Genomic DNA, 72,089 nt, shown 5'->3' with positions numbered 1-72,089 from the left:
TCAGTAGATGGATGATGGAGAAAGGTAGTTTTCAACTCAAGAACACTAAGAAGATGCCTTGAAGATTTGAAGATCTAACACAAATGTGACGATATTTGTGTAAGCAAGCTATGATTTGGATGAAGGATGTTAAATAATCATAAGGAGGATAATATCACTTACCAAGAGTGAAAGAAAACTTGATGATCAGCCCTTGAATCTCGAATTTGAGAGAGAGAGAAGTGAGAGAAAAAGTGTTTGTTCTTTGGAGGAAAAATAAGAGAAATGAGAGAAAGATGAGGAGAGATAATAGTTTTCAGCCTTTGACCAAGAGTATGACTGGTCAAATGGTGGGGAAAGTACTCTTGAATGACCAGGTATGGTGGAAGGACAATAGCTGGTCACGGAGTGGGCATGGGAGTGGTTGCTTGTGTCATACACTAAGGCAAAGTCAACACTCCACCACAAGATCTTACTTAATAGATTTTTATTCATAAATAAGGATTTCCCTAAAAATATGCTGAATTTATGAATATATGGAGCCTTATATGTTAAAATATAAGTTTGGGTGAAAATCCCTCGTTAAAATAATTAAAAACGGGCTTAAAACGAAGTTGTGGTCGAAAACCGGGTGGAAAATGGCAAATCCGAAGTCAGGAGGGTGATTCCGGTCTTAACAGCCTTAGGTCCGAAGTGGGGTTTGGTCGCTGAAGTGGATCCGAAGGGAAACGGACTGCGGTCCAATCAAGCTCCTCGTTCTCAATCCCTGCATTACAAAGAAATCAGGAAAGAAGGTGCTTGCACAATGCAAATCTCTTGTTAGACGTCTAACTGATAAAAGGTTACATTTAAAGTTTGGGATAAATAAGGCCCCGTTTATTTTTATTCCTCCTTTAAGAAAAACTTCACCGTTCCCTTTTACGGGAACATTTATTGTCACACCCCCAAACCAAGGATGGCGGAAACGTCTGGGGGTGGAGGACTTCATGTATAGTATCACAACAACTAGTATAATAGTGCTCAAAGTAATTACAACCATCATAAATATAATTGAAAAAGTTACACCAAAGTATATGTTTACATGTTTCGAATCAATTACATTATGATAACAAAATGTGTTGATGGCGACTTAACGTCTCATCCTCAAAATGCTGTTGATTTCCTGTTTCAATGATTTCCTGAGAATACAAGTAGTTTTGAAAAAGTGTCAACAATTAGGTTGGTGAGTTCATAAGAGTTTTGTTTGAGAAAGAAACCGTTTTCTTTGTAAAAGCGACAAAGTAAGTTTTCCAGAAAATCCAATATTTTCCTTATAAAAGTTATGTGTTGTCTTTAATTCCAAGACCGAAAGTGTACAGTACAAAGAAATCTGGAGGGTCCGAGCAGGTACCGCAGGCGGCTCGTCAGGAAGGACCGGAGGCGAGTTCGGATGCGGTGCTCCGGGTTTGATAACTGCGGTTCGGAGGCTGCGACTCGCTGGCTGTGGCTAGATGGCTGCGGCTAGATGGCTGCGGCTACACAAGGGGACTCCGGTTCAAGGAGGGTTTGGTCCCTATAGAGGGACTTCGGCCCTAAAAAGCTATTTTCCAAGGTATCTTCCCGTTTCGCATGGTTTTTCACCGAGTCAAGTGTCGGGATGCCCCAAATGATTACAAAAAGATCAAAAGAGGTTTTGAGAGAGATTTGGAAGAGATTTCACATTCTTGGAGAGATTTGTCCTACAGATAGAGATTTGGGAGAGATTTCACATTCTTGGATAGGTTTCCCATACAGAGAGAGATTTGGGAGAGATTTCATATTCTTGGAGAGATTTCTCCTACAGAGAGAGATTTGGGAGAGATTTCACATTCTTGGAGAGGTTTCCCATACAGAGAGAGATTTGGGAGAGATTTCATATTCTTGGAGAGATTTCTCATACAGAGAGAGATTTGGTAGATATTTCACATACTTAGAGAGATTCCTCCTACTTAGAGAGTTTTGGGAGAGTTAGAGTGGAAGAGATTGGGAGAGACTTCTTTTGTGACCTTTTTGAGTGTTTGGCTCCGTAACGCAAGGTTTGTAAACCTCGTTAAGTCTTGTTATGATTGTTATATGCCCCCGGGGGTTAAGGAATAATGTTTTATCGAGTAGTTTCATCACTTGCCCTGATTAGGGTTTAAAATTTCCGAACACGTGAAAACTCTAAGTGATACTTTGTATTAAGATTGCGAGCTGTTCAATAAGAAACATAATGGAAACCCTAATGTACAAGGGTTAGATGAGTTGACCGGTTTGACTTGTTGACTTTAGTTGACTTTGACTTGGCCAAAATTGACGGTTGTCACATTTATCCCGTTGGCAACAGTGACAGGAGTTTCATTTTCATTCGTGGTGATGTTTCCGAGCACCTCCCTTTGATAGATCATGTGCTCGGTTGCACCCGAGTCTATGACACCCCAATTATCATCAAACGTACCTGCCATGTTGGCCTGAGGAGTCTGCTGTTCTGGGTTTTGTTCCTTGCAGTCACTAAAAAATTTCAAGAACATACCATATTGTTCATTAGTCAGTCCAGGAATGGGACTGGGTACGGGATCGGCGAAAGCTGCCTTTGGTTTGAAATTTTCTTTCTTTGTTTTTCCAGGCCACCAATCGGGATACCCGATTCGCTCAAAACATCCTTCCCGACTGTGCCCACCTTTTCCACAATGTGTATAGTTTTCTGTTTTGTTCGTTAAGCCCCCTTTTTCGTTTTTCTGCCACGGTTTCTTCTGTGGCCGACTTTCTTTTCTATTGACCTACAAGGCGGCCACATCTGTGGTTGTCTTCTTCCCGATTGTCACGTTTCTTTGATGTTCATCTTCGGCCACCATGTGATAAGAATTACTCAAACTTGGTGTAGGCTTCATTGCTAATATTTGTGTACGGATGACAGCAAAGTCGCTATCAAGACCCAACAGGAACTCATATAGGCGCTTTTTCTCCCTTAATTCAACTAGCTTCTTTCCCACCTCACACTTGCAACCATTACATGTACAACGTGGGGTGGGTAGAACAATGTTTATTTCATCCCAGATTCTTCTCAACCTCGTAAAGTAAGCCGAAACTGTGACTCCATCTTGTCGAGCTGCATTGAGAATCTGCTTCAATTCATAAGCCCTCAGTGCACTTTCTTTTCCAAAACGTTCGTTCAGATCCTTCCAGATTTCGGCTGCTGTATGTGCGTATTTCACGCTCGCACGTATTTCCTTCTCCATTGCAGTTGTGAGCCACCCCTTAACCATAGCATCGCACCGCATCCATGCCATGTAATCTTTATTGGTGCTTTCTGGTTTCTCAATGGATTCATCGACGAACCCAATTTTGTTTTTGGCAAACAAAAAATTTGTCATTTCTTGCACCCAGTCGTTGAAATTGTTGTCCGTCAGCCCTTCATTGACCTGCATTTGTCTGGGATAATCTGACGGATAGAGATAGAATGGTGAATTCGGGTCGATTTGATCATTGTTTTTCGACCCTCCTTCTTCTCCGGCCATTAGGGTTTTTGGGTGAGGATCTTAGTTTTGAATGGCCTGCTCTGATACCATGAAGAAAAGATAATCAGGGAGACAATGGTATATAAATTTCTGTAAAGCTCTGTGTCTCTAAATGGCAAAACACGATTACAATAAATAGAAGAAAAGATAATCAGGGAGACAATGGTATATAAATTTTTGGAAAGTAATAATTATAATGTGACAACATTATCTAAGACGAAAATGCTTGATATACTTTTGGAGGAAAAAAATCAGGATCATTAAAAAATTTTATATAAAGAAAATACAAATTTAAATTTGGTGAAATTATGGATGAAATTACTAACGAAAATTATTTTGGAGGGAGTTGTATTTTGTAAGGTAATAAGAATATTACAAAATTCGAAATATGTATATTTGTTGTGTAAATTTATAAATTTTGTTGTTACTATATAAAGATAAAAAAGTAGGTTGGTATGATATACAAAAACATAATAATTTCAATGATATTTTAAAATCATGCCAAAATTAACCGGATTTTTATGACATAAAAATTAAAAAAATAAATCATAATCATCTCTAATATATAAAAGTAACATTTTTGTAATTAATGTCATTTCTCAAGATAGTTAATTTCTGTTTTGTTAAAGGTACGTAATATCTTTTCCTGTTTATTTGAAAAGTTTCAGAAAATTAGTTAACTGATTTTATTTAATTTGTGACAAAGAAAATCGAAATATATGAATCCATATATTTGATATAGGAACAAAAAAATAATCGAAAAAAATATAAAAAGCGAAAGAAGATACTGACCTTCTAGTGCATAAGAGCGAATGTTTGAAGCAGAGAATGATGATGGAAGTGATAAACAATAAGAATGATGTTGTAGGAGAAGATTTGAAGAAAAGAAACGATAGAAAATAAGTGTGAGCCGCGGATTCAAGGATGAATCGTATATGTATGTGATAATTTGAATATGATTTTTTGGTATTAATGATTTCCTAATAAAAATAGATTTTATATTAATTGTTTACTAATATAAACAGATTTATATTAATAGTCGATATTAATGCCTTGATTAAAATGGTTTGTTAGTAATATGCTTTTAAATTTGACCATATTAAAATCTTCATAACCGGAAATTCAAGATTTAAAATATGGAAAATTTTTATTAGAATTAAATACATTCCATTTCAACGAATGTAAGTTATTGTTTGACGATTGGAAAACATTTATTGGAACTAAATACATTCCATATAGGAAAGATGATGTCAGCAATTTGATCTAAGGGTAGAAAAAATAAAATTAAAATACAATCAAAGGTCCAGATTATTTAAGATGATGTCATAAGGTTTCTCTTTTAATAATATTTAGAGATTTCTTACTCTTCCATGATATTAGACAATTGTTAAAATAAACCATGTAGCCAGCACAGATTTCCTTGTAGTCAAACACATAGCCCGGTCTGCATCAACAAACCCTTTCAATTCAAATTTATCAGATTTAGTTATTGCTACTCCTCTTCCAGGACTACCCTTTGAATATCTTAGTAGCCTGAAAGCAATTTTCAAATGGGATTTTTTAGGTTTGTGCATAAACTGACTCAGTACTTGAACATCATAAGAAATATCTGGCCTAGTAACAGTAAGATATATAATCTTACCAATAAGCTTTTGAAACTCTGTTTTATTATCCAACAAATCATTTCCTTTATCAGCTTCACATGTACTTATTATAAAATTTGTTTCTAAAGGTGTATTTACAGGTTTACAACCAAGCATACCATATTCATGCAACAACTCTAAACAATACTTTCTTTGATTTAAGCACAAGCCATTATCAAAATTTACCACTTCTATTCCCTGAAAATATTTAAGAATTCCAAGATCCTTAATCAAAAATTGAGTTTTCATAAAATCTTTAACCTTTTTCAGTTCAGTTTCACAATTACCAGTTAATATAATATGATCCACATATACAAGTAACACAGTTATTGAACCTTCAAATTTCTTAACAAATAGAGAATAATCACTTATACTTTGTTGAAAACTAAACATAAACAAAGATGCACAAAGTTTTTCATTCAATTTTCTAGGAGCTTTCTTTAAACCATATAGTGACTTGGTAAGCTTACAAACCCTAGAATCATTAGCAGAATAATACCCAGGAGGAAGCGACATATAAACATCCTCTGTGAGATCACCATAGAGAAAAGCATTATTTATATCTAATTGTGACATCCCCTAATTTCTCGGCCAGAAAAGTCCGATTTAATTTATGCTTTTAAAATAAAGTCAGAGAAATCATTTTAAAAGATGTTGCGGAATTGGTCCCCAAAACAAAACATGATAAAAGTTTATCAAAACCTTCTTTAAAGAAATATATATTTTCATTTCATATCAAAACCTCGGGATGTCATGTTCCGATACAGATCAAAAGCATAAACAAGACATTATAAGCCTTTCAACAGTTATTTACAACTACTGGCCTATAATCCAAAAATCTCTCATCATCATCCGACTATGCTCGGGGTCCACTACCTGTAATATAAAAAGCTGAGTGGGTCAGGCTTGGGAGCCTGGTGAGCATATAGGGTTTTCAACCCACAATAATAATAAACTTATTAAATTCATCAATCAACAATAACCCTGATTACCCATTCCCGTTATCCTCAGTTTACGTCCCTAAACACCTATCACAAGGGACCTCGCCTAAGAATTATCATCGGGGTGGACACTACTGCTAAGGGAACTCCTCAGCCATACATGTCCTAAAGGCAACCATGAGGGGGATGGAGTACACCAATGAACATATAGTTCACCAACACCTACAGGTTGCGAACCTGCTAGCGTTCCACTGGACTGTCTAGAAAGGTCTGTGGTCGTCATCTATACTCCGCTAGACGACTACAACAAAAACAACATCGAGGCCTCTCATCAGTTTAACAGACATTGACTATTTCGTCTACCCATGTTTTACCCAACATATTTGTAGATAAAATACATATACAGTTTAAAACTTGTATAAAACATCTATTCAACAGTCACCTCAAATAAACAATTAATGTAATTACACATAGCACGTATTTTAAAGAAACTACTTCATATCTATGTGTAAGGTGAAAGTGACTACACACTCACCTGATTTAACGATAATCGGGTAGCACTTCGTTTCCTAAAACAATCGTTTCTAATAAAACCGGGAGTTTTATTGAGAAACCGGGCTTTGCGAGGGTTGGGCTTCAAAAACCGAAAAGATAAATTTTCCCGGGTCTTCGGGCACTTCGGAACGTATTTTGGGTGTTTGGTATAATACCGGGGCTTTGGGGGAAGTTGGAATGGAAGAAATATTGTTTAAGGGGTGAAAAGTGGCAATTTTCCAAATTACCATCGGGGGGTCTCGCACCCTTCTATTTATAGGGGCGAGGTTCGGAGCTCTGGACGAAGGAAGGGACACACGGCAACTTCGGATAGGAGGGGGAGGGACGCGCGTCGGCGAGGACACGTGGGTGATGCGAGACCGAGACACGGAGAAGGCACGAGGCGGCTTCTGATTGGCCGAGCCTTCGGTGCGAAGAGGGTGCGACACGCGTCGACAGGTGGCCTCGGATGACTCAGCAGATCGGACACGCGACATGCTACGAGCGAGGGTGACGTGGCCGAACACCAGCCATGCGAAATTCCTCGGTTTTAGCATTTTTTCTCGATTTTTGTGTCCGAACTTCTAAAATCCATAACTTTCGCATACGGGCTCCGTTTTTTTACGTTCTTTATATGCACGCGTAGGTAAAGTTATGCTCTACAACTTTCGTTTAGACTTCGTCGGCTAATTTTGAATTTAATTTTAATATTATTATTTTTAACAGACCGGGACAGGAAATCCGTTAAAAATCCATAACTTCTTCATCCGACGTCCGTTTTCGTCTGTCTTTTTACCGTTGTACTACTATTGATGAGACCTTCGATTATCGTTTAGGTTGTGTCGGCTAAAAATCACTCGATCTAAAATTTGAGTTTTTAGTTGTCTACTGCTAAGCTGAAACTTAGAAAAATCATAACTTCCTCATACGAAGTCAGATCTGGGTGTTCTTTTTATCCATACTGTCGGTTTAACGAACACTACGACTTTCATTTAGATCACTAAGGCTAAAAAGTAGTTTATCAAAAACTCACTTTTTACGTCATTCGGCACCGTGCCGGTTTTGTCGCAGAACTTCGACAGGTCATAACTTCTTCGTTATAACTCGGATTTCAGTATTCTTTATATATCCGGAATCCTTGTCATGACCACTACAACTTTCTTAATAGATATAGGCTTTATCTAATATTTATTTTCGACGCTCATTTTTACTCTTAATTAATTAAATCCTAGTAATTAAGCATAAAACACATAATTCACATAATAATCACATAATTCTTCTTCATTTCTTCAAAATGAGTTACAAAGGTTAACCTAGACTATTATGTAAATATTAATGCCTAGCCTAGAAACACGGGCGTTACACTAATTGATATAAAGGCCAAAAGTTATGTACAGAAAACGAAATAACAATGCGCACAGTGACAATTTTTGCAACTGGAGAAAAAGTTTCTTCAAAATCTGTTCCCTCTCTTTGATTATATCATTTAGCAACTAAACGTGCTTTATACCTTTCTACTTCTCCATTTGACTTGTATTTAATTTTGAAAACCCATTTGCAACCAATTGGTTTTCTATTTTTAGGTAATTTAGTTATTTCCCAAGTATGATTACGATGAAGAGCTTCCATTTCTTCATTCATTGCCTTAACCCAATTTGGATCAGACAAAGCTTCATTGTAATCTTTAGGTTCAATAGACTTATTGAGATTAGAAATAAAACATTTTGTATCAGCATCAAGAAAGGAATAGTTAACTGATCTCTCTATACCATATTTATATTTCCTTTCAACAACATAATCAGCAAATTTAACTGGCATATGTGACTCACGCCTAGATCTAGAGGCACCTAAAGACTGCTCTACATAGGGAATTAAAAGTGAATGACTACTTTCCTCAGACACACCAGAGGAAGAAGTAATAGAACCAGCAATAGGAGGCACAACTGCCTCGCCACTACGGTTGACAGACTCGTTAGAGTTAACGTCATCCAGGTCAATGGCTGCATCAGCACCATCCAACTGAGATTCTACTCTCAGCTCATCAGGATTAATGGAATCATTTAAGTATTCATTTTTGTCAAAAACATCATAGGAAAAAGGATCACTAGGGCCAAAAGTTATCTAAAGTTTTATCAACAATAGTTGATTTTAACTTGTAAGGAAACACATAATCATAAAATTTCACATCCCTGAATACAAAAGAAGTGTTAGTATCCAGACTAAGAAGTTTATAAGCCTTTTTATCAGAAGAATATCCTAATAAAATTCATTTCTCAGCACGTTCAGAAAATTTATCAGTGACATTTTGTTTAACAGCAAAACAAAGACAACCAAAAACTCTTAAATGATCAAAACTGGGAGTTCTTTTAAAAACAAGTTCATAAGGAGATAAGCCATTCAAAACAGAAGTAGGCATCCTGTTTATTAAGAACACAGAAGTTAAAACTGCATCTCCCCAATACTTAACAGGAACTCCTGACTGAAACAAAAGTGATCGTGCTACATTAAGAATGTGTTTGTGCTTTCTTTCCACAACTCCATTTTGTTGTGGAGTATAAGCACAAGACGTTTGATGAATGACACCATGTTTGACACAAAAAAATTTCATTTGATTATTCACAAACTCAGTACCATTATCTGAAAGTACAACCTTAACATTAACACCAAACCGATTTAATAGAATATTCACAAATGACTTAAAACAATCAAAAACTTCACTTTTAGATTTTAGAAGAAAAACCCAAGTGGCCCTAGTAAAGTCATCCACAATATTCAGAAAATACTTAAACCCCTCAACTGAAGCAAGTCTATAAGGTCCCCAAACATCTAGGTGAATCAATTCACCTAGTTGAGTTGAATTATGTTGACTATGAGAGAAGGATTCTCTAGTCTGTTTTGCTTTATGACATACATCACAAGGAGGAAGAGATTCATTTCCAAGTTTTAGCTTATCTTTTAAAGTACTTAAAGCCTGGTCAGCTGGATGACCAAGTCTACTATGTCAAGTCAATTTTGAAACACAACACTTAGAATTAGTTAAACTACCTGAATTACCTGAGGGAACATGATCAAGATAATACAATCCCCTAGATTCTCTACCATTATCCACCATCTCCTTTGATAGTGAATCCTGAATTTTAAAATTATGCTCAGAAAAAACAACCCCACACCCATTATCCTTACAAAGTTTATGTACAGACAAAAGATTAACATTAAAGTCTTGAACAGCAAACACATCAAATAAAGTGAGGTGAGAGGATAACTGAATATTCCCTATTTTATTTATGGGAGCTGAAGAACCATTAGGATGTTTTACAAGAAGATTAAGTCTAGACACATCCACCGTATCTTGAAGTTGTGACTCAGAGGCTATCATATGTTGATTTGCCCCGGAGTCAACTATCCAACTTTGAAAATTATTAGGAGTGACAAAAGAATTACAGTATGTAAATATAGATATACCTACCATATTTGCAGTAGCAGTTACATCTCACTAGTAGAGCTTTCATTAATGAGACGAAGAAACTTGGAGTATTGTTCACTTGTAAGATAGTGAGCATCACTGCCATGAATAGACTCAGAAGCAGCTATAGTGTTACTATTAGAACCAACAGAAGATAAATTCACAGAAAAGGACTTATTCTGATTAAGTTTTTCATTCTTTTGTTTAAAATCTTTTGGATAACCAATCAACTTATAACACCTTTCTATCATATGACCTGTAAGGTTACAATGTTTACATTGTAATCCATGATTTCTGAACCTATTTTGACCTTGTCCCCTTTTAAAATCATTCACTTAACTATTAAAAACAGAGACCTGTGGTTTTGAAGAGATAATAGAACTCAGAGAACCATTCTTTTGAAGAGACTCTTCTCTAGAGAGAATAGAGAAGGCAGTTTTAAAATTTGGCAAAGGCTCCATCAAAAGAATGTGACTTTTAACTTGACTGTAAACATCATCAAGACCACTCAGAGAATGCATTAGCTTCATCAACTTAGAATGATCACTAAGCTTAGTGGCATCCTCACACACACATTCAGTTAAACTAGTTAAACCATCAAACTCTTTCCATAAGGAATCAAGTTTATTGTAGTAATCAGAAAGAGAAGATCCATTTTGTTTTAAGGTGTTAATTTGTTGATGAATATTAAAGATTACAGATCCATCAGCCTTATTATAAGTTTCAAACAATTCATCCCAAATATCTTTAGCTTTATCAGAATATACATGACTAGAATATATAGTTTCAGAAATAGACCCTAATATCCAATTGCAAACAACAACATTTACACGTTCCCACTTAGAAGCTTTAGAAGTTTCAGTTTTTTCAAGAGTAATAGTATCATCCACAAGCCTTAAGACCTCTTGACATAGCACTACGCCACAAACGATAGTTTTCATTACCAGTCAGCTTAATTGTTAAAATAGAAGTTACAACATTATCAGAAGGATGAACATATAAAGGGTCATCAAAGTCAACAGGACTATACCACTCCCCTCAGGTATATCACCAGCCATAATGAATCACAAAATAAACAACCAAATCAAATAAAAAATAACAGACACCTGTGTTGACTTAAAGTCCAGATGGTCACCACAGTATGTCGGGGCCCAAGACAATCAACACAGAGTAAAAAACAATCAATAAACAAATTGAGAACACATAACAATCAACACAGAGTTAATACAGTCAAGAAACAATTTAAGAACACAAACAAATAACTGGTGTACTCAAGACAACCAGTATCTCCCACGTTTATAGCTAAAAAAGAGGAAGAAGAGAACAAGAAACCATCACAGTGCAATAGACAAAAAATGTTTATTGGAATCGACTCCTGAATCTGTTCCCTTCAAGGGTTTATCGGTGATGAAATCTGACCCCGAGAGGGTTATATCAGATTAGAGGGATTGATCGATTAATCTTCAGAGTTCTAATCCAAAAATCACAACAACAATACCAAGGAAACCGATCTCGACAATCTGCAAGATCAACCAAACAACTCATAGTACCAGGATCTCATAAAACAGATCTAAGTCTAGGGAAAATAACAAATGAAACCCTAAACCTACATAGGTTCAATCGCATAAAAAAACTTAAGCGAACAAGAAAGAATACCTTTCACAGATCGTCGTAAACTGAACCACCAAACGACGAACGAACAACAACCGAAGCGTCAGGATCAAGAATCATGAGCCTTATAGCTCTGATACCATGTTGAAATCAGACAAGATAAATTTCCCAACATCTTCATTTCTTATATCATTAGAGGATTAAGAAACATAAGGTTTTCATGTACTTACAACTAAAAACTCACTACACAAACCCTATTCTACTCTCACGACTTAACACTCTCAGCCTAATGTAATCAGACAAACTGATAATACACACTGAATCAATACTAAAAAATAACAAGAGTAAACAAATCTCAAAGATTACAGATGAACATCACACTCAAGAAGCGAGAGAGAAGCGAAAGAAACCCTAAACAATTAACCCTAACTCTGAACTGAAAGACGAGAACTGATCGATCCTTCACTCTCTCTCTCCCTTTATACATCAATCACACGGATACGGTGTAAACCCGAAGAGAACCGACCCGAGCATCTGACCCGCGTGTTTTCCCTACAATTACACTTAACAACCAAGAGAATATACTTTGAACACAAAACACCCTTCATCAATAATAACTTTTCATTTTAAACCAATAAATATGAGATTGACTATGTATTATTATTTTCAACAAACTTGATATTTGATGGATCACAAACTGGCGAATAAAATTTTCGTGGATAGTTGTTGTTCTTGTTGGTTGAATATTTGAAGTAAGTATATATGAAGGCTGAAGAATGGAAATGGGTTGAAGTTCTCATCGGTTCTCAAATATTTCCGAAGAAAGTTATGCTTTCTTATCTTTGCATATCCATATTTTCCGAAGAATGATTCTCTTTATTTCTATTTTTATAGTCATTATTGATTAAAATAGTAACATCTTCAATTTGTCGGTGTGAATAGTAACCCGCCAAAATGGTTTTACCGGTTTACATGTACAGAAACATTTCGAAGGAAATATGTCACTAATTGCATCGAAAAATCCGTTCTAACAACCTCCAGTGACGAAGTGACGAAATACCGACATGTTTTGGTGTTGAAAAGCCCTACCTTTCAAGTAGTGGATGCAACCCCTAGTTTTACACAAGATCTCTAAAATCTTTAGGCTAAATGGAATCCATCACAATGCATTTATGCGTGATGGTGTGCCACATCATTCCACATTCAAGTCACAAACCTTAAGAAATTGTGTTGCACTAATAAGTTGCTATAGAGAGAGAGAGAGAGAGAGAGAGACCAAGTGTAGCCTCACTCACGGACCATCACAATCACAAATGTTAGGGGTGGTGTTTGGAGGTAAGGGCATCCATAATGCATTGAACTCCATAGAGTTCAATGGATTGCCACATCATTTTTTATATTCCATACAACTCTATCATTTTTTTCTGCAATGCATTGAACTCTACAAAGTTCAATAGAAAATTACAAAAGCTAATTTATAGCATATATTAAAGATTTAAAAACTTTCTTTTTTCTTATTGAAGAGTTCAAAGGTCATTGAATTCCAAATCCATTAAATGTCAAGGTGGTATCTAACTATGGTAAAGTTTAATATATTGAATGATAAATATATTTGCCATCTCATTCAACTCACCATTCTGGATGCTCTAAGTCACACGTGAATTGGGGGTGCCAAGTCACGATACGTGTAAAAAAGTGCGCATTCTGTATAACCTTATAGTTTTACTTATTCTTTTAAAGATCGTACGGAATAGCCACATTGTTTAGTTTCCAAAAATATAAAAATGGCACTTTAAAAATCCTCAGTTTCGTCGCCTCGATGTAATCAATTGGCCTTCACATGAAGCTTCATTTGTGGTTTATTAATTATACTCGAACCTTAAACTATTACTCATTCCGTCCCAAAATTATTGCCCACAGACAAATAACTAAAAACAAACAAAAAACACACAAATTAAGGAAAATATTAATTACCACTAACTTTAATTATTAAATGAAATGAGAGTCTTACTCTTTTGTTACATTTAATTTCATGGTAGGTTAACTAAAAATGAAAGATATTTAGATAAAAAAAATATTTATTTTTAGAAGTAAGTTATTATTTTAAGACAAACCAAAAAAGAAACATAGGTTAACACAAATAGCGACAGTCCTAGATATCCTTAATTTGTGTCAGTAATCTGCATGTAATCTTTTAAAATTTTCTGATGGATTAACCAAATGCATCAATACCTTGCTAACCCTCTGTTATTCTGTTAGAAATGTCTTAAAACTCTGCTATTACATTCTATGGGAGATGCGTCGCTAATTACAACGGATTTTGTTTGTGGCTAAAATCCGTGCACGATACCCTATTGTGTTGTAATGATTCCAGTGATTCTAATACAGAATATCATAATATCATCAATTAGAAGAAACTTGTTCTAGATGCAGTGAAAATGATCAATCTATAGGTGTTGGTATATTCGTCACCAGGATGTGATCAATTTGGCCTTCACATGGTTCATCCTTGGTTCTTCAAATTATACTCTTGAACGTTAAAAAATCAAAGAGGATGCCAAGAAAATCGCAATTGCCGTTGACATTGATGCTAAAGTTAACTTCAATGGCATCCTTCCTCGATCTCTCCTTAAAACCATGCCTTCATATATCGGCCAGCTATTCACCACCACAAATCCAGATATGAACATCTGCACAAAAAACTCTTCCAACCTCCCATTAATGAAAACCTCCATAAATCCTTTTACAAACGAAAACAAGTTGATCAATGATGCGACACTAAATGGAAAAAACAAGATTGATTCAACTCCAAAATCAAACACCCCTTGTTCATATAGTCTCTTTTGTTCTTCCTCAGTTACTTTGCTGGTAACATTGAACCCAGATGTTGAAAACCCTAAAGATTTTAGTGACCACTCGAGCAATGCAAATGGGTAACTCGATAGCCCCCATATCAACCACATTCTTTGGCAGTTCCACCACCTTTGCATCGATCCACCTCCAAAGACCACAAAATCTACAAAATCTTTTCCGTAAGCTCCAAGAAATAGAAACGCATGCAAGGAAATCCCACCTTCAAAAACCTGAAATCAGCATAATTTTTTTTCTTCAGTAAAGGTAGTTTTTTCACAAGATGTTGGTATTATCCAAAGTCGAATTGATACCCTTGCAAACATTGGGAAGGAGTTGAGGAGCGAAATTTGAGGCAAGAATGCGTAGACAATGATTGGAATCGACCAAAAGGAACGAAGTGTGTAGTGTGTGTAACATAAAGCATGTAGAGGATTCATTGATCGAATGCCATATGTGATTGGGCAATATTTGTTATAGAATATTTCGAGGAATCCCATGTACCATCGTTTGATTTGGGTTAGGGCATCATTCAAGTTTGAGGGCGAACCTCCAAGAAACGCAGCTCTTTTTGGATTGCAAAGAATCGACTTCCATCCTTCACAATGAAGTCGAAAGCTTGTGTAGGTGTCCTCGGTTAAGGTGCCATATCGAAATCCAATCTACAAAACATAGGCACCAGTAGAATGCTTTTAGTATTAAAGTTTCCTAACTTAAACTAAATTATCCATTGCAAAAGTAAACATCATGATTTATTATTTCCAAATTCTTAGTGGAATCCAAGCAAGAAAGCAGTACCAGGGGAAAAGCCGATAACCTCGGATCCCCATTTTGTATTATCCTCATAGTCGCAGCTTGCTGCTTGGTGTGCTAAAACCAAAACATCCTTAGTGCTTTTTGAAATTGAAATGTTATGCATGCTTGTATCTTTAATGAATCCAAAGGATGAGTCGTCGCTAATAACATGTTGTTTGAAAAAGCCTCCTGTTCCCATAAACTGAGCGCCTAACAAGCCATCCATACCAAGGCTTAAAATTTGTGTCTCGGCCTTGAACTCGGAAGCATATATGTCATTCCTATTAATGCCATTGAATCTTTGCGGAAATTGAACAAATCCAAGCTTAGAATCAGCATTTGGATCCATAAAATAACATAATGCGCGAAGTGGCGTTTCAGGGTCATTTGAGAACATGTCGCAATCTAGAACAAGGACAATATGTCCATTGGTCAGCAAGCCTGACACTCGAAGCTACAATATGAAGGAAAAGGGAGTGATAATCATTAAATTGAAACAAATTAAGAAGCTTTTTCCAGTGTGCACTCTGTAAAGCTTTCTACCCATCAGAAAAACTAAACCAAACATGGATAATAGAGAGATTACCAGGACGTTGAGTGCTCCAGCCTTAAAATTATGGGGCTTGTTGTTGCTTTTTTCTCGAGAAACGTAGACAAGATTTGGCATTACACCACCTGCGACATCTTTGTCTATAGTGTTGTCTAATATAATCTGTATTTCGTGTAAATAAAGAAAATCAAACACCACTACAAAAGGGGTGATTTCTGTCGGTATTCCATCAAAAAGTTTTTCTATGGGTAATTTTTTCTCAAAAATTTCCAAAGTGAGCTCATATTTATTTACTAAAATTGATAATTGATAACAAAACAACAACTACATGAATAGGAGAAACCTGAATAATTGTGGGATGATGTCGACGCGAGAAATTAGGCGTCCATTTACTGAATGTATCACGAATTTCCGATTCCTTCACCTCATCCAAACATACGCCACCACTCTGCACCACCTTCTCCACCCTTGATTTCATTCTTTCATACATCGCCTGCCACACTAATCAGTTAGCCTTATTTCACAGCATAATCAATATTTGATTAGTAGTTATTCAATATTTATTAAATTGTATGTCAATTATGTTTTATTTTTCATGGAAAAAGGAATAAACTTAATTTCAGAAACAAATTTAAAGGTTAAAATTCAGCAATCGGAAATTTAATGAAGGAAGCACCTTGATATCATCTGTCTCAGGGAACCAAGCAGGATCACTTTCAAAATACACTTCAGGAGACCGATCAACAATATTATGCTTCTTGCAGTATGGAATCCAATGCTTAGCAAACTTAGCACCCTCCATGAACGCATACAGTGTCACTTCAGACCCTCCATCATCTGATATATAAACGGAAAGCTTATCCGGCGGGTAGTCATATGCCAATACAGATAAGGCCGTGTTCACCACTCCAACTGGTGGCTCTTTGGTGGGATCAGCCGTGCAAATCAACACATCTAACGCCGGATACTCTCTCTCCTCCACAAACAGTTGCAGGTTTTCTGGGAAAACACGGCGATGGATTGGATTCCAGTGAAAACATTGGGAGGTAAACCACATAAAAGCCAACACAAAGTCGGCTAGAAACAGAGTAATGGAGATTGGAGTTGGAGAGTAGATTAAATTACGGCAGTGGCGGAGGAGAAGAAAAGAAACGACCGCGGAGTAGATGACTGCAAAAATACGGTTTAGCCATGTTTTAGAAAGTCGTTCAGATGAATGAAGGAGAAGGGCTGCCATGGTATGGTAGGCGGATGGATGTCTGGATTAAAGTCTTTGCCTATTTCTTATTCTTTACAATTTTATATCATCACCGTTTAGATATTATATAGAGAATGGAAATTTGGTCCCTTTGGTTTGCCTATTTTTATAGTTAAAGGCGTTTCTAGTTCTAAAATTGCAAATTTAGTCCATTTCAATAGATTTTATTCTCTATCAATTTGAAAAGACTAACTTGTCATTATGATATATATATTTTTTATTTTTTATTTAATTTAAAGTTTTATTGAATAAAAATATTTTAATAAATCAGATACAAAATCACAACAACTAATAGAACTTTTAATTAAATAAAAAGAAGTACAAAAAAATACAATTCACTAATTATGACAGTTTTGGTTTGTGGCTAAAATATCCGTGCATGATACCCTATTTTGTAACTTTTGTTGTAGCTAGTGATACTAGTCATTATAATATATAAAAGCATAATATCATCATATTAGAAGAAATTTGTTTTAGATGCACTCAAAATGCAGAAGATGTGGGTGTCAGGATATTCTTCGCCATGAAGTCATCAATTTGGTCTTCACATATAACTCCATTTGTGGTTTTTCATAGTATGGTCGAACTTTAAAAAAAATCAATGAGGACGCCAATAAAATCGTAATTGCCGTTGAAATTGATGCTAAACTTAACCTTAATGACATCCTTCCTCGATCTCTCCTTAAAACCATGCCTTCATCATATATCGGCCAGCTATTCACCACCACAAATCCAGATATGAACATCTACACAAAAAACTCTTTAAACCTCCCCTTGATGAAAACCTCCATAAAGCCTTTCACAAACGAAAACAAGTTGATCAACGATGCCATTGTAAACGGAAAAAGTAAGATTGATTCAACTCCAAAATCAAACACTCCTTGTTCATACAGTCTCTTTTGTTCTTCCTTAATCACTTTGCTAGTAACATTGAACCCATATGTTGAAAAGCCGATGGATTTCAGTGACCACTCTAGCAATGCATATGGGTAACTCGATAGCCCCCAAATCAACCACATTCTTTGGCAGTTCCACCACATTTGCTTCGATCCTCCTCCAAGGTCCACAAAATCTACAAAATCTTTTCCGTAAGCTCCAAGAAAAAGAAACGCATGCTAGGAAACCCCATCTTCCGAAACCTGAAATCAACATAATTCTTCTTTAGTAAATGTAGTTTTTTCGCAAGATGTTTGTATTATCAAAAGTCGAATTGATACCCTTGCAAACATTGGGAATGAGTTGAGGAGAGAAATGTGAAAATTTGTAGAAACACGATTTTCCAACATCATCATCTATTATATCATTTGATGATCAATAGACAGATGATTTTCATCAACTTACAGGAAAACCTTACTACAAAAAATGTTGGGAAGTTTAGGGTTTGTGGTGGAGATCTGGATACCAACTTGGATCGTGATATCACTTTCCGAACTGATATTTCTACCATATGCCTGTGTTACAAGAAATTCAGCCTAGGATAATCCAAGTGGACACTTACGTTTCTAGGCACAGAAAACGTAAGCCAATATGCTAAAGGGTTCTGTGAATGTGTGATGAAAAACGAGAGCTAAAGAACGTCCCACACTTCTGGAAAGGAAGAGTTGTTTATATATTAAACACGATTAGGGTTTCATTAGGGTTGGGCCGTCATTAGTTGCTTTCGAAGCAAGTAATATTAATCCGGATTAGGGACCCCAGCCAGGGGCTCTGCCCCTTGGACCCCGCTAGGGGCGCTGCCCCTAGACACCGCCAAAGGGGCGCTGCCCCTTTGGAAACCCCGGACCCGGGGGCGCTGCCCCCGGACCCCCGACTAGTCGTCGAACCGGCTTCTGACTCGATCTTATACATGCGTGCACTCCGCACAACCCCGTACATATATTAGAGTACAAATCATGAAGCCCCTTAGCTCACATGTTAGTTCCAGTTACTTAAAATGAAATGGTGACACTAAAATCACCAACAAAAAACCTACACTACTCTCGGTACAAATCTCTCAACCTAAAACTAACATATCTACAAAATTAGACGACAGTTTGTACAAACCCTAATCAGAGAAGATGGAATGAGAGAATAGGAGAGCGTATGAAAACTGATTGAACTTGTGAATGAGCTCTCCTCCACTCATTCAATCCTTAAGTAGCCGGGTCACACAGGATCCGAAGATCCGCATGTAAACCCGAAAAATATTTGCTCAATTTACAAACTGCACCCTTCACCATTTCATAACTTATATTGCAAAACCTCAAAGCCAAGAATATGACAAAATATATCCAATATGAAAATAAACAAAATGTTAGTTTGATTTTATAAAACCATTATTTATTTCAATAGCTCCCCTCAAACTAACCATTTTGAAAAAATACTATTTTGAAGAAAAAGGATCAAACAAACACAGTTTTTCACTAAGAATCTCATGTTGTGAAGACATAAGAGACTTAGTAAAAATATATTCAACCTGATTAGAAGAACTAACCTTAACCAACTTAACAACTCTTTTTTGTATTTTTTTTCTCTTATAAAATGAACATCAATTTTGAAATGTTTTATCTTATCATGAAAAACAGGATTCATTGGCAACTTAATTGTAGAATCATTGTCACAAAAAATATTTACTAGAACTATATTCTTAAAACCCATATCATATAAAAGTTTTAGAAACCAGATTAACTCACAAGACAAAGAACCCAAAGCCCGATACTCATACTCAGTTGAAGAACGTGAAATGGTAGACTACTTTTTGTTTCTCCAAGAAATAGGAGAATTACCAAAATAAACAACATAACCACTAACATACTTTCTAGAGAAAAGTCTTTTAGCCCAATTAGCATCCGAGTAACCTTTTAATAAAATAGAATCAGACTCAGACTTCAAATACCTAACCCCTTTTTTTGGACTAAGTTTCAGATACCTTCATAATCTCATTGCAACTTGTAAATGAGTCTTAGTGGGTTTATGCATGTATTAACTTAGCACTTGAACAAAATAAGCGATGTCAGGTCTTGTAATCGTAAGGTAAATAAGTTTTCCACCAAGTTTCTGAAAATCAATTATATTTTCCAACAAAACATCATTATTATTTTTATCAAGAATAAGATTTGATTCAAGAGGAGTCTTAACAGGTTTGCAACCTAGTATACCGAAGTCATGAAGTAACTCCAAACAATATTTCCTCTGTGACAAGCAAACACCATTTGGATCTTCCACAACTTCAATACCCAAACAAATACTTTAATTTTCCTAAATCTTTTATAAGAAACTGAGACTTGAGAAAATCTTTTACTTTATTAATTTCAGACTCATAATTTCCAGTTACAATGATATCATCTACATATACTAGCAAAATTATAACGACCTTTTCAAACATAGAATAACCATTAACACTCTGTTTAAAACCAAAATTAATTAAAGAATTACTGAATTTTTCATTCCACTTACGTTGAGCTTGTTTTAAACCATACAAAGATTTTAACAACTTACATACCCTATTGTCATTTTTACTATGATATCTAGGAAGTAAAACCATATAAACATCATCTTCAAGAGAACCATAAAAAAGCATTATTTATATCAAATTGGTACAAATTCCAACCATAATTAACTGCTAAGGTAATAACAACATAGATAGTAACAATTTTGGCTACAAGAGCAAATGTCTCCTCATAATCAATACCAACCCTTTGATTGTAGCCTTTAGCTAGAAGACGAGCTTTATACCTTTCTATTTCACCTTTGGCCTTATATTTAATTTTTCAAATCCAACAACAACAAATGGGTATTTTTAGGAAATTCGATTATTATCCATGTATTATTCCTATACAAAGCTTCCATTTCTTGATTCATGGCCTTAACCCATTCAGGATTAAGAGAAGCCTCATAATAAGACTGAGGTTCAATAGTTTGATCAAGAATAGAAATGAAGCACTTACATTCATTAGTCAAATTAGAGTAATTAAGATTTTTCTCAATGCCATACCTGTATTTTCTTTCTATGACATAATCACTAAACCTAGATAGAAGACGAGTCTCCCTCTTAGTACGTGTGAGACCAATTGATTGAGTATTGAGGGGTTCAGGAACTGAATGACTATCTTCAGTCATGACAGGTGAACCAGGAGTGTCAGGAGAAACAAGAGAACTAGGACCAGACCGAACAGATAAAGGCACAAAGGACTCCTCAAATCGTAAACTAGTATCTAAACTTTCTTTTGCAGGGTCTGTTCTATTAAGGTTTAAAGGAGAACTAGCACCATCTAAATGATGATTCAGTGTCAGAGTTCTATTAGACAAACCATCATCAACAAAGGACTCAGATTGAATAGGCTCATCATAGGAAAACAGATCAACCCCACTGGAACTATCACTAGACTTACCAAAAATAGTACTTTGCATTCTGAATGGAAACACCGAATCATAGAATTTAACATCCATGGAAACAAACAAGGAATTGGAATCAAGACTTAAAACTTTGTACCCTTTATTTTCTAAAGATTAACCCATAAAAACACATTTTTCTAGCACGGGCAGAAAACTTGTCATTATTATTTAGATTTGTAGAAAAACACAAACAATAAAAAACAATAAGATTATCAAAATTAGGAGATTTTTATAAACCAATTCATAAGGAGATAAGCCTTTTAAAACAGAAGAAGGAGTTCTATTAATCAAGATTATCAAAATTAGGAGATTTTTATAAACCAATTCATTTTGTTGTGGAGTGTAAACACAAGACTCTGATGAACAATCCCATTATTATCATTACAAGTTTTAAAACGAAAATTTATAAATTCAGTTCCATTATCAGTCCTTATGGTTTTAATAACAACTTCAAATTGATTTTTTTAACATGTGAAAAAATGTAACATGAGTTCGAAAAAATTCTTCTTTTGATTTAGGAAGAAAACCCAAGTAGCCCTAGTGAAATAATCCATAATAGTCAAAAAGAACCTAAAACCACTTATACACTCAATACGATATGGTTCCCACACGTCTAGATGAATGAGCTCACCAAGAACTTTAGTTACATGAATACTATTATAAAAAACATCCCTAGTCTGCTTAGACTTATGAAAAACCTCACAAGGAGGTAAAGAAACACTATTACAATTAAGTTTATTTTTAAGAATGTTTAAGGCTTGATCAGTTGGGTGACCAAGTCTACTATGCCAAGTAAACTTAGAGACACAACAAATATTTTTAGCCATAGAGGAATTATTACCTGAAACATGGGGATCAAGATAATAAAGTACCCCAGATTGATTACCAGTCTCCACCGTCCCCTTGGATTGTGAATCCTGAATATGAAAATTATGTTCATTAAAAACAACTCCACATTTATTGTCCTTACAAAGATTGTGAATAGACAACAAGTTAACATTGAAATCAGAAATTACAAACACATCAATTAGAGTAAGAGTGTTTGCCAGTTTCATGTTTCCAATTATATTAATTTGGGAATAAGAACCATTTGGGTGACTAACCCTTAGGTTCAGTCTAGATACATCAACATAATCCTGAAGATGTGACTCATAACTAATCATATGTTGACTAGCTCCAGAGTCAACAACCCACTTATTACAATTAGTGCTAAGAAATGAGTTACATGAAATACCTGCCATATTGGCATTGACACATGTGTCATCCAACACTTGTTTACTTTCACCAATGAGATTGAGAAACTTAGCATATTGCTCATTAGTCAAATAACGACAATCATTACCATTATCATTAGTTCTAGACACAGAAGACTAAGTCAGAAAGACATAAGTAGAATTACCAGAGAAAATTTTGTTCCGATTGTTAGTTTCAAGCCTTAGGATACCCTATTAACTTGAAACACTTTTCTATAGAGTGACGTTTAAGACAATAGTTTTTACTAGGGATGATCATTTGGACCGGGGAATCGGCCGGAATCGGTACCGGAACCGGAACCGGAATCGGATAGAACCGATCGGGCTGGGACCGGGACGATATTCTTGTGAATTTTTGGAACCGGGAACCGATAGGAACCAGAATTGGTAGAACCGGAACTGGTGGAACCGGAAAAAATAGGAACCGTATGTTGCTATTTCTCGAGGACCGGTTCCAACATTGAAGACACGGCGAGAAACGGAAGGAACTGGGAACCGATAGAACCGACGGTCCGATTCGGTTCTTAATTTCGGCCAACTTCGGTTCCCGGGTCAGGTCCGGTTCGGGCCGGTTCCAGTCGGATCGGTTCCTTTGCTCATCCCTAGTTTTTACACCGTGGTATTTAACCTTTAGATTAGACTTTTTCTTATCAACAAATTTAGATACAAAAGTGGAAGACGAAGTTTTAGAATTGGAGATCAAAGAATTGGAACTATGTCTTTTATTTGACTCCTCATGAGAAACTAAAGAGAAAGCAGTTTTAACAAATGAAAGAGGTTCTATTAAAAAAATATGACTTTTTACCTGATTATAAGACTTATCTAACCTACTAAAAACTGCATTAATTTCATTAACTTTGCATGATTTTTGAAACTATTGGCAGCTTCACAAGTACACTCAGTAAGATTAGTTAAGCCATCAAATTCTTTCCAATAAGGTTCAATTTTACTAAAATAATTAGACAAGGACAAACTATCCTGAGTAAGAGAACTGATTTTTCGATGGACAATGAAACAACATGACCATCAGTTTTATGATAAGTTTCAGATAATTCATTCCATAATTCTGGATCACTTTCAGAGCAGACATGATTGACATATAAGTTCTCAAAAATAGATCCAAGAATCGAAGAACAAGTAATAGCATTAGCACGTTCCCATTTAGACTCTTTAATAGGATCATTAGTAGGTCTAGGAACAGTTCCATCAGTAAAACCAAGTTTATTATGAGCTTTTAAGTCTCTAACCATATAACTGCACCATATCTTATAGATTTCAGTTCCTAACAACTTGAAACTAATGACACTAGTAACAATATTATCAGATGGATGAACATATAAAGGATCATCAAAGTGTGCAACAAGATCAAATTTGGACCCACTGTAGGTTTCAATCACAGGACCAGTCATATTAACAAGCAATCAAGAAAAAACAGAAACTAAACACAATTGAAAACAAAGAAAACTGTGAAAGCCTTTAAGTCTAGATGGTCACCACGGTATGTTGGGGCCCAAGACAAGCGATCACAGAGTCAAGAAAATAGCAATAAGCAACATGAAAGTAACTGGCGTACACAACATGGCCAAGATCTCCCATGTAACATCTAACTATTCATGTATTCGTTTAAACCCTTGAGTTTTGCTTTATTTGCAAGTCTAGTCCCCTGTGGCAATTTCGTAATTTTGGAGGCAGAAGAGTACCCGGGGCGTACACCTTCATACGTTGGGCGTACTCGGGTTCACAGTAGTATGCTACACATACGCTAGTACGCAGGGCGTATGCAGCCAGGGTGCAAACCCTAAATTTTAGGGTTTGGACTCTATTTAAACACATTTATGGCCACATGCACCTTCTTATCTTCAACCTCCTTCCTCATTTAGAAACCCTAAAGAGTGTTAGTGCATTGTGAAGCTTGTAGATCCATTTTTAGTTCCATTTTGAGCTTTTGGAGTAAAAGGAAGAACATTGAGGTGGCGGTGTTTCACTCAAGGCTTTGGATCCAACATCTTGTTCCCCTTGTGCACCCTGTTTTGGTAAAAAGTTTCAACCTTGGTGTAGAAATCTTATAGATGTAGTTTTAGCTCAAAGTTGTTAAATAAATAACAATATAGTTGACCCTCGAGAATACATATGGTGGAGGAGATGGCTAATAATTACGGGTGTAATTAAGTTAACTCAAGCCGAATATTTCCTGGTTCGAAACTCGATTCGACTAAAAAACTGGAGCCTTAACTTCAAGCTCGGGTTTGAGCTCAATAAAGTAATCGACACTCTTGAATGCGGCTCAAATCGACTCGATTGGTTATTAAAAATTTAAAATTACATTAAAATTCAATAGAAGTACAATTAAGCTCATGAGCTCAAGTTGGTTCGGATCGAATATGTAAAATATGAATAAACATAAGGATAAAAATATAAGTATAACTAAGATTAATTAAGCTCGAGAGTTTCATGAGCTGAGCATTCCAGTGTTCAAGCTCAACTCGATAATATACTTGAGTAGCTCGGGCCCGTGCTCTACTCGTCTTCAACCAAGTCGATCTCGAGTATTTTTCGAGTCTGTCTCGAGTATCTCTCAAGTTTGCTCGACTCGATTACACTTCTAGTTATAATTATAATGATTAGAAATGGGAGGAAGGTTACAAAGATTAAAAATAAGGGCATTATTCTTAATAATTTTAATAATTATAAAGTATTATAAAATGATTGTAAAATATTAAAAAAAATTAGGTAAATTCCATATATTCTAAAAATTTAGAAAAAATAATTTGATATTTAGAAATTAAATTGAATAAATATGATATTATAATGTTTAAAAAATATATAAATTCTAAAAAAATAAATAATAGATGAGTTCAAACAAAAATGTATGGAGCCATTTTGCCCCGTTATTGCCGAGCTGGAATGTAGATAACGTCGTGGTAACTAGATGAACACCGCCCCCGGCCAACATTATGTTATCCCTCGTTACCATAAGAAAAGCTTGTAACATGTCTTCTTCTTCTATGATCTGCTTCTTTCTTTGGCCTTATGACGGCGTGTTCATGGACAAACATCATCCCCACAACGACGTTCAAAGCATCTTATTTTCTTCTTTATAACGTGACATGGTGGGATGTCAAGTCCACCAAGCTAATTACACCCTTTGATTGCTAAATAAACGTAATATAATGGTAAAAAGGGGTATCGATCCTCGGGGAAATGGTTGTATTCAATCACCAATGCAATTCAATAGAACTAGTGAAATTAAACTAACTAACTACAATTAAACTAAAAGGGGGGGTGTTTGATTACTTGAAAACTAAAATACTTGAATAACTAAAAACCTTGCAATTAAGCAAGTTGATGAGATGCTCAAAGGTTGGGAATAATTGGTTAACTAAGGCAATTCAACACAATGAACATTTGTGTGTTTATCATTAGGATCTAATACAAAGCTTATCCTTCATCCCAAATTGGTTATAGCAATCATGAAGCATGATATGCCAAGATTCCTCATAGGTAGTATGGAGGTTGGGGAAGCCCACAACACACCTTCTTAATTAAGATCAAGGGTCAATTGAAGCAGTTAATCCCAAGAAATCAATTAGCCTTAAGAATGAAGGAATCCCCAATTCCTAGAGGATGTCAAATGCTTACACATCCATAAAGGAGCTATGATTCATAAGCTAGAGATGATTTCTACCATCATAAAACCTTTGTTCTAGATAAATTCAATGATCCAATGTAAAATCAATGAAACAAATCAACCATTGCTCAATCAAATACTAAGCTCATGATCAAAGCATCAAATAAGCATAAGAATTGTAAACTAGAATCATAAACATGAAATAAATTGATAATCAACATAAATCCTTCAAAACCCACAAACATTCATTGGTTTTCAGCCAAAGTCAACCAAATAAGAGTATTAGCCACTCATGGCAACAAAGTAACAAGAACAATAATTAATTTGCATCAAGAATCTACCTAAGACTTGAAAAGATGAGCCTCTAGATCTGATTCCCCAAGGTAATGGCAAGCCAAATGACCAAAATGCCCAAACTGGGTAGTTGCGCGGGTACCCGCGCAGCCAAAATTCCACCCGCGCAAATGCTGCTGGAATGCCATTGGTCCACCATTCCACCACACCACCCTTCCACTACCAAAGATTCCTTTGGTCCCCCCCCCCTTGTCCATGTAATTTGAATCCACCAATCATCATTTAGCCACCAAATGGATGCTCCAAGCCCAAAATTAGAAATTTATGATCCGTCTTCACAAGCCCAAATAATCCAAGCCAATAACTTTCAAAGCCCAATTCTTCTTCTTTGATTCCGCCAAGCCCAATAATGCTTCGGGAGCCCACTCAGCCCGTCTCCAATCAACCCGCAACCGCAACAAGCACCGAAAACCTACAAAATATCTCATGCAACATAAAAAGCACCCGGTACGATCCATACTAAAGAAAAAATAAATAAAATACAATGCAATAATGATAAAAAGATCTAAAAATCTAAAATAAACTAATAAAATAAGGAAATAAAATAAGCTATCAAATTACCCCAAGCTTAAACCTAACTTGTCCTCAAGTTAGAACAAGACTAAAAATGAGCTCGGGATGAACTATCTAAAAAGGAAAAAGAAAGGTACCATAAAACTTGGTCAACATCAGTCAACATGGTCAGGATTAGTCCTTCATGGACCCTACGCATCTTCAAAATGTTCCCCGCTTTAGAGCCATAAACCACATTCTCAACCACTTGATGGGCGAATAGATCACGGCTGGATGTAGTCGCGGTGTGCAAGACAAAGGAAACAGAGGATGCTCCCAGTGGGGGAACTTTAAATCACCAATGCTGACCATAGTGCACAAAGGAAAAGCGCCTCTTCACACACTATGATTCCTACATTTGTCAGGCTAAAGTGTATAGTACGAAATAGGGTTTTACAGCGCGGCCTCCAGGCAAACATCCGGTTTCAGAGGCTTCTCCCTTGTACTATCCTTTACAGTCTACCGTCTCATCGTCGGGGCCTTTTCTCACCAAAAAATCAAAAATAAAAATAAAATAATAAATAATAAAAATTCTACTTAACCTAAATCTAAACCTAACAACCTAAGTCTTCGATCTTGAACTTTTGTTATTTGGTCTTCAGCTTCTTTGTTGCTTGATATTCAGCCTTTTTGAATCTTCAAAATCTTTTTTTTTTTTTTTTTGAAACTAAAGCCTTGAACTTGGATTCTTATTCTTCTTTTTGTGTTTCTCTTTTTCTTCATTTTTCTAATTTCTTCATTTTTTTTGGAAGGTCTAAGGAATTTCACCATGTAACAAATGATGGAGGCTAACATGAACGCCAAATGATCATTGACAATGTGCCAAGATCAACTAAAAAGGGCGGGGAATGACTCAAAAATGGGTGTTACCGAAAAGACTTGGCCCCAAAAATTGTGAATTGGGGGACCCACTTCAAAGTTCATCAAGCACCTCAATGCAAGGTGTGATAAACAAAATCTATCTAACTATCTACTCTAGACCCCTAGAAAAATGATAACTTATCCTAAAAAGGTGGTGAGAATCTAACTAAGTAAGGCTCGGACGAGACTCGGGAGTACTAAAGGGTACTCCCTCTAAAACCAAGATGCGAGTCTTCAATATCTTCAATGTCTTCAAAATACCTTACCAGGCTAATCTTTGCTCGCACACATTGGCTTGACCAACCACATCCCTCTGCACCTAGACCCAATCAAGCTACCTGCATCTGACCCCCACACAAGCGGTCTTAAAATGGTCCGTGAGGCTCAAAACGTGTCCCATTTATCTAATACAAGGAATTCCATATTAAGACCCGGGACCAATCTATGATTCAATACTTATGACTCGACGCTATGGTACCTGTAGGGATGAGAAGACAAGAGAGAACAAAAATGCATGAACTTAAACTAAAATGCATCTAAAAAGTATGAAAATTAGAAAAGAAAGAAAGAAAATATACAATATTTTTGAATTTTTTTTTTTTTTTTTTTTTTTTGCAATTTTTATGAATGACCTAAATGACTTACTCTAAATGAAACTATATACAACCTAAATGCAATAAAAATAAAAGATAAGAAATACCTCACCCCAAGCTTAAAATTAAGCATTGTCCTCAATGCTTAGGATGAGAGTAAGGAAGGATCATACCGGGATCAAGGTGGAGGAGGCCCTCGAGGGGGATAACCGCCCTCGGGCTGAAAATGATACCAAAGGTCCTCCATGTAAGTGTTGGTGCGTGCTTGTTGTTCCTCAATGCGGTGGATGGTTGCGGTGTTCCTGTTGCCCTGGAGGCGCAAGGAAGCAAGCTGACTGTAAATATCGAGAGGAAACTCGTGTGCGGGGTCGGGCTCATTGTGTTTCTGGTATGAGTGATAATCATGTTGTGGCTGGAAGTGTTCTCCCGAGGGCTGAGAGTGTGACCCGGAGGCTTGACATGGATAAGGTGGTGGCAACTGGCGGATCGGGAGATCATAATGGTCTTCAGCCTCAAATGGGCTATCAGCATTGTCAGGGTCCACCTACATGTCATCATCCGCTGTTGCAGCATCATCATCTGGCAACTCTTGAGGCAAGAACCATGTTTCGGGGTCATTGGTGGTGAAGGCGGAGATACTTGGATTGGGCAAGATGTAAACTGGGTCCTTGACATGGTTGAGCCAAGAGAAATGTCCAGGAAGAGTAGGATGAGGTAGCATTAATTCCATCCGGGTGAGAGTTATGCAATCAAGAAGGTAGAGAGGTGGATCATCCACTGGCACATATTCAGATTCTGGAAATTGAAGGCCCATACCCAAACCAATGAGGGTAATGAGACCTCCAATACAAATGTCACCAGTGGTCTTCGTCCTGAGGCTGTCACATTTGTCTAAAAAGAAGGTGGCGAAATCGGGTAAAGACCAACGTCGGCTCGACATGCAGTAGAGAAAATATAACTCAACGGTGTTGATTTGTCCCGGCTCGTGACGAGCAAAGATAGAAGTGGATAGGATCCGGTGGGCAATTCTCCAGCAAGGATGGATGATAAAGGGGTCTTTTTGGCGACTGGGATTGAACTTGGAAAGGCTCGTGATTTGGGTCCAAAAGTCTACTTTGGGCAAGCTTTTAAATTGAGTCCATTGGTAGCTGTAAATATCGGAGTTGTTGATGTCATATGTGCCCATGATCTTGTTGAGGGTTTTGTACTTGAGTCGGTGCTGCCGACCCTGGAGTTTGAAAGTGAGTACCCTCGCCGTGTCATTGCGGGCATAGGTGGAGAGGAAGTCGAGTGTGGGCTGTTTGTAGGTGCGTGCAGAAAGAGCGAGAAACTCGTGCCAACCAATGTTGAAAAATAGTTGTCTCAAGTGGTTGTCAAGGACGAGGTGCTCCATAGAATCTTGGTGGTAAAATTTTGTGGCGCGGATTGCACGCTTTTGAAGGTTGGATTTGAACTCTCGGCTTTGGGCACTCGTGAGGGTAAGGTTCCCATCACGATCAACATGGTCGGTGGACATTTTCTGGATGGCCCCGAGGATTGAGCTTCACGAGATGAACCATGAGATGCGTGAATGGTCTTGTCCCGTGCCATTGTACCGGTGAATAAACCTAGCAAAGACAAAAACTTGGGCAAAATTATCCCTCACACTCGCCTCACACCAATCCAATCAAATCAAATAATTAAAATCGGGCAATATTCCAAACTTGCAATTTGGGAAAAATCAAATGCAATTCAATTAATTCAAAGCAAACTAAGTCTATTTCTAATCAACCTAATGCATAGCATAAGCCTATGGAATGAGAATTTGAATGCAATGAAATTAAAAGAAATGTACCAATTTCGAGTGTCGAAACCCGAAAAGAAATCCGCTAAAACCGCACCCCAAGCTTGAATTTGACCCACAAGGTTGAATCTTTTGAAACTCCGGCGAGAAACAAAAATTTTTAAATTTTTGGTCAAAATTGGTGACGGCGGCCGGCGGCGGCGACAGACGGCGGCCGGCGGCGAAGCTCGGTTTTCCGGCGATGAGATTTTCCCAAATTAATAGTAGATCGGTGTGTGGTGGAGCGTTTGGTAAAGAATGCCCCAAGAATTTTCGAGTTTTGATGGAATGTGGAGGCGGAATGGACGTTTCATGATTTTCCGGCGAGGGTGGGAATGGGGGCGTCGAGCGGTTTACCGGCGAATAGATGGGTGGGGTTTGGTCGAAATTAGGTGGGGAGTAGAGCGGGGGTAGAGCGCCGACGAAGGGAGCAGGAGCAGGTGACAGCGGCGAGGCGCGTTTTTCCGGCGACGAGAGGTTTGGTCGAGAACGGGCTGCCGACGGAGGCGCTGACCGATGGCGTTGGCGGCGGACGATGGAATCGTCGGTGGAGGCTGAAGGTGGCGACAGTCGGAATCGTCGGCGAAGGGAGCAGCGGTGAGTGTTCATTGACGGGAGGAAAAAAGGGGGGAAAGAAGGGTCCGACGGGTTAAGGGGGTATAAGGAGGGATGGGTCGGGTTGTCGGGTCGGAAGCGGGTCGGATGCGGGCTGGAGCGGGTGTGGGGTTATAAGGGGGGGAGGTTGCGCAGCTTGAAAGTGAAATTTCTTCAAAGCCGCGCAAATATCTACGCGGGAGGATTTTGGCCGCGCGCAAGTCACAGAATGCATCCCATGTTGGTGCAATTTGGAACTCGGAACTTGCGCGGCTGGGGCCGGCCGCGCAAAGGTTGCGCGGGTACCCGCGCAAAAGTCAAATTTTTGGAATTTTTCAAACTTCACCAAAATCACTGGAAGACTTCTATATGCTTATTTTTAGACCAACTTCAAACTTAGAAACACCCAAAACTTCAAACGGACATTATTTATTCACATTGCATTTATTTAACGTCTTTGCCAAGACATAGTCCCGCTTCCATCAACCTTCGTAATTTGGGATTTCCAATGTTACGTTGTCGAATTCTCCCGTATCAAAGCCTTCATAAAATGGTTTCAAGCGGTGTCCATTCACTTTGAAAATTTGATTTGTTTCCAAACTCTTAATTTCAACCGCACCGTGATCAAACACTTTTATAACAATAAAAGGTCCGTGCCATCGAGATCGCAATTTTCCTGGAAATAGCTTTAAGCGTGAATGATAAAGAAGAACTTTTTGGCCTGGGATAAAATGCTTACGAGTGATATGTTTGTCATGAAACGCTTTTGTTTTATCTTTTTAGATGCTTGCATTTTCATAAGACTCGTTTCTCAATTCCTCGATTTCTTGAAGTTGCATTTTTCGGTGCTTTCCACTTTCTTCAAGATTGAAATTGCACTTTTTAACCGCCCAGTATGCCTTGTGTTCCAATTCCACCGGTAAATGACAAGACTTTCCATAGACAAGGCGGAATGGAGACATACCAATTGGAGTTTTGTAGGCGGTTCGATACGCCCATAAAGCATCTTCTAACTTCAAGCTCCAATCTTTTCGGGTAGTGTTGACGGTCTTTTCAAGAATTTGTTTGACTTCTCTATTTGACACTTCGGCTTGGCCATTTGTTTGTGGATGGTCAGCGGTTGATATCCGGTGTGTGACACCATATCTCTTTGTCATTGCTTCCATCATTTTATTGCAAAAATGAGTGCCCCTATCACTCACCAAAGCTCTTGGTACACCATATCTTGCGAAAATGTTGGACTTCAAGAAGTCAATTACCGTTTTAGAATCATCATGCCTTGTTGCCTTTGCTTCCACCCACTTTGAGACGTAATCAACCGCCAAGAGTATATAAGTATAACCAAAAGAAACGGGGAAGGGGCCCATGAAGTCGATTCCCCACACATCAAAGATTTCACAAATAAGGATAGGGCTTTGAATCATCTCATGCCTTGTGGATACGGTTCCCGTTCTTTGACATCTATCACAACTCTTGCAAAATAGATAGGTATCTCTTGATATTGTTGGCCAATAGAGTCCGCATTCGAGCACCTTTCGCATGGTTTTGTTTTGACCAAAATGTCCTCCGCATGCATACTCATGGCAAAACTTCAAAATTGACTCAACCTCATTTTGATGAACACACCTCCGTATGAGTTGATCCGGACAATGTTTCCAAAGATAAGGGTCATCCCACACGTAGTATTTGGAATCACTCTTCAATTTGGCCTTTTGGTACTTGGTAAATGCATGAGGAATTTCTTTAGTAACCAAGTAATTCACAATATCGGCGTACCATGGAATGGAATTTGACATATAGAAGAGGTGTTCATCCGGGAATTCATCAAGGATAGGAGAAGAAGAATCACCAATATTCAACCGACTTAAGTGATCCGCAACTAGGTTTTCGGCACCACTTTTATCCTTTATCTCAAGATCGAATTCTTGTAAAAGAAGAATCCAACGAATCAACCGTGGCTTGGCATCTTTCTTGGTCATGAGATACTTCAATGCGGCATGGTCGGAATACACAATTACTTTTGTCCCAAGAAGGTATTGCCGGAATTTCTCCAAGGCGAATACAATGGCTAGAAGTTCCTTCTCGGTGGTGGAGTAATTGGCTTGAGCATTATCCAAGGTTTTGGAGGCATAGTAGATGACATGTGATGCTTTGCCATCTTTTTGACCTAAGACCGCTCCAATAGCAAAATTGCTTGCATCACACATTATTTCAAATGGAAGCTCCCAATTTGGAGGTTGGATTATTGGGGCGGAAGTGAGCAAGTCTTTAAGTTTGTCAAAGGCTTCTTGGCATGCAACATTGAAGTCAAAATCGACATCTTTTTGAAGGAGGCACATTGGTCGCGTGATCTTTGAGAAATCTTTGATGAATCTTCTATAGAATCCCGCATGGCCCAAGAAAGATCTCACTTCTCTAACACATGTTGGGTAAGGAAGGGTTTGGATGACATCAATTTTGGCTTTATCAACTTCGATGCCCTTTTTGGAGACGATGTGTCCCAAAATGATTCCTTGATTGACCATGAAGTGACATTTCTCAAAGTTTAACACCAACTTTTTCTCAATGCACCTTTTCAAAATCTTCTTAAGGTTACCCAAGCATTCATCAAACGAATTGCCATACACGGTGAAATCATCCATGAACACTTCGATTATATTTTCAACATACTCGGAGAAGATACTCACCATGCATCTTTGGAATGTGGCGGGGGCATTGCATAATCCAAATGGCATCCGCTTGTAGGCAAATGTGCCAAAGGGGCATGTAAAAGTCGTTTTGTCTTGATCTTCGGGGGAAACGGGTATTTGGTGAAAACCCGAGTATCCATCAAGGCAACAATAATGTGATTTGCCCGCCAATCGCTCGAGCATTTGATCAATGAAAGGAAGAGGGAAGTGATCTTTCCGTGTGCTTGAATTCAACTTTCTATAATCAATGCACACCCTCCATCCATTTTGAACTCGAGTGGGTACCATTACGCCTTTGTTATTCTCAACAACCGTGATTCCCGTTTTCTTGGGAACCACTTGCACCGGACTAACCCATTTGGAGTCGGAAATTGGGTAAATCATATCCGCATCAAGTAACTTGATTATCTCCTTCTTGACAACTTCCATCATGGGAGGGTTTAATCGTCTTTGGGCTTCCCTCCTAGGCTTGCAATCATCTTCCATGAGTATCTTGTGAGTGCATACATTAGGACTTATCCCCTTGATGTCCGCTATGGTCCACCCCATGGCCTCTTTATGCTCTTTCAAGACTTCAATCAATTGGTTTTCTTCAAAGTCTTTCAATTGAGAAGAGATAATCACCGGTAGAGTCTCATCTTGACCTAGATAAGCATATTTCAAATGGCTAGGTAAGACTTTCAATTCAAGTGTGGGTGGTTGGATTATGGAAGATGGCATCTTGATTGGAGAATGAGATAAGGCAACTTGAGAAACATCCTTCTTTGTGGAATTAGTAATTTCTAGAGCCTTCACAATATCTTCAACTTCGGAATCCAATGTATACAAATCCAAGGTATTCTTCAAACTTTCACCTTCAAGACTCATGTTAAGCACCATCTTCAAAAGATCCCCATTTGATAACTCGAATAATTGTTGGGTGATTGGCTCAATCACATCAACTCGATACAATGGAGATATGTTGCTAGGATATCTCATTGCTTCAAAGATGTTGAAGTGAATGGTCTCTCCATCAAACTCCATGGTGATCTTCCCATTGTGGACATCAATAATCGTGTGAGCGGTATTCATGAAGGGTCTTCCAAGGAGAATCATAGATGACTTGGAAGGAGTCTTTTCTTCAAGGTCAATGACATAGAAATCCGTGGGAAATACTAGTTGATTGACTTGAACTAGTACATCCTCCAACACGCCTCTTGGAAATATACTTGACTTGTCCGCTAATTGAATGATGACTCCGGTTTCTTCCAAAGGTCCAACATTGAGAGATTGAAAAACCGAGTATGGCATAACATTGATTGAGGCTCCAAGATCTAGCATGGCACTTTCAACATGTAAATCACCAATGGTATAAGGTATAGCAAACATTCTCGGGTCTTTGCATTTGGGTGGAAGCTTCTTTTGGATGACCGCGGATACATTTGCATTGACTTGAATCTTCTCATTTGTCTTGAATTTTCTCTTGTTGGTGCACAAATCCTTAAGAAATTTGGCGTAACGTGGGATTTGCTTAATGGCATCCAATAGTGAAATGTTGAGTTGAACCTTGCGGAAGGTCTCAAGAAACTCTTTCTCTTCTTCTTGTTTCTTTGAGGAAGCCAACCGGGATGGAAAAGGTGGTGGTATGACTAATGGTTTGATGGGTTTGTTGGAAGGATCGGGTTGATCAACATTTGGCACAACCGGTTCCTTTGGAGGAACTACAACTTTTGGAGGTTCCACAATGATCACTTCATCTTCGTCTTCTCTTGAAACTCTTTTAGGTTGACTTTCTCCAAGTGTTTTCCCACTTCGCAAGGTGATGGCACTCACATTGGGGTTCTTCTCGGTTTGTGATGGAAGTTTACCCTTTTGTTCCATCTTGTTGAGAGCGGTTGCCAAGTCTCCAATTTGTGCTTGAATGTTGGAGAAAGTATTCTTGGTTTCTTGTTGAAATTGGGTTTGGCTTTGAGCAAGAGAAGTGACAAGTTCTTGAAGGCTCATTTGATGGGTACCACTTGATTGGCCTTGTTGTGGATGTTGTTGGTAATTTGGAGGGTTATAAGAATTTTGTGGATATGGAGGTTTTTGGGATTGGTATTGTGGATGTTGGGGTCTCATCAAAAGATTTGGTGGATTTTGCTTTGGTGGATAAGGGTTGTTTTGGTTATTCCTCAAATTTGGGTTGAAATTGTTTTGAAATCCCATGGGTTTTGGTTGACTTTGATATCCTCCCATTGCATTCACATCTTCCGGTTCACTTCCAAGTGTGGGACACTTATCCGTATAATGGCCTGTCATTGCACAAATACCGCATACCATCAATTGTTGACCACTTCCCACCACCATTTGACTTAACACATTAGTCAAATCCAAGAGCTTTGATTCCAAGTGTTGAGTGTTGCTAACTTCACCAACCACTTGTGTAGAATTTCTCTTCATGTCATGTCGAGTCCCAAAATTCCTTTGATTTTGAGAAATGGTACCAAAAAGTAATCGGATCTCGTGAGGGGTTTTGTTGAAGATGTCACCACCACTTGAAGCATCAATCATCCTCCGATCTTTTTCATTCATACCCTCATAAAATTATTGAAGAAGTAGTTGTTCGGGTATATTGTGTTGAGGACAACTTGTACACAAATTGTTGAAGCGCTCCCAAAAATCATGAAATATTTCATTTTCCCCTTGACGAATCCCCAAAATGTCACTTCTTTGACTTGAAATGCGGGAGGTGGGATAGAATTTGCTATTGAAGGCCTTGAGTAACTCTTCCCATGTGTGAATTGATCCCGGTGGTAAGTTGAATAACTACTCTCTAGCTTTGTCTTCCAAGGTGAGCGGGAATGCGGTTAACTTGAAATCATCCAATGTCACATTGTCGGGCAACATGCTAACACATATCATATGAAAGGACTTCAAATGCTTTTGAGGATCTTCTCTATCCAAACCATGGAACTTGGTTAGTTGATGGATGAAACTTGACTTCAATTCAATTCCTCGGCGGTTTGCGGGATAAACAATAGCAAGAGGTGTATGAGTAACATCCGTCTCCATCATTTGTCGAAGTGTCAACTCTTGAGGGGGATTGGGTGGATTGGGGTTATTGGGATATTGTTGCAAGTAATTGGGTGGTTGTTGGTAAGGTGGATATGGGTATGGTTGATGATTGTAGATTGGTGGTGGATAAGGTTGGTAGTTAGGGTATTGGTTGTAGGGAGGTTGTTGTTAGGGGTACATTGGGTTTTGGTATATTGGAGGGTGTTGGTAATTGGGTTGATTTGGTTAATGTACTTGTTGAACTTGAAAAGCATTGTTTTGAGGTTGGTTGTTATGATGGAATTGTTGGTTTTGTGGTTGCGGATAATTGGGTTGGTTTTGAAGAGGGGCTTGATTCCAAGGTGGCATATCAATGAGAGGTTCTTGTTGTTGTTGTCTTGGTTGATGGGGTGGGGTATTAGCATCTTGATTGTTTGGGTTTGGGTTAGGATTGTGAGGTGGAGTGTGATTCATGGCTATGTGGTTTTCAAACGGAATGTCTTCAAAGGATTGACCAACAATTGGAGAACTCGGCTCGGTGTCGGTATTACTTGAAGTGTGAACTTGATCTTCTATGTTGATTAGTGGAGAAGAGGAAGAAGCTTGAACTAGTTGTTGTTGCTTTGCTTGTTTGGCTAACTTTTTCAACCTTTTTGCTTCTTTTTCAATTTCCGGATTGTAGAGTAGTTCACCGGTTCTTGTAGACCTAGGCATAAACAATCAAATAACAATAACCAATTTCCCCGGCAACGGCGCCAAAACTTGGTGGGATGTCAAGTCCACCAAGCTAATTACACCCTTTGATTGCTAAATAAACGTAATATAATGGTAAAAAGGGGTATCGATCCTCGGGGAAATGGTTGTATTCAATCACCAATGCAATTCAATAGAACTAGTGAAATTAAACTAACTAACTACAATTAAACTAAAAGGGGGGGGGGTGTTTGATTACTTGAAAACTAAAATACTTGAATAACTAAAAACCTTGCAATTAAGCAAGTTGATGAGATGCTCAAAGGTTGGGAATAATTGGTTAACTAAGGCAATTCAACACAATGAACATTTGTGTGTTTATCATTAGGATCTAATACAAAGCTTATCCTTCATCCCAAATTGGTTATAGCAATCATGAAGCATGATATGCCAAGATTCCTCATAGGTAGTATGGAGGTTGGGGAAGCCCACAACACACCTTCTTAATTAAGATCAAGGGTCAATTGAAGCAGTTAATCCCAAGAAATCAATTAGCCTTAAGAATGAAGGAATCCCCAATTCCTAGAGGATGTCAAATGCTTACACATCCATAAAGGAGCTATGATTCATAAGCTAGAGATGATTTCTACCATCATAAAACCTTTGTTCTAGATAAATTCAATGATCCAATGTAAAATCAATGAAACAAATCAACCATTGCTCAATCAAATACTAAGCTCATGATCAAAGCATCAAATAAGCATAAGAATTGTAAACTAGAATCATAAACATGAAATAAATTGATAATCAACATAAATCCTTCAAAACCCACAAACATTCATTGGTTTTCAGCCAAAGTCAACCAAATAAGAGTATTAGCCACTCATGGCAACAAAGTAACAAGAACAATAATTAATTTGCATCAAGAATCTACCTAAGACTTGAAAAGATGAAAGAAATTGAGTATTTTGCTCTCCAAATCGTCACTTGCAGGTCTCCAATGGTGGAAAATTCGTGAATGAGCCTCTAGATCTGATTCCCCAAGGTAATGGCAAGCCAAATGACCAAAATGCCCAAACTGGGTAGTTGCGCGGGTACCCGCGCAGCCAAAATTCCACCCGCGCAAATGCTGCTGGAATGCCATTGGTCCACCATTCCACCACACCACCCTTCCACTACCAAAGATTCCTTTGGTCCCCCCCTTGTCCATGTAATTTGAATCCACCAATCATCATTTAGCCACCAAATGGATGCTCCAAGCCCAAAATTAGAAATTTATGATCCATCTTCACAAGCCCAAATAATCTGAGCCAATAACTTTCAAAGCCCAATTATTCTTCTTTGATTCCGCCAAGCCCAATAATGCTTCGGGAGCCCACTCAGCTCGTCTCCAATCAACCCGCAACCGCAACAAGCACCGAAAACCTACAAAATATCTCATGCAACATAAAAAGCACCCGGTACGATCCATACTAAAGAAAAAATAAATAAAATACAATGCAATAATGATAAAAAGATCTTAAAATAAACTAATAAAATAAGGAAATAAAATAAGCTATCATGACACCGTGGTAACCGGTGCCCATACCGAATAGCCTAAGGATGCATCAATAATTGAAGGGGTCCATAAAAATCATCTCGAAAATAAATAATCTTTTTTATGAGAAGGTACTCAAATTAAAAATTACACTATTTTAAACGTGTATCAAGTTGGACCATAATTTACCACCTATTCCACTTTTCCTTTTTGTTTCCTTTAATTATTTTTCTTTCCTAAAGGTCGCTAAAAAGTTGAAGTACATTATAAGAATTGGATGTGAATTTCATATGTGTTCTTTCAATAGATATAGTGATTCACTTCGGTCGCTTAACAAAATGATAGTAGATAGCCAGTGGTCATGGTGGTCGGAATTCGAAGTTACCGGCAAGAAAGTCGAGCTCACTTTCCCAGTATTCACTTTATCAGCCATTTCATTCGCTATTTTTCTGTACATATCCTGGAAGTCAAGGTCAAGGTTGCCTCCCGGACCTCGTGGTTTGCCGGTGCTGGGTTACCTTCCGTTTCTTGGCGCCAACTTGCTCGATGAATTCACAAAAATGGGTCAACGTTTTGGCCCGATTTTCAAACTCCAGCTCGGAAGTAAGACCTACGTCGTCATCAGCTCCTCAGACCTGGCTAAAGTTGTGCTCCGTGATCAAGACGATACTTTTGCTAACCGAGACCCTCCGGTGGCTGGCATAGCTCTCACATATGGTGGCAAAGATATAACCTGGTCTGACAACAACACCTACTTGCGTAACATGCGTAAGGTGTTGATGTACGAAGTGATGAGCCACAAGAACCTGGAAGCTTCACTCTCTTTCCGGCGAGGTGGAGTGAGAAAAACTGTCAAGAATGTGTATGAAACAATGGGCACGGAGGTGGATATTGGTGAGACTGCGTTCTCTACGTTGTTGAGGGTCATAACCAGCATAATATGGGGGAAAAGTTTCGATGAAGATGAAGCAAGCAATACTCTTATGGTTGGGTTCCGGGAAGTGATTACAAGTGCAATGATGGTTTTGGGAACCAACAACGTGTCGGACTATTTTCCGGTGCTGGCGAGATTCGATTTACAGGGGGTGGAGCGAAAAATGAAGAAAGAAGCTCAGAAGCTCGATGGGATCTTCCAGAAGATTATCGATGATAGAGTGATCAGCCTTAAAACCAAAGAATCAGTAGAGCAACAGGGAAGAAAGGATTTATTACAGGTTTTCCTTGAGCTTAAACAAGAAAATACTGAATCATCATTCAGTGATACGCAGATAAAAGCTCTTTTCATGGTATCTTTATCTTATTTATGTTTGTTTGTTTGTTTTATATATATCATGTTGAAACCTGCCACTGTGAACAAACCACTACTGAAAGAAGAATAACAACTAAAGATGGGATGGGGCACGTTTATGCTACAACACATGGGCTACATCTTTCAAACCTCTTGTTTTTTCATTTTATATATACACACACACACGTATATCTACTTAGTTACCTACTCCATTATTAAAAGGGGAACAAAGAGGTTGTTTGGCAAAGATTATGAAAAATCATAAGTATTTTTCAACTTATGACTTATAGGTTGATAAGTTAGGGGCCTTTTACTTATTGATTTTTGACTTATTACCGGTATCGTACCGGTATAAGCTATTTTTATCCAAACACTCTTTTTATCTTATTCCGGTGTGGAACCGGTAATAAGTCAAAAAGCTCCATTTTTAAGCTTTGCCAAACACCTGAAAGTCTACTAACTAACAAAATAGAAGCCAACTAAACCCTATATAAATTATTCTAAAATTTTAATTATTCAATAAAGAAAAAAAATAAAGAAAACTACAAGGACTAAAGCAGAACTTTTTTGTTTACTGAAACAGGACTTTTTTGTGGCAGGAACACACACGACAACAACAGTGACAGAAAGTACAATGAGGGAGCTTTTGAAAAAACCAGATGTAATGAAAAAGATACAAGACGAATTAGAACAAGTGGTAGGCCTAAACAACATTGTCGAAGAATTTCATCTTCCAAACTTACGTTACCTAGATGCAACCATTAAGGAAACATTCCGTTTAAACCCAACACTACCACTCTTGGTAACGCGATCTCCGAATAAATCTTGCAAGATTGACAAATACATAGTCCCAAAGGGTTCTAACGTGTTTTTGAATGTTTGGGCAATACATAGAGATCCTAAATATTGGGATAAACCTTTAGAATTCAATCCTAACAGATTTCTAAACCCCGATGGAAATGCCAAATTTGATTATAACGGATTGAATACCAATTTTCTCGCTTTTGGTGCTGGCAGAAGAAGGTGTCCCGGGGTTCCCTTGTCTGAGAAGATGTTGATGTACCTTTTGGCTTCATTGTTGCACTCCTTCAATTGGACGTTGCCTGATGTGAAAGAATCTGATAAGCTTGTCCCGAAGAAACCAAAACCACTCCTAGCTATTCCTTCTCAGAGGTTACCAGACAATAATCTCTACATGTAATAGTACTAATTCCATTTGATGTAATAAAAATTGGATGCAGTGGCTGATCACATTTGAATCCAGTAGCTATAATAAAATATGGATCCACCTTTTATCCGATTGTAAATTATTTGAGATAGTTTATTGATAATCTAGCTTATTATAAGTTAAAGCACTGTAATGTGTGGATTATAACAATATATTTATATTTTTATCCATTATAGCAACATACTTTATTTTTAATTCATAATAGCAACGTATTTAACTTTTTTACTAATATAGGCAATGTACTTATAATTTTTATCGATAATAGCAACATATTTACAATTTTATCGATAATAGCAACATATTAACAATTTTATCGATAATAGCAACATATTTAGCTAAATCATGGAACTAAATTATTTATAAATGAGTTAATTTAGTTTACTGCCCACTACATAAGAGGATATAGTTTGTATTTATTTTACTAAATAGATTATGGAGTAACATTTTTCAATTTTTATGATAAATTTCGGCCACTATTGATCCTTGTATGATGCCAAACCTGGAGCTACTTGCATAAAGTCCACAACTACCAGATGTTGCATGTTGTGGTGCATTCCTAATAATTCAAATCTAGCAGGAAATGGTAAACTTATATTAAAAGTAGAATACTAATATGACAATCCATCAATGCATTGTATGAATTTGTAGGATGAAGTATACATAAACGGTAAGGATATAAGGTTTCAAAATTTTATTTTGACTATTGAACTACTATATGTAGTTAACTCGTTGGATCCACTGAAATTCAACTCACAAACTAATACCGAATTCTATTATGTAGTTTACCAAATCTAAAATAAGGAAAAAAAATACAATTATGGCGTGAAATTCGTTACGTTCTCAATATTATATGCATTCATATCTCATTAATTTCCACTTAAAGTTCATCAGCTTGAGAATGACATGCATAGGATACCCACTCTATAGAGCTAACAATAAAATGCGCAAAAAGTTTTGGTCAAAATGCCAAAGAGGAGACGGAATAAACAACCGAAGCAACACCGAGTGCTTTCAACGTAGTCATCATGGGCATCTTCCCTTTGTCACTCCTCAACAACATGGCTTCATATATTGGCCAACTATTTATCACTCCAAACCCAGCTATGAATAATTGTGCAAATAATTCTTCAAATCCACCGTTCTTAAAAACTTGTATTGTACCCATCAAGAAAGCTAACAAGTTGACAACTGCTGCTATAGATATCGTCAAGAATAATGGTGATTCTACCCCAAATTCAAACAGACCTGCCTCATAACGCTTCTTTAGTTCATCATCCAAAACCTTGCTTGTAACATTGAACTCTATCGTTGACAAACCAAGAGATTTGAGCACCCAATCGACCATTGAAAAAGGGTAACTCGAACATCCCAAAGCCAACCACATTCGTGTACTATTCCACCATTTTACAAGCGTTCCTCCGGCCACCAAAAATTCAAAAAGACTTTTTGCATATGCTCCAAAGAAAAGAAACGCATATAATGGAAACCAAGTGTCTGAAACCTGAAAATATATCACCAAATTTCCCTAATTTATTTGACTTGTTAATTAACAAAATCTTTATTAATTGAAACAATGAATAAGTTCACATACCTTTGGGAATATTGAGTAAGAGTTTATAAGAGCTAGTTGGGGTAAGAACGCATAGATGACGATTGGAATAGCCCAAAAAGGTCGAAAGTTGTAGTGTGCATAACATAAGGCATGAATAGGATTCATATACTTAAACCCATATGTTATCGGATTGTGTTTAGACGTTACCATTTCGAGAAATCCTACGAACCATCTTTTTGATTGGAGTAGGAGATCACTAAGCGCCATTGGGGAGTTCCCGAGGAACGATGGTCTTTCTGGGTCACAGAAAACAGACGTCCATCCTTGACATTGCAGTCTGAAGCTCGTATAAATGTCTTCCACCAATGAACCATACCTAAATCCCATCTGCAAAACAGCAAAAGTCACGGACTTGCTATGAGAATCCATAAATTAAAGAACGAAATCAAAGGAAACCACTTTATAAATCGTACCTCTAAACCCCATTTGGTATTTTCCTCATACTGACAACCTGCAACACGGTGTGCTACTGCTAATATATCGTCAGATTTCATCGATTTATTTCCAAGACGATGTGTTTTTGCTTGTTTGATGTCAGAAGGACCGATAGAAGCTGGACTTCCGAGTAGGGCTTGTCGTTTGAAGAAGCCACCACTCCCTATAAACATTGTCCCACAAATACCATCCATTCCCATAGGAATCGTTCGTATCTCAGGCAAATGTTCAGCACCATAAGTGTCGACCTTGTTAATGTCATGGAAGCATTGAGGAAATTGAACGAGAGCAAGATTTGGGTCAACTTTAGGATCCAAGAAATGACATAAAGTATAAAGTGCCGTTTTTGGGTTGTTTGAGTACATGTCACAATCTAGGACTAAGAAGATTGGTGCATCTGTTAATGTCGCCGACACACGAATCTAAAAAAATGTACATGTTAAAATAATGATCGACATTAATTAAAGAAAAAGTGTAGGAGATGAGTGAAAACGTACTATACTGTTTAGGGCTCCACCCTTAAAATTATGATGCACGGACTTATTTTTCTCTCGTGAAACATAGATAAGATTTGGCAAAGGATGGCCCGTAATGTCTTTGTCTTCATTGCTTTCTAATAAAACCTGTTTTTGAGAAAGAAAATTGTTTGAACCAATACGTCTTGCTTTTATTATCATATATATTGAAATCAAAATTTTGTTTATATTGTATCTTGATTTATGTATAGGGTCAAGAAATTAAAACCTCAACGACTGCAGGATGATTTTGTGGTGTGAATGTAGGTGTCCATCTATCAAGAGCTTTCAACCAACGTTCATCAGTGATTAGATCGGGACTAACGGTTCCGCTATCCACGGCCTTCTCAATTTTGGCTTTCATAGTCTCATACATCACCTTCATCCACACAAGAAAAAAAAATTAGTTCCGTTCTCCACATATACTAATAATAAGTAAAAGACATGTTACTTGTTACATTGACCAAGATATTTCTCTTAGGGTGCTTATCAAACCGTCTGCAACCGCACCCTATAATGCACCGCGTCGAATAATTCAGTTTGATATGGAAGGCGGGAAATGCTACTGTTTTCAGGAACGTAAGGCAAGCGACTATGTTGATAGCAGTGATATTAATATGGATACTTTCAATTGGATTAAATGTAGGTCTAAATGTAATTCTATTGTCTGGCATGTTTGGAACGCCTCCCCTATCTTAGACTGTTTTTTGTAATTGCTCGAGCTTCTCGCTTGGATTTGTTGTTTGTTTTATTTGCTAATATATTGCTCGCCGTTCAAAAAAAAAAGAATAATTCAGTTTGAATCTTTTGTGGTACGTTATGTGGTTGGTACTTTAGCAAAATTGTACTGTTCGGTGAGGTTTGCAGTTTTTTAACTATATTAATAGTTAGTAAAAGATATGTTTCTCCACATACCGACAGAATCTCTACTTATAATAAGGTCATCTCCAATGGGAGTTTAATGGAGGGTTTAATAGGGAGTTTAATCTCGTTAAACTCAAAATCTCCATTATGGGAAAATGACTAGGATTCAATAGAATGATGAGTTCAATCCCCATTGAACTCTATACTCTCTCTCCTCACACACACACACACACACACACACACACATATATATATATATATATATATATATATATATATATATCTTTTATTTTAAATTTTTAATTAATGTTAATTTTATTTGTAGTTTTTAATTTTTAATTTCATGCTAATTAATTTAAAAAAAAATAAAAAGAGAATAAAAAATGATGTGGCAATCTATTAAAATTGTATAGAGTTTAATGAAGTGTAGAGTTTAATGGGTAAAGTTGTATAGTGAGTGGAATGTACATGTGTCAATCCATTGAATTAAGATGATCTAAGTAGAGATGCAATGGGACAAACAGTGATGATCTCACCCTCATACTCGATTATAGAATTGTATCCCAACTTGGTCTTGTACTATTGGTTAGTAACTTATCGGGTTTACACGTATATTGAAGTTATTGGGTATACCATTTATCATATTAGTATGTCAATATTTACCCGTTGGAATTGTAATTATCTAAAACCTAATCATAATCATATGAAATCCAAAAAATGATTTCATTTTCTAATAATTTCAATTTCTACTAACATCATCAGGTTTAATCTTAACAAATGTTGCATAAATATAATTTCGCCATAAAAAATTTATAACATATGAATTTCATGATAAAGTAACAAATATCAAACATAAATATTAAACTAAATATCAATAATTTTCATTCACAGAAAGTAGAGATTAAATAACAAACTTTCTATTTATAATTTCACAAATAATATTTTAATATAATTTTGAAATCATATATATTAATAATCGGGAAAATTCGCCCAGGTTAAGATCAGAAATGAGATCAGGTGATCGGACAGATTTAACACTAATGTTATAACCTTCCCAAACTAGCAAAAAAATTTAGAAAATATCCAATATCCGATCTCATAACCATTTACAAGCCCAAAAGTTTCGCTTTTTGTTTTTCATCTGGTTCAGGTATTTTGACATTTTTATTTATAAGGATTACTATTTCCTAAGCCATAAATGAAGATAAACAATTAAAAAACAACAATCGGTATGTTAAATTTAAGCATTTATGTTAATGAAACTGCAAAAAACACTTTAATAATACGTACTCACTGCATAATGTAATTTTGAATTTTTCATGGTATAGTTTGAAGTTTATGAACATCTCAAAGGGTACATAGGGGTGTAACTGAGTCGAACCAACTCGTGAGATACCCGAAAAATACTCGAAATTAACTCGGCTCTAGTCAAATTGAGCTCGAGCTCAGCTACTCGAGTATATTATTGAGTTGAGCTTGAGTATTGGTCCTATTGGAGTACTCGGCTCGTGAAGCTCGCGAACTTAATCGAAATTGTTATATTTACACATTTACCCTTTTGTTTATTCATATTTACATGTTATAGAACCAAATCGAGTCGAGCTCATGAGCATAATCGCATTTGTATTGTAATTTAATGTAATTTTATTTTAATAGTATAGTTAATCAAGTCGAATCGAGCCAAGTTAGGAAGTGTTGATTACTTTATCGAGCTTGAGCTCGAGATTAAAATTAAAGCTCGAGTCGAGTTCGAGTCAAGTTTCGAGTTTGGCAGTGCTCGATTCGACTCGGCTTGATTACACTCCAAGGTATAAGGGGATTTGGTTTGTGGTTTTGATATCACGTTGAGAACAACTCTTATTACTTTAATATCGATATGAAATTTTTTCAACAAAACCATCTTGAGAGATTTGGTATTATCTAAAATAATTGTATGTAAATAACATAAGGGAAAATGACTTAGAAGGGTAACTACCTCTTATCTGTGTTCACATATTGACAACTTCTTCTTTTTTGTACATAAGAAAGCAACTAACTTGTTTTAACTGTGTAACATCCCAAAAATCATGACCAAAAATTTCGTTTTTAATTTAATACTAAAACCATAATTGTCAAACCATTAATTTAATACTCCGGCATCGGGCCCCGCCTGACATCGAGCCCTGCTCGGTATACAGATATGTCTCGCTTAGGCCCCCCGCCTGTCTCCGGGCCCCGCCCGCTAAACACATACAATCATATAACATGATAACACATAAAGAAACATACTCTACTGTATCCCTGTCCTAAGAAACATACTCTGCTAATAATGAGATACAGAACCTCGTCCGTACTCAGCTAGTTCCAGCCAGGCTTTAGCAGTGCAAGGTGAGTCTCCTCACTGTGTGAATGGATCTAAGGCCACAATGTCAGCCCATGTAGTCTATGAGTAGGAAGACTCGGGGGTTAGCCCTAGGCATTGTATGCTAGTATGCTATTCCGGACCAAGGTCCGATGCCGGGCGGGTGCCCGAGGAATGTTTGCATGTTAGATTATACTTGTTGTCTGTGTGATACTTGTATGTGCCTGGTAGGGAGGTGAGTGTGAGCGAGGTCCCGTATCTCATCACTAGCTGAGTACGGACGAGGTTCCGTATCTCATTATTAGCAGAGTATGTTTCTTAGGAGAGGGATACAATAGAGTATGTTTCTTTATGTGTTATCATGTTATATGATTGTATGTGTTTAGCGGGCGGGGCCCGGAGACAAGCGGGGCCTAAGCGAGACAGATCTGTATACCGAGCAGGGCTCGATGCCAGGCAGGGCCTGATGCCGGGCGGGGCCCGATGCCGGAGTATTAAATTAATGGTTTGACAATTATGGTTTTAATATTAAACTAAAAACGAAATTTTTGGTCATGATTTTTGGGATTTACACAGTTAAAACAAGTTAGTTGCTTTCTTATGTAAAAAAAAAAAAAAAAAGTTGTCGTGAACACGGATAAGAGGTAGTTACCCTCTAAGTCATTTTCCCGTATCATAAAGTAAGACTTAATTATATATAAAGACTATTAACGTACACCCTTCAATCATGGCTATATTAAAAAAAGCTATCTTGCTTTTCTATGATATGATATTTATCGTCGATCGGCAACAGCATATTTAAATTTAAATAATCAAATGAAAGAAAATGGATTTTACTTTGTATAAGTCCACTATTTTTCAATTATGTGATAGAGAAAAACAAAAGAAATCAAATCGTAATTCAAAAGAGTAGAAGATAATAATTAATAACGCACCTTGATTTGATATGCTTCGGGGAAGAAAAATGAATCACTTCCGAAGTAAACTTCTGGAGACCTGTCCATTATATCGTACTTCCTGCAATATGGCAACCAATGTTTTGCAAACTTGGCAGCCTCCATGAACGCAAACAGAGTAAGCTGTGACCCTCCGTCGTCCGATACATACACCGACAACTTTTCCGTTGGGTATTCATACGCCATCACAGACAAGGCGGTGTTAATCACCCTGACTGGTGGTTCCCTGAAAGGATCTGCCGTGCAAACCACCACATCCAGCCCGGGGTAATCGCTCTCTTTTACCACCTTTGGCAGGTTCTCCGGGAAAACCTTCCGCTGGATCGGATTCAGGAGATAAGCCTGCCATGTTGCCCATACCAATGCTAACACAACATCTGCTAGCAGTAGGAAAATGGTGGTGAAGGAAGGATGGTAGACTAGGTTATAACAATGGCGATATACGAGTGCAAAAATGGCGGCTGTGTAAACGAGGGTGTAAGCTCGATTGAACCATCTTTCCGGTGAGGGTTTCCGAGTGTTAAGGGGTGCTTCCAACATGGCGGCTTTAGTGGGGTTTTTCGTTTTTTGTTTGGGAGTTGCAAGTATAAAAAGGTGCTTGGGTTGGTATTTATGATGGTGGAATGCATATCTTTATTTTATTTATTTTATTTGGATTTGTACATGATAAGTGTCCATTCGATTAAAATATTATTTAATATTGTACGTCCACATCGTTCTTCATAATTGTTTCAAGAATTATAATTTATAAACATGTCTTATTCGTATACTCCGAAATTATAAAATACATCTTTTATCAAACTATGTTGCTAATAAAAGGAACTAAATACTAAGCAAACTGTCAACGATCATAAAATATAGATTCTCGACATAAATTGTAAATGCCATCTTTCCATTTTCATTTTCTGACACAAATTTTAAATGCCATCTTTCCACTTTCATTTTTAAATTATGTAAGAGTAATTACACAGATTACATTACAATTTATTAAGATTACATAGATCTTATTCAATTTTATATATCTTTTTTTGAACAAAATTGCAATAATTGTTCCTGAAAACTGTCACTTTGGTCCAAACATCTGCTGTTTGTTTACCTCTTAATTGAAAATTTAAGAGGCAAACCTCTTAAAAATTCAGATGTAAGGTTTTTGATAACCACTTATAAAATGCCTCTTAATTAGATAAATACCTCCTAAAAATCAGACATATACATATGTCTGAATTAAAAAAAAAAAAAAAAAAAAAAAGACAATTGTGCCTGTAACACCCGGCTCTCGGGTATAAGTTTTAAAGCATTATATACATATTTATGGACCTACTCAACAAGTTGGTTGCCCCCAACTCGTCGTGTAGAGGCGGAATAACCTGCGTGGATTACTAGATTTACTCGACAAGTCGGAGGACATGGACTCGACGAGTAGGAGCTGGGAAATGAAACCCTAATTTTTAGGGTTTGCACCCTATTTAAAGGACCTTAAGTCCTTTCCTCCGGTCCCTTATCACCCCTTTGACGGCTAGAAGAAACCCTAATCGCTATTAACCTTGTTCTTGAGTGTTGTGAGGCTTAAAGAGTGATTTGTGGTGCATTTTGTGAAGAATGTGTGAAGTATAAGGAGCTTGGAGTAGAGAGGAGCTCGTGGATCTGACTTTACTGCATCTTGACATCATTTTGAAGGTAACAAGTCGTTACCTTGGCTTATCTTTACCTAGATCTCTTCATGTTTGGGTTTAGGTCCATCTTCGGCACATTTGGAGTCATTTCGGATATTGGGGCAAGATCTAAAGTTGCAACTTCAGATCTGGACTCCCCTTGGTCCCTTTAGCCATAAAGTTATGAGATTTCGCAAGCTTGGGTCCTTCCCTTTGAGTTAACCTTTCCATTAGTCTAGTTTTGGCATTTAGGACCATGCATGCACGTAAAGTTTGCAACTTTACGTTGAAAACATGCCCTAGGAGGTTGGATCTGCAATATGGAGCTTTGGGGTGGCTTAAAAACATTTGTATAAGAAATGGACTGCATGAACTCGACGAGTCGTATGGACGACTAGGCGAGTTCGATGAAGATTTACCATGGTTGGGTTCTGCATGGACTCGACGAGTCAGTAAGGGTTTTCCCCGACTTCTGGACACGCATGGACTCGACGAGTTGGTTAGAAACTCGGCGAGTCAGTGAGGGTTTTTTGACTTTCTGAGTTCTTACGGAACTCGACGAGTTGCTAGCTGCACTCGACGAGTTGGGTCAACATGGACTGTTGACTTTGACCGTTGACTTTGACTTTGACCAAAGGTTGACCAGTTTGACTTCTGGGGGGTTATTTCGGTAATTTGGGAATTTATGGAAGTGGGTCATCGGTAGATGTAGGTGTTGGATTTGGAGCTGCATTTGGTGGAGTTTGACTTTATCACTTCGAGCTACTTGTGAGGTGAGTTCTCCTCACTATATCAACAGGGTCTAAGGCACCAACGCCGGCCCTTTTCGGATTTGAATCTGGGTTATTTTATGATATGCTTATTGATTTACATCCTGGTAGTTAGGATGGTGATATGCTTAGTGACCTGGTTAGGTCGGTATCCTGGTATGTAGGATGATGCTATGTTAGTGACTGGTTAGGTTTATATCCTGGTTATAGGATGTTGCTATGATTGATGATATGCTAGATCAACTTGACTGTTATATATGCTAGCGTATGATATTTATGTGCACATGTTTGTTTGATTGGGGGTTCGGTTGAGGCGGCCCTGCTTTATGATAAAGGCCAACATACTCAAGGCAGTCCGGATAGACTACAGGCCCAGGAGGGCATGCTAGTCAGACTGAAGGCCCGGCGAGCGGTCCGGATAGGTTGTAGGCCCTGCGAGGCGGTCCAGACGTTCCGAAAGCTCAGAGAGCGGTCCAGATAGGCTAAAGGCCTGCGAGGCTGTCCAATCAGGCTGAAGGCTCATCATGCATGCTGTTTGCTTATATGTTATTGATATGTTTTATGGCGTTGGTATTTTGGGGGTAACTCACTAAGCCTTCGAGCTTACATTTATCGATTATTGTTTCAAGTACTTCTCATGATCGCGGGAAGGCGAATGTGTGATCGTACACCTCATTATATTTTCATGATTTGATTCTGGGATACTCTGACATTATACTATTTTGAAAACAAGTTTTGTAATAATCATTGGTTTTGAAATTTTTTTAAAAGTTTAAATTTGGCATGATTTTTATGAGAGTTGTAGTGCCCTGGATAAAACACGCTCTTTCTCTTTTCTTCTCTTACGAACGCAAACCTATTCTCTTCGACGCCAATTCTGTCTTACACCCCTTTCTCCTAGAGCTCTGATCTCGTCTACCTCCGTCCGATCTGCAACACCATCGGCGCCGACTTCGTCTCCGCCTCCGGCTGCTTCGCTTGTGCCTCCTTCGCCTCCGACATCTTGTGCAGGTAAAGTTTTTCTTTTTCCCTTGCTCTGTAATCCGAGTTTAATTCTTGAAAATTGAGTATCATAGTTTTTTCTCCTGAAATTCGAGTATCATTCCTGAAATCAGACCATTGTTTTCCTTTTTTTTCCTTTTTTTTTTAAATCAGGGTATCAATTGAAAATCTGATATTGGTGTCTTCTCGGCACAATTACAAGAAAAGAAACTAAAATTAGATGTAAGTTGATGTTTTCTTCAATGTTTGTACAGGGATACACACGACATATGCTGTATTTTTCTTGAATATATGAATTGAAGTTGTAGTTTATTTAAGTTACTCCTACCATTTAGACAATGTGATGTTAGTTCATTTATTATTCTTTACATTATGAAATTACTGAAATTGCTTCCATATTCTGTTTTCAGTTCATTCATTCATCTTCAGTTTATCAAAAATCACGACTACTTATTGTTCTGATACATTGTCTATTAACTTGTCATCAGGAATTGGCTATATTGTTCCTCAATAGGTTGATGAGAGTGATCCAATACTATCTGCCATTAAAACAATATATGGTTCAGCTACTACCCTCCCATTGCCAACCACAACTCTAATACTTCCTTTATAGCCATAGAAGGTGAAACCAGTCAAGGATCAGCTCTCAAGTCTCTATTGTACCCTTTTTATAGTCGAAACAATTGTGAAGCTCTGTGAAGCTCTTGAATTGGAGCTTTTGATTGTTTTGGGTGCAACAATTAAGAAATAGGTTTGTCATTTGTGATATAAAATCTTTGATTTTCTTGTATTATTGCAATTAGTTGGTTGGGGTATAATCACGAAACGATAGTGTTATGTTTGATTTGGTTATTTTATAAACAAAAATGTTGAATTCAGCAAAAAAAAAATTAACACAGAAGGGCAAAATGGTCATTTTTATTATTCAGCATGCAATTCAGAGGTTCCAAACAAACAACATTTAAAAATTCAGATCTTAAAAATTCAGACCCTCTTAGAAATTCAGATCCCTTAAAAATCTAGATCTTAAAAATTCAGATTCTGCCAAATAACCCCTTAGACTAGCACCAGTGATCCAAAATGTTTGATTTTATTGCAAGTTTGGTCTAAATTTTGAAAAACGTTTTATAAAGACATATTTGCACTTATAGTATTTTCCCCTTTTTAATTTTTTTACTATAGAAATAAGAAAAAAAACACCCATGCCACCTCTCTCTCTCTCTCTCTCTCTCTCTCTCTCGGACGCCATTCTTCCATCACCATCACCCGATTTTGGTATTTGCGTTCCATTGAAGACCTTAGTCTTCTTTCTCTCTTCAATCATCAAAGCTCTATCACCCAAAAAAAACCTTGTAAAAACTCATCACTACCTCCATATCTGCAACTTCAATCACAAAATCTCTCACGCACACCTCCACTGTAAAACAAAATCAGGGGACGACTTTATAGTGGGAGTTCCATTCACACCTCCGGTTAAACGAACCCTTAATTTCCAGAAAATGTAATACAAGTTCCATTCAAAACAGAAAATATGAAATGATTTCCATTCAAACCCGTTAAACAAACCAATGATCTCCCACGTGTTGAACAAACCCCCAGAAAATTCAAAATCGTCGCAAGGGAAAAAACAAGAATTGTTCTAACAAACTAAATCGGACATCCAAGAATGTTCTAAACATTCAATTTCTTGATTATGTACATACTTGTGTGTTCACCACAATAAAGCCAAATAATCAAAAGCCTCGATTGTGTGTTCATCATAACAAACCCAAAAATATCAAAACCTGTAAAAACATAATAGAAGCTTTTAAGCACCACAAAATTTTTGATTGTGTGTTCATCCTAGAAAACTCAAAAGCTTCGACTGTGTGGCCATTGAAGCTTCGACATTATCGATTGTGTCACAAGTGATATATATCCACTACTTCATCTAACAATGGCGCAAAGAGCAGATGGCTTAATTCTAGAACCAAAAATGAAGAACGATCGGTAAATCAATCAGATATCTGGAAGAAATCGGAACAAAAAATGAAGAATAAGATAATGACAGATGAACCCTAAAAATGTGACACCAAAATGTGGGGCTCTGATGAGAACAATCGATCAAATGTAGGAACATTATTAATGTTTATATATATATATATATATATATATATATATATATATATATATATATACATAGAAACAAGATCGGGATGACTCATTTTAAAGTGACGATTCGTGAGGACACCTTAAAAAAATTGAAAAAATATCTTAAAAAAATACAAATCATAAAATTGAGCACAGATCTATGTCCGTGAGAAAAAAAATTGGAAAAAAAAAATTTGATCATTAAAATTGAATCATGGATCATAATGATGCAAAATAAAAAATTAAAATTGAATCATGGATCAATTTTAATGATGCAATTTTTTTTTCCAATTTTTTTCCCGGACATAGATTTATGTTCGATTTTATGATTTGTATTTTTTTTATATTTTTTTTCAATTTTTTTAAGGTGTCATCACTTTAAAATGAGTTATCACAGTAATCGGACCATATATATATATATATATATATATATATATATATATATATATATATATATATATATAGATATATAACCTTTCGGTGGATGATGTAGAGAGTGATTTGAGGCATCCATGAGAACAATCTCAACCTTATTAGTGGCGGCGTAGTTGTTGGCTCGAAATACAAAGTTTTTCATGGTATCAAAGACGGTGAATCCATCGCAACTGAAGAGTAGGGATTTCTTTTACACAGTAGAGGATAGCGTAACGAATCGAGGCTGGTCGGAAGGAAATGGAGGCATAATTGAAACAAGAGATTTAGGGTATACTTTTGTCATCACGACGATTACTTACGATTCGATTTTATGTGGAAAGAGAGAGATATGTGGAGAGAGAGAGAGGGGGGGTGGGTATTTTTTTTTCCATATTAAAAATCTTGAAAAATGAAAATATCAAAATAAAATCAAACTTTTGAACACGATGCTATTGCAAACTTGTTTGAACCAAAATAGGATTTTTTTTTTGGATAAACCACAAGACCATTCTTTCATTTTTGTCTTTTTTTTTTTTAAACTAATTAACTAACCAAAATTGAAGTCATAGAAATATAGAATTGTTTATCATACGGATGGATCTAGAAGTAATTATAGCACTCGATGAGAACATGATTGATATAATATAGTCGGCCATTGTTGAATCTTGAAAGTCGCGCGTGGAAGATAATTTAAAGGGTTGATCACCAGAACACTTAAATGAATTTGTTCTATAATACAATATCTCTTTTTTTTTTAATAATTATTTCTAAACATTTTGCAAAGATTTAATGAAAAAAATATCGTGAAATTGTTTTTTATATGATTTTTCTCATTATTAAAATAATTTTTCGAAGCCGATCATTAATTGTTCAATGAGTTCATGTTATTCAGGGTCGGTCCAAACGTATATGGGACGCGGGGCAAAAAGAAAAAAAAAGCCCCTCAAAGACAAATATAATAAAGATTCGAAAAAAAAATATCATTTATTCTCCATTATAAACGTGTAAAATTAGCAATAACAAGCAATCCAAATTGTTTATCTTTTGAGCTAATTTGAGTTTGAACCAACTTTAAGACCTAACAATCATTTAGGCAATAATTTTTTTATATATATACAATATATAGCCTAGAAAATTTGGGCCCCCGGGAGACGTGGGCCTTGGGCGGTAGCCTGGGTTGCTCACCGTCTGTACCGGCCCTGATGTTATTTGACAAATTAATGGTATTATTTGACAAAATAATAATGCTATTTTGTTAAAACAAAAAAATTACAGAAGGTATTTCGAAAACAAGACAGAAGGTATCTTTTATTTTTTTTTCTCCTATTATCTTCCTATATATTTAAAATATTTAAAATTTTGATATTTTTCTTATTTAAAAAATTAATAAGTTTTTGTTACAATTATCATCATCTAAATGATAAAAAAATAAGTATGAAGAATCATTTCAAAGTTCGTTTTAAGGAGAATTACAAGTTTATAGAGCTTTTAACGTTTTATCTTTATATTTTAATTTTGGGTTTTATTTTATAACTTTTATGTTACTTTCTAGTTTTAATATTTTTATATTTTTTTCACCGTTTTCTTTATTTCTTTAAAATGCATATTGTCAAAAGAATCTTAAGTTTTGTAAAGTTTTTACCATTTTATCCTAAATAACCTTCTCTTTTCAATTTTTTCCAAAGTATATCTTTTTCTAGTTTTTCCTATTCATGATATTTATGCTTCTTAAAAAAGATTTATAGGAACGAAATCTTTAAAAGATATATATAGGATCATATGAAAGTTTATTCATATATATATTTACTCGGGTATTAGAAACTAGTTTATAACCCGTATGAATTATGGTTATAAAATTAATTAAATTTTCATAGTAAAAATTCAAAATTATTAATCAATTACTTTAAATAAATTATTAATTAAAAAATATTTTTTTTAGTTATATAAAATTATAATCGTTGATTTAAATAAATATATGAAATTATATCATCTTATAGCGTCTATTAATTTATTTTATTTTATATTCTAGGTTAGTAATTTAAGACAAAACTGCACAAATGGTCCCTGTGGTTAGCTGAAAATTGTCACTTTGGTCCAAAAAAGTTTGGACTAGCACCAGAGGTCCAAACTTTTCATTTTGTTGCGAGTTTGGTCCGATTTGCTTTGAACTTTTTTATAAAGACGATTTTGCCCTTGCTTTTTGCTTTTTTTTTAGTTTTTTATTTATTTAAATATTTTTTTGATTAAAAGAAAAAATTTTAAAAAATATTTAAAAAGCCAAAACTCTCTCTCTTCACCACCACTTCGTTTCTTTTCAAAAAAAAAAATACAATCCATAAACACCACTTCAGAAATCCATGAACACCTACTTCAGAAATCAAAACACATCTTTATAGTTACGATTTTCATAAAAATAAAATATCACCACCACCATTGAAGATTTGAAATAGATTTAGGGGAAAAAATCGATATATTGCCTTCAAACACGAAAACACACATACATGAACAAATCTCGTTTCGTCTTCAGATCTCGGAGCATATATGACGAGGTAGAGAGATGGATTTCGATTGATGTAATGCTCGTGTTTCTAGGCTAGGCATTAATATTGACATTATAGTATAGGTTAACCTTTGTAACTCATTTTGAATAAATGAAAAGGAATTATGTGAATTATGTGTTTTATGCTTAATTATTAGGGTTTAATTAATTAAGAATAAAAATGAGCGTCAAAAATTAAATTTTACATAAAGCCGATATCTATTAATAAACTTGTAGTGGGCGTGACAAGGATTACGGATATATAAAGAATGCCGAAATCCGAGTTATAACGAAGAAGTTATGACCTGTCGAAGTTTCGCGACAAACCGGCACAGGGCCGAATGTCGTAAAAAGTGAGTTTTCGATAAACTACTTTTTAGCCTTAGTGATCTAAACGAAACTCGTAGTGTTCGTTAAACCGATAGTAAGTATAAAAAGAACACCCAAATCTGACTTTGTATGAGGAAGTTATGATTTTTCGAAGTTTCAGCTTAGCAGTAGACAGCTAAAAACTCGAATTTTAGATCAAGTGATTTTTAGCCGACACGACCTAAACGAGAATCGAAGGTCTCGTTATTAGTAGCGCAAGGGTAAAAAGTCTGACGAAAACGAACGTCGGATAAAGAAGTTATGAATTTTTAACGGAATTCCTGTCCCGGTCTGTTAAAAATAATAATATAAAAATTAAAGTCAAAATTAGCCGACGAAGTCTAAACGAAAGTTGTAGAGTGTAATTTTACCTACGCATGCATATAAAGAACGTCAAAAACGGAGCTCGTATGCGAAAGTTATGGATTTTAGAAGTTTCTGCACAAAAATCGAGAAAATTCGTATAGTCACGTTTTTGCCACGTCACCCTCGCTTAGATTGTGCCACGTGTCCGAAATTGGTGAGTCATGCGAGCCACGTGTCCGAGCTGCTGAGTCATCCGATCTCGTGGGCTGATCCGAAGGGGTCCACTAGGAGTCCGACGCGTGTCCTATTCCTCGTGTCCGAGCCTTCGCGAGAGTGCCATGAACCCTCTACTTCGGACCCTGGGTCGCGATCCAATCAGGAGGCGACACCGAGGCTTTGCATGCGCAGATCACGTGCGAGCACATGCGCACCCTCGCCCAGCTGCTGCCGCGTGGCCTTCGCTCCTGATGCCACCTGCCTTCGCATGCTGACTCCTCTCCTTCTAACACCGACTGCGAACCCTATAAATAGAAGGGTCATGCGAGCCTTCTTGGTTACTTTTGGAGTTTTGCCTTTTTAAGCCCCTTTCTTCATATTTTCTTCATCTTAACATCCCCCAAAGCCCTGGTATCGATCATAACCCCCGGAATACGCCACGAAGAGCCCGTGAAGCCCGGAAAATTTATCTTTCGGTTTCGAAGCCCGACCCTCGCAGAGCCCGATTTCTGAATAAAACTCCCGGTTTTATTAGAAACGAACGTTTTAGGAAACGAATTGCTGCCCGATTTTCATCAAAACAAGTGAGTGTATAGTCACTTTCATTTTACACATAGATATGAAGTATTTACCTTATAATACGTGCTATGTGTAAATATATTAATTGTTTATTTGAGGTGACTGTTGAGTTGATGTTTTATACAAGTTTTAAACTTTATAAGTATTTTTATCTACAAATATGTTGGGTAGAACATGGTTAGATAGTGATGTGTGATAAAATAAAAGTAATGAGAGGCCTCGATGTGATTTGTGATTCAGTCATCTAGCGGAGTTTGGATGACGACCACGGACTTTCTAGACAATCCAGTGGGAAACATTAGGAGGTCCGCAACCTGTAGGTGTTAATGAACTAGAGTGTTCATTCGCTGTACTCCATCCCCCTCATGGTTGCCTTTAGGACATGTATGGCTGAGGAAACCCCTTAGCAGTAGTGTCCATCCCGATGATATTCTTTAGGTTAGGTCCCTTGTGAAAAGTGTTTAGGGACGTAAAGTGAGGATAACGGGAACGGGTAATCAGGGTTATTGTTGATTGGTGAACTTAATAAGTTTATTATTATTGTGGGTTGAAAACCCTATATGCTCACCAGGCTCCCAAGCCTGACCCACTCAGTTTTTTTATGATTACAGGTAGTGGACCCCAAGCATAGTCGGAGGATGACGTGAGATTTTTGGATTATAGGCCAGTAGTTGTAAATAACTGTAGTAAGGCTTATAATGTCTTGTTTATGCTTTTGATCTGTATCGGAACATGACATCCCGAGGTTTTGATATATATGGAAAATATATACCTTCTTAATGAAGGGTTTTGATAAACTTTTATCATATGTTGTTTGGGGACCAATTCCGCAACATCTTTTGAAAAGATTTCTCTGATTTTATTTTAAAAAGCATAAATTAAATCGGCCTTTTCTGGCCGAGAAATTAGGGGATGTCACAGTTGGTATCAGAGCATTAGTTTAAGCGAACTAAGAAATTGTAGGATTTCTATACTTAAACTTAGAATGCTAAGTGATGATTGTGAGATGAGTGTCTACCATATTTTAGACACGAGCACTAGTTTATTTTAGGAAAGATACCTAAAATGCCCTTATGTGCTAAATGTTATGTGTTTGCCATGTGTGCCATTATTTGTTCGGATCTATGGTCTGTTGCCGACCGGATCTGGAAACCTTATATGTGTAGGATTCTAACCGTACGATTACGAGATTAGAACTAACATATAAACGTTTCGGAGTGATAAGGGAATTGAAATGTCTAACAAGGATAAAGACCTAAATTCACCTTATTCGTTATATAGATTGTAATGGCAAGAACTCGTAGTGGAGTTGCAAATGCAAACGGAAACAGGGATCAACAGCCTCAACCTCAAGTAGTTGAGCAAGTACCTGTTGTAGGAGCTGCACCTGAGCCAATGACGATGGCTGGGGTACAAGCAATGATGCAGATGATGTTAGATCGCCAGATTGAGGAGACAAGGCGATTACTACAACAACATAGGGAAGAGACTACGATACCTGTTGAACAGCCCGTAGTGAATGAAGGGCAATCAGTAGGAGGGAACTACAGTGGGACTCTTGGTCAAGCCAGCCCACCGATAGTTAGACAAAACAACCAGGATGGAGGAGTTGATGGACGCGGATGCAAATATAAAGATTTCATGGCATCTAAACCACCATGTCTATCTGGAAGTCCGACACCGGTGGAAGTCATGAATTGGATCTCCGAAATGGAGACGATGTTTGAAAGTTGTGAGTGCAGCGACAAACAAAAGACCGCACTTGCAATTCCTCTGTTAAAGTCTGGTGTGTTGAGCTGGTGGAAGTTACTAGCTTATTCGATGCCCAAAGGAGAAGCTAGTAAGATGTCTTGGGAAGACTTTGTGCTACAACTGAAATTGCAGTACCGCTCTGAGCAGGACCTTCTGGAAATTAATAATGAGTTCCAGAATTTAAAGAAGGGAAAGATGAGCGTTACTGAATACGCTGCTAGTTTTACTGAAAAGTTGAAGCTTGTTCCTTACCTAGTTCCAACTGAACTCTCTAAGGTCAACAAGTTTACCCTCGGATTACCAGCGGACTTTGGTCTGATGGTAAAACAAGCAACCACTTTGAAAGCCGCCATCTGGGCTGCTAAGAATGTGGAGGTTCAGATCAGAGAGAAGGGTCTGGAGAGGGCAGAAGTTGGTGAAAAGAGAAAATTTGAAGGAACTTCAGGTTCCAACAAGAGAAGCAAATTTTCAAAGTCCAAGAAGTTTGGAGGAGGAGGTGAAGTGAAGTGGTGTGAGAAGTGCAAGAAAAAGCACACTGGGAAATGTAGCGAGGGGGTGACTTGCTACAAATATGGAAAGACTGGGCATTATGCCAACGTGTGTCCATCCGACAAGAGGGTATGTTTTGAGTGCCATGAAGAAGGGCATGTTTTTAAAGACTGCCCAAAGAGGAAGGATGCAGCAAAGCCCAATCTACCACCAAAGCCGAAGGCGAGGGCCTTTCAGATGACCCTTGAAGCTGCAAAAGAAGAAGTCGATGTCGCTTCAGGTACCTTTCTCGTAAATGAATTGCCTGCCCAAATTTTGTTTGATTCTGGAGCCAATTACTCCTTTATATCGCATGAATTTGGTAGAAAACTAGCTTTGCCTGTAAATAGACTAGTTAATGCCTTATTAGTCGAGATTGCTAGTGGCAAGTTTGTACTTGTTAGCCATCGTATGAAAAATATCCTCATTGACTTGGATGGGAATAAGTTCCACGAGGAATTATTGCCTATCGAGTTAAATGGATTCGACATAGTTTTAGGAATGGATTGGCTTAGCGCCAATGATGCCGAGATATTATGTAGGAAGAAGATAGTAAAAGTAAACCCGCCAGGGAGAGAGTCGTTTATGGTGTACGGAGACAAACGCAGAGTAAACTCTGGAATCATTTCCCTAATGAAAGCCAGAAAGTGTTTGGCCAAGGGGTGTACATCATATTTAGCGTTCGTGATCGATGCTAAGAAGGAAAAGAAAGAGGTGTAGAATATTCCGGTGGTGTGTGAATATCCGGAAGTCTTTCCCGAAGATCTTCCCGGATTGACCCCTGATCGACAAGTTGAGTTTTGTATCGACTTGTTACCAGGAACGACGCCGATAGCAAAAGCACCATATCGATTAGCGCCCACCGAAATGAAAGAACTTATGACACAACTTCAGGAGTTATTGGACAAAGGTTTCATTCGACCTAGTTCATCACCCTGGGGAGCCCCTGTGTTGTTTGTAAAGAAGAAAGACGGGAGCATGAGAATGTGCATCGATACAGAGAGCTGAATAAAGCGACGATAAAGAACAAGTATCCGTTGCCGAGGATCGATGACCTGTTCGACCAATTGAAAGGTTCGAGCTATTTCTCGAAGATCGATCTTAGGTCGGGATACCATCAACTAAAGGTGAGAGAGCAGGATTGATGGGTTTTAGGTAAAACAAATAAACCAGAAAACAATTCCTAAGTTCACATGCAACCTACTTTGGATCTATGTTTTAACTATTAAACATACAACTTTGAATTGCAAAATAAGAACCCTAGAGGAGAGAGGCTAATTTCGAAATTAACAAACTAGGGTTTAGGGTTTACATACCTTTCAATTGTTATAGCAAACAATTGATAATCCTCTTGATCTTGATCTTGATCTTCTTGGAAGCTTTAGCACCACAAGTGTAATGCCTCTAATGGAATCACACCCAAGAACTAGCAAGAAGGAAAGTAGAAGAAGAGAGAGGGGAGGGAGTATGCAATTTCGGCCAAGGTATTCTTCCAAAGAATGAGTACCCTAAAATGTGAGCCATGAGGCTCCTTAAATAGTTAAGGGAACTAGGGTTTAGGGAAAACCCTAGTTATCCTTTGCTTAGGGCCTAAGCAAGACCCAAGGCCTTATCTTGGACCCCTTAGACGAATTCTCTAGGGTTTCCCCTAGGGTTTTCGTCCACCCCCTTCCAAGGGAGTTCTGGATCCTTCCATTCAACTATCAGTTAATTGCAAACTAGTCCCTGCACTTTATAATTAATTCTTTTAACCCCAAAATCAATTCTGATTAATTTCTGGCTAACAATTAATTAAACATAATGATTTCTAATTAATATATTAATCCATTAACATATTAATAAATCAATTATATATATATTAATTTATTAATCTTATAAATTAATATCTCTCCTTTCATAATTTCCTTGTCCAGTTGCTAGGTTGAGGGCAACCCAAAAGGACTGTGCTGCTATCAATTCAAGTACATACCAATTATAGTTATGGGCTTAGACACCTAATCCAACAGTCTCCCACTTGGATAAGTCTGTAACTATAATTGCTAGTATGCCTTCTAAATTTGACCAGCAAATTGTAGCTTCCAAAAAGCTGCTGCCGAACTCTGACCCAGTCAGTTACGTGTCCTAAGATAAGTGATCATATAACCCTTCGTTCTGCTTGATATCCCCAGACAAAAGACATGGAATGTAATCAATCTGTTTGTCCAGAATCTATGTTTCCCGATTCCTGATTTGTGATGATGTAGGACTTCTAATCGAACACATCAATTTAGTCCTGGCTGGGCCCAGCACATAAGTCAACACCAAATCATCGAGGGGCCCACATATATCGCTTTTCCGGTTAGGGCAAAAGGAACGAATAAACGTTGACTCATATGCTTGTATCTTTTACTCATCAAATTATGCATGACAATACGTTTTATAACACCAAGTTACTGATGCGTTTTCGTATCACCAATGCATGACCGACTTGTAAATCACAACTCATATATCTTCGTTTCAAGATTACAAGATATTATCGTCTCAGTATTACTCGTGATGAATTCCATGAAGTAATACTCTGAGCGAGGGTATATCCAATACTCAAATCTCAATTTCTGAGTACTCATGAACGTTGCAGCAATTCTATTGCCATGTCTATCCTTAGACAATCTGCAATCCAATTCATGACAGTCTTAATTCACTACTTACTTCCAAGAGTACGAGCGACTGTGGAGTTTGAATAATCTCATTATTCAGGAAGTAAAACATGCAAAATATGAAACACAATAATAAACAATTGACAAAAGGTAGTAGCCAAACTTATAAATAATACTTTATTATTTAATCACCAAAAGTCAATTACATTTACTTTGTTACAAGTTTCAAAAACTAATCTAACTACTAAAACTAATATCATCTTTCAGTCCTATGCTCCGAGCATGCTGAATATGCTTAGCCCTACTCAGACCCTTTGTGAGGGGATCTGCTGGGTTATCTTCAGATGAAACCCTCTTTACTATAAGATGGCCTTCTTCAACTCTATGTCTAATGAAATGGTACTTTCTGTCGATATGTCTGGTCTTACCATGATCTCTCGGTTCCTTTGTCAAGGCAACCGCTCCTTCATTATCGCAGAACAGTTCCATAGGCTCCTGGATGGTTGGAACAACTCCGAGATCCCCGATGAAGTTCCTCAACCATGCTGCTTCTTTCGACGCTTCACTCGCTGCTATGTACTCTGATTCACAAGTAGAATCAGCCACCGTATCTTGCTTGGAACTTTTCCAAGTAACTGCTCCTCCATTCAGTAAAAATACCCAGCCTGATTGAGAACGGAAGTTATCTCTATCCGTCTGAAAGCTGGCATCACTGTAACCATCTACTCTCAAAGTATCACTGCCACCAAGCACAAGAACCCAGTCCTTTGTCCTTCGCAAATACTTGAGTATATTCTTAACTGCTATCCAATGAGCTCTACCTGGGTTTCCCTGATAGCGACTGACCATGCTCAAAGAAAATGCCACATCAGGGCGAGTACATGTCATAGCGTACATGATCGATCCGACAGCGGAAGCATAAGGTACACGACTCATGTCATCTATTTCAACATTTGTACTCGGGCATTGAGTCTTACTCAATTTAGTATTGCTCTGGATAGGTAGCTCTCCCTTCTTGGAATTTTCCATACTAAACCTCTTTAGTACCTTATCCAAGTATGTGCTCTGACTAAGTCCAATTAGTCTCTTCTTTCTATCTCTCAATATTCTAATCCCAAGAATATAGGCAGCTTCTCCAAGGTCTTTCATGGCAAAACACTTTCCAAGCCAAGACTTAACTTCTTTCAAGGTTGGAACGTCGTTACCAATGAGTAATATGCCATCGACATATAACACCAGAAAAGTTACTATACTCCCACTAGCCTTGATATACACACAAAACTCATCTTCACTTCTAGAGAAACCAAACTCTTTGACTTTCTCATGGAAGCAAAGATTCCAACTGCGAGATGCTTGTTTCAATTCATAAATGGATTTCTCAAGCTTGCACACTCTATTGGGGAACTTTGCATCAACAAAACCCTCTGGCTGACTCATGTAAACATCTTCAGCCAACTTCCCATTAAGGAAAGCAGTTTTGACATCCATCTGCCAGATTTCATAATCATGAAAGGCAGCTATGGCGAGCAATATCCTAATAGATTTAATCTTAGCTACTGGTGAGAAGGTCTCATCATAGTCAACCCCTGGGGTTTGAGTGAAACCTTTTGCAACCAGTCGAGCTTTGAATGTGTGCACATTCCCATCCATGTCTGTCTTCTTCTTGAAGATCCATTTGCACCCAACTGTCTTGCGACCTGGTGCACTATCAACCAAATTCCAAACTTGGTTGTCATACATGGACTTAAGCTCGCTGTCCATTGCCTCTTTTCACTTGGAAGCCTCTGGGCCTGCCATTGCTTCCTTATAAGTAACTGGTTCATCTAAGTTTACCAGTGTTCTGTCACTTATGAATGTGTCACTATCTGAAGTAATATGAAAACCATACAACTCAGGTGGCACACTCACCCTAGTGGATCTTCTAAGAGGTAATGAGTTATCAATTGGTTCAACAGGAACTGTTTCCTCTGGTTGAGTGCTAGTGTCATCTAAGGTTCCTTCATTGGCTGACTCTTGAATTTCTTCACGGTCAATAGTGCTCCCACTGTCCTCTTTGAATATGAGCTCTCTTTCAAGAAAGACTCCTCTTCGTGCTATAAAGACCACGTTCTCACTAGGCCTGTAGAACAAATATCCAAAAGACTGCTTTGGGTAACCAATGAAAACACATTTCTCACTTCTAGCTGCTAGCTTGTCGTGAGTCTCTCGTCTTACGAAAGCTTCACAACCCCAGACTTTAATATGTGCTAACGAGGAAACTTTCCCTGTCCACATTTCGTGAGGTGTTTTGGCAACCTTCTTTGTAGGGACAAGATTGAGGATGTGGGCGGCTGTCTCTAAGGCATACCCCCAGAAGTGAATAGGAAGCGAAGCCCGACTCATCATAGAACGAACCATGTCTAACAAGGTTCGATTGCGCCTCTCAGCTACACCATTTAACTGTGGTGTCCTAGGAGGAGTCAATTGTGAGACTATCCCACATTCTTTCAGATAGTCGTTAAACTCGATACTAAGATACTCCCCGCCTCTATCGGATCTAAGTATCTTTATCTTTCTGCCCAATTGATTTTCGACTTCATGCTTAAACTCTTTGAACTTTTCAAAAGTTTCTGACTTATGCTTGATCAAGTAGATATATCCATATCTGCTATAATCGTCAGTGAAAGTCACATAGAATCGATTAGCATCTCTTGTAGTTGATCTGAAGGGCCCACACACATCTGTGTGTATGAGATCCAACAGACCTTCACCTCTTTCACAAGACCCTGTGAATGGTGATTTTGTCATCTTTCCCAAAAGACAAGATTCACACATATCATCTGACTTTAGGTCAAATGATTCTAACACTCCATCCTTTTGGAGTTGGGCTATGCGTTTCTTGTTAATGTGTCCAAGACGACAATGCCACAAGCATGCCTTGTCTACACTATTAGACAAGTCAATATTAAGTACACTATTTCCTAGGCTATCAACACAAGTCACTGTTTCATACACACCATTACAAGGCAAAGCTTCAAACATAAAAACACCATTCTTATAAACAGAAATTGAACCATTCAAATCATTAAAAGAATATGTAAAACCTTGTCTGAACAATGCATGAAATGAAATAATGTTTCTCGTCATCTCAGACGAATAGCAACAATTTATTAAATGTAATCTAACATCATTACTAAGCAGAAGCTGATAAACTCCGATCTTGGTTACTGGTGAAGACTTTCTGTTTCCCATGATCAGGTTTATCCTTCCTCGCTCTATCTCCTCACTTTCCTTTAGACCCTGCAAATCAGAACAGATATGAAAACCACATCCTGTATCAAGGACCCATGAACGAGAAGATAATGAGTTATTAGCAGAAATAGTGTAAATACCTGCCGAAGATGGCTTCACTTTGCCATCCTTGATATCTTGCAGATATTGTGGGCAAGATCTCTTCCAATGATCCTTTTGGTTGCAGTAAAAGCAAACTGCCTCTTTTGGATCAGAAACATGGGGAGTGGAACCATTGGGCTTAGCCTTTAGGCCATTACTAGATGACCCAGCTTGAGCCTTGCTCTTCCAGTTTTGCTTGGGAGGACCTTTCCTCTTTTTCCCATTTCCCTGTCCAATAGCCAAAACAGGGGCACTCGTAGGTGTGGAGGGTATACTTTTACCCTTCATCCCTGCCTCAGCTGTCTGCAACAAGTTGTGCAATTGGGCCAAGGTCTGCTCAGTATTGTTCAAATGGTAAGTTAGAATAAACTGACCATAACATTCAGGAAGTGAGTTCAAGACCATGTCAATGGCCAATTCCTCATCAAAGTGAATATTGAGCTTGACCAAACGCTCTATGTAGCGTTGCATTCTTTGCACATGTGACACAACCGACTCCCGATCTTTCATCTTGCAAGCCATGAGTGACTTGACTACTTCGAACTTTTCTTGACGAGCTCGCTTATGGTACTTTTCCATAAGGTCCTTGTTCATCTCGAAAGGCCAGTAGTCCTCATAGTACCTCTGCAGTTCTGGGGACATAGTTGCCACCATGATGAACGTCACTTTGGTAGCATCATCGTAATGTTTCTTGTAGGCAGCAAGATCTTCAGGAGTAGCTTCAGACTCATCAAGCTCTTTGAGCTCCTTTTCAAGAACATATTCTTTGTTCTCAAAACGAAGAGCCATCTTGATGTTGCGCATCCAATCGTTATAGTTTGAGCCATCCATAACGACTTTGGAGCAGATATTGAGCAAAGAGAAGTTCTGGTTGGAGGAGGATGAAGCAGAAGTGTTTCCAGGAGTAGACATCTGAAAAGAAAGAAAGTTTTAGTTAGATTTCAAGATACCTCGATATAATAACCCAAAGATAAAATATCAAGGTTAGGATCCAACTATGAAGATTCACAACTTAGAAATGGGATGCCGAGATCCAAGTGTAAATTTCATAAAGGTAGGTGAATGACGATTCACCAATTCCACCATTAGACGAAACAAATGAAGTGAAATTCCTAATTCTTTTGAGATACATTGAAACTATTCAATGGCATATTTTAATCTCAGATTATGCTCTTCTATTTGTGACTGGGATGCCGAGGATCACAAACAAGATGTGAATAACCATGCAAATGTGCTTGGTAATCTCATTGTCTTTATCATTAACTATTGATGTGCTGGTAAACCACACACGCTCCATCAAAGTGACAATTATGAGATACCCATTACTACTCTTTATTGGTGCCTTTTAGTGTGCTGGTTAACCACACACGCTCCACTAACGACCAATAAAGCACAATGTGCAATTTCATGGATTAACATACTTTTCACATTTTTCCTAAACTAACTAGAGTTGGGATTTTGAAAATAATGTTCTAGTACTTTCTTTAATATTATTATACTTTTAATGAGAAGTAGTTGTCCTATCAAATCCGTTCTGCTAACGACCCTCCACTAATCAAGGAAGCGGTGGGTGAGAGTGGACACCCATTCAACTACCATTTTATAGGCAGTTTCCTTATACCCCCCTTATAGATTAGCTTCGTGAATGCGGCATACTAGCGATTTAACTGACCATATTCTTATACATATATAATATTAAACTTTTAATTATAATATATATATAAGGTGTGTTTTAAAACATTTTAAAACTTCAAGGGTTTATAACTTTCGAAATTTAAGCTATTAAATTTAAATTTAAATAAACCAATTAACTAGATTTAATATTTATCTTTTAATTAACTATTAATCAAATTATTAAATCTTGTAAGGATTATCTAATTAAATTAATCCATTAATTTAATCCTAATCCTTATCCCTCTAAATTTCGAAAAATAGGGTAAGGATAATTATCCAATTAATCTAATTAAGTAACAATTATCCAAAACAAGAAACCCTAGTTATCCTCTAGCATATTTCGAAATTCACAAGGGACTAGGCTAGGGTTTTCAAAACCCTAACCCTAATTTCGATTAGGGTTCTTTGGAGGCTAGGGTTTTCGAAAACCCTTCAATCCAAAACCCTAATTGCGAAAATTTGGCCTTTAGGGTTTAATGGCTATAAACCCTAATTTGCAATTCAACTATTATAGCAATTCAATTTAAAACAAACAATGGCTCTGATACCACTGATGGGTTTTAGGTAAAACAAATAAACCAGAAAACAATTCCTAAGTTCACATGCAACCTACTTTGGATCTATGTTTCAACTATTGAACATACAACTTTGAATTGCAAAATAAGAACCCTAGAGGAGAGAGGCTAATTTCGAAATTAACAAACTAGGGTTTAGGGTTTACATACCTTTCAATTGTTATAGCAAACAATTGATAATCCTCTTGATCTTGATCTTGATCTTCTTGGAAGCTTTAGCACCACAAGTGTAATGCCTCTAATGGAATCACACCCAAGAACTAGCAAGAAGGAAAGTAGAAGAAGAGAGAGGGGAGGGAGTATGCAATTTCGGCCAAGGTATTCTTCCAAAGAATGAGTACCCTAAAATGTGAGCCAGGAGGCTCCTTAAATAGTTGAGGGAACTAGGGTTTACGGAAAACCCTAGTTATCCTTTGCTTAGGGCCTAAGCAAGACCCAAGGCCTTATCTTGGACCCCTTGGACGAATTCTCTAGGGTTTCCCCCAGGGTTTTCGTCCACCCCCTTCCAAGGGAGTTCTGGATCCTTCCATTCAACTATCAGTTAATTGCAAACTAGTCCCTGCACTTTATAATTAATTCTTTTAACCCCAAAATCAATTCTGATTAATTTCTGGCTAACAATTAATTAAACGTAATGATTTCTAATTAATATATTAATCCATTAACATATTAATAAATCAATTATATATATATATATTAATTTATTAATCTTATAAATTAATATCTCTCCTTTCATAATTTCCTTGTCCAGTTGCTAGGTTGAGGGCAACCCAAAAGGACTGTGCTGCTATCAATTCAAGCACATACCAATTATAGTTATGGGCTTAGACACCTAATCCAACAAGGATATCGAAAAGACTGCGTTCAGAACAAGATATGGACACTATGAATTTTTGGTTATGTCGTTCGGATTAACCAATGCCCCAGCAGCTTTCATGGATTTGATTAACAGGGTTTGTAAACCATACCTTGATAAATCCGTGATAGTATTCATAGACGATATCTTGATCTATTCGAAAAGCAAGCAGGAGCATGAGAAGCATCTGCGTGAAGTGCTAGAAGTCTTGAAAAAGGAGAAGCTATATGCAAAGTTCTCCAAATGTGAATTTTGGATTCAAGAAGTCCAATTTTTAGGTCATGTGGTTAACCAAGAAGGAATAATGGTTGACCCAGCAAAGATCGAAGCTGTGATGAAGTGGGAACAACCAAAAAGTCCTACGGAGATTAGAAGCTTTTTAGGATTAGCCGGATATTATCGTCGATTTATCCAAGGCTTTTCTTCAATCGCTACTCCATTAACAGCTTTGACCCACAAAGGAGCTACTTATGCTTGGAATGAGAAGCATAAGGAAGCCTTTGAGAAGTTGAAGAAGAGACTGTGTGAAGCACCGATTCTTTCGTTACCTGAAGGAGTTGAGGACTTCGCAGTCTATAGTGATGCCTTTGGAGTTGGGTTAGGATGTGTTCTGACCCAAAGGGATAAAGTGATAGCGTATGCATCGAGGCAGTTGAAAGAGCATGAAAAGAACTACCCCACTCATGATCTGGAGTTGGCAGCGGTAGTATTCGCCTTAAAGATATGGAGGCATTATCTTTATGGTACTAAGTGTAAACTTTTCACTGATCATAAGAGTCTTCAATATCTCTTTAATCAGAAGGAATTGAACATGAGACATCGGCGCTGGCTGGAACTACTCAAGGACTACGACTGTGAGATACTTTACCACCCTGGTAAAGCAAATGTTGTTGCTGATGCTCTCAGTCGGAAGGTAAATCTTGAAAAGAGAAGGCCAAGAGCGTTGAGAATTGAAGTCGTCTCGACAATTGTGGAAAGTATAAAGAAAGCTCAGGAGGAAGCTTTAGAGAAAATTGACCAAAAGGAGGAACGTTTGGGAAAAACGTTGGTGTTTGATACGAACGGTCAGGGATTGAAGGTATTCAAAGATAGGATTTGGGTACCTAAGACGGGAGGAGTAAGAGGTCTTCTGATGGAAGAAGCTCACAAAACCATGTACTCGATTCATCTTGGCAGTACGAAAATGTATAGGGACCTAAAACGCTATTACTGGTGGCCGACGATGAAGCTCGATGTTGCTAAGTATGTGGCCGAGTGTGTAACTTGTGCTAGGGTTAAGGCACAACTTCAGAAACCGTATGGGATTTTAGAACCTTTACCTGTACCCATGGGTAAATGGAAAGATATCACTATGGATTTTGTGACTAAACTGCCCAGAACAAGGAACGGTCACGACATGATTTGGGTGGTCGTTGATCACTTCACTAAGAGTGCGCATTTCATAGCCGCTAACGAGAAATGGTCTATGGATAAACTTGCGAGTTCTTACGTGAAGGAAATTGTGAGGCTACACGGTGTTCCGTTAACGATTGTATCCGATCGTGACAGCCGTTTTACCTCAAGGTTTTGGAGAAGTCTACAAGAGGAATTGGGTACCAAGTTGTGTTTGAGTACAGCTTACCATCCTCAAACCGATGGTCAGAGCGAACGAACGATTCAAACATTGGAGGATATGCTGAGAGCATGTACCCTAGAATTCCAAGGTAATTGGGATGAACACTTACCTCTATTAGAATTTTCCTATAATAATAGTTTCCACTCAAGCATCAAGATGGCACCTTATCACGCTTTGTATGGAGAAAAGTGTCGAACGCCATCATGTTGGCTGGAAGCTGGGGAAAAGCAGTTTATGGGACCTGAAATAGTCCATCAGACTGCTGAAAAGTTAAAAGTGATAAGGGAAAGGATGTTAGCTGCTCAAGATCGACAAAAGAGTTATGCTGACAAGAAAAGACAACTGATATCCTTCGATGTTGGAGATTCGGTTTTACTTAAAGTCTCGCCGTGGAAGGGACTTATAAGATTTGGTAAGAGGGGAAAGTTGAGTCCAAGGTTTATTGGACCATTCAAAGTTCTTCAGAGGATCGGGAATCAAGCTTACAAGCTAGAATTACTGGAAGAACTGGAGGGTATTCATAATACCTTTCATGTGTGCTATTTAAGAAAATTCACGGGAGATGTGCCCGACATAATTCCCATTTCTGAATTAAGGTTGGATGAAAACAAGAGGTTGATCGAAGAACCTGAGGCAATCGTTGACCGTAAGACTAAGAAGCTGAGACACAAGATGGTCGATTTAGTGCTTGTGTGTTGGAAACATACGAATGGGCCAAATCACACTTGGGAAACAGAGAGTGACATGATGAGTCGCTACC

At 37.5% G+C, this 72,089-nt stretch overlaps 4 protein-coding genes and 1 long non-coding RNA gene across 5 annotated transcripts; 1 reads left to right on the top strand and 4 right to left on the bottom strand.

The window, feature by feature from the left end:
• Positions 1-10,095: 10,095 nt before the first annotated feature.
• LOC145163355 (uncharacterized) lies at positions 10,096-11,016 on the bottom strand. Its single transcript, XM_079082194.1, has 2 exons — positions 10,467-11,016; positions 10,096-10,331 (listed from the first exon to the last, which is right to left on the bottom strand). Exons 1-2 carry the CDS (start codon positions 11,014-11,016, stop codon positions 10,096-10,098), a joined length of 786 nt encoding a protein of 261 aa, XP_078938320.1.
• A 2,891-nt stretch (positions 11,017-13,907) lies between these two features.
• LOC145165369 (cellulose synthase-like protein G3) lies at positions 13,908-17,159 on the bottom strand. Its single transcript, XM_079084099.1, has 6 exons — positions 16,558-17,159; positions 16,225-16,374; positions 15,918-16,043; positions 15,354-15,785; positions 14,851-15,198; positions 13,908-14,769 (listed from the first exon to the last, which is right to left on the bottom strand). Exons 1-6 carry the CDS (start codon positions 17,116-17,118, stop codon positions 14,224-14,226), a joined length of 2,163 nt encoding a protein of 720 aa, XP_078940225.1. The 5' UTR covers positions 17,119-17,159; the 3' UTR covers positions 13,908-14,223.
• A 21,226-nt stretch (positions 17,160-38,385) lies between these two features.
• LOC145165366 (uncharacterized) lies at positions 38,386-41,104 on the bottom strand. The gene is made up of 2 exons (XR_013740036.1): positions 40,980-41,104; positions 38,386-40,395 (listed from the first exon to the last, which is right to left on the bottom strand). It is a non-coding gene; the product is annotated as an uncharacterized LOC145165366 (long non-coding RNA).
• LOC145165365 (7-ethoxycoumarin O-deethylase-like) lies at positions 39,396-41,724 on the top strand. Its single transcript, XM_079084097.1, has 2 exons — positions 39,396-40,391; positions 40,977-41,724. Exons 1-2 carry the CDS (start codon positions 39,396-39,398, stop codon positions 41,592-41,594), a joined length of 1,614 nt encoding a protein of 537 aa, XP_078940223.1. The 3' UTR covers positions 41,595-41,724.
• Positions 41,725-42,365: 641 nt separating this feature from the next.
• On the bottom strand, positions 42,366-48,940 carry LOC145165368 (cellulose synthase-like protein G2). Its single transcript, XM_079084098.1, has 6 exons — positions 48,324-48,940; positions 44,413-44,562; positions 44,166-44,291; positions 43,647-44,090; positions 43,213-43,560; positions 42,366-43,122 (listed from the first exon to the last, which is right to left on the bottom strand). The coding sequence occupies exons 1-6, from the start codon at positions 48,882-48,884 to the stop codon at positions 42,580-42,582; spliced, it is 2,172 nt and encodes a 723-aa protein (XP_078940224.1). The 5' UTR covers positions 48,885-48,940; the 3' UTR covers positions 42,366-42,579.
• Between the last annotated feature and the right edge of the window lie 23,149 nt (positions 48,941-72,089).

This window comes from Lactuca virosa, chromosome 3, assembly GCF_052849685.1.
Source record: "Lactuca virosa cultivar CGN04683 chromosome 3, Lactuca_virosa_CGN04683_v6, whole genome shotgun sequence".
NCBI lineage: Eukaryota > Viridiplantae > Streptophyta > Magnoliopsida > Asterales > Asteraceae > Lactuca > Lactuca virosa.
The sequence above is the reverse complement of the archived record's forward strand: the minus strand, read 5'-3'. Positions and strand labels throughout refer to the sequence as shown.

Coding starts and splice junctions, on each gene's coding strand:
- LOC145165365 (XM_079084097.1), top strand. CDS start 39,396: ATGTGTTCTTTCAATAGATATAGTGATTCACTTCGGTCGCTTAACAAA. Junction 40,392..40,976: donor AGATAAAAGCTCTTTTCATG/GTATCTTTATCT, acceptor TTACTGAAACAG/GACTTTTTTGTGGCAGGAAC.
- LOC145165369 (XM_079084099.1), bottom strand. CDS start 17,118: ATGGCAGCCCTTCTCCTTCATTCATCTGAACGACTTTCTAAAACATGG. Junction 15,786..15,917: donor CTGGAGCACTCAACGTCCTG/GTAATCTCTCTA, acceptor TTCATATTGTAG/CTTCGAGTGTCAGGCTTGCT. Junction 14,770..14,850: donor CCTTCCCAATGTTTGCAAGG/GTATCAATTCGA, acceptor TGCTGATTTCAG/GTTTTTGAAGGTGGGATTTC.
- LOC145165368 (XM_079084098.1), bottom strand. CDS start 48,884: ATGTTGGAAGCACCCCTTAACACTCGGAAACCCTCACCGGAAAGATGG. Junction 44,091..44,165: donor GTGGAGCCCTAAACAGTATA/GTACGTTTTCAC, acceptor ACATTTTTTTAG/ATTCGTGTGTCGGCGACATT. Junction 43,561..43,646: donor ATACCAAATGGGGTTTAGAG/GTACGATTTATA, acceptor GCTGTTTTGCAG/ATGGGATTTAGGTATGGTTC.
- LOC145163355 (XM_079082194.1), bottom strand. CDS start 11,016: ATGAAAACTATCGTTTGTGGCGTAGTGCTATGTCAAGAGGTCTTAAGG. Junction 10,332..10,466: donor AGAGTCTCTTCAAAAGAATG/GTTCTCTGAGTT, acceptor GTAACCTTACAG/GTCATATGATAGAAAGGTGT.